We start from the raw sequence: 72,089 nt of genomic DNA, 5'->3' as shown, positions 1-72,089 counted from the left end.
ACCTACCCTACTGACTCTCTCTACTGTCTCTACTTTGGGGGAAAGGAATATCTCTTAAAGATTTGTTTCAGACACTCACTAATCAAAAGGGTCCAGAATCAAAATTTACCATAGGCAAATGCAGTGATTAAACTGTCCTCAGGTGAGTTATATTACAATCTCAAGACCCACAAAAAAAAAAAAAACAGTAAGATTATTCAGAGATATCCACTGTCCTAGACACATAAAAACAAGATTAATAGCCTTTTTTAATTCCCACAACAAGAAATCCCAGGAAGTCACATAATTCACATACAAATGAAAGAAAAAAAATAGAGAATACAACTTCAACTGGAGGTGGGGAATCCTGAACCTAAATCTGTTGTTGTCCACAACAGACACCCCAAAGTTATTATATCATACTTTGGTTTTACAGAGCACTATGGCTGGTTTTGAATTCTGGCACTGCCTTTAAGATACTAATTATAATAATTTCCTAGAGGGTATAATTAAAGATAACTTAACCTTGCTTGGGGCAGCTAAGTAGTATAATAGATATACCAATAGGCTTGGATTCAGGAAAGATGCAAATTCAAATCTGGCTTCAGTTACTACCTGCGTGATCCTGGGCTAATTACTTAGCCTATTTGCCTCAGTTTCCTCATCTGTAAAATAGGAATAATAATAGCATCTACCTCCCAGGGTAGTTGTGAGGATTAAATGAAATAATAATTGCAAAAGATTTAGCACAGTGCTTCATCATCATTATTATTAAATGATTTTATTTATGCCTTCATGCTTGCTGTTTTCACAATAGCTCCACTGTTGTCATAGAGACATCTACCATTGGTCCTGTGTTGTTTTCTTTTACTATTCTTATTTTCAAGTCCATTTTTTTTCTTTCTTGTTGCATAAAAACTTATTTCTTTCACGACTTATTCTTTTAATGACCTGTATTCTGCCTGCCAACATTACTATATCTTAACATATGAACTAATGCTTTTATGGTGTTATTGGTTGATATTTATTTTATGTATTACCCTTTAGTCATTCATCACTCTAATGAGTACCTACTACATGAGGCACAATTCTAAACACACCATAACAAAAACCACAATAACTTAACTCAAAGTAATAATAAGTTTAGAAGTATATCTCCCTCCAAGCTCATATTCACACAGTGTTTTACATCTTACAAAGCAGTTGTCTCACAACTACCCTGAGATATAAGTAATAAAAATATTGTTGCCTTTTAATGAGGAAAATAGGGCATAAAAAGAGGAAATGACCTGCACACAGCCATACAGGAATAGTGCAAAGACACAACTGCTTGATGTTTGATTCTAAATCAAATTCTCTTTTAATTATTTCACATTACCCTTCAGCCTAGATCAGGGATTATTAACCTGGTGTCCAAAAACTTGCTTTCAAATTTTTTTGAGAATTATATATCAAATCTGATTGGTTCTTTCTAAAATTCTATATATTTTGCATTTAAAAATAATATTCTGAGAAGGGCCCATAGACCTTTAGACGACTGACCTAGGGATCCATGATATAAACAACAGTAAAAGAAACTTCTGTTCTAGAGCAAAGGTTCTTAAATTGTAGGTCATGACCCTATATGGAGTCACATAACTAAATGTGAGGATCACAAAAAATTTGGCCAAAGTAAAAGGTATCAAACATTCCCCAAAGGCTTAACTCTTTATATAAAAATAAACAAACACATCAATCTCAGTATGAAAATTTGCTTTTGTCTTAATAAATAGTAGAATTATATGTATGCCAAAGCATTGTTTTAAAATAAATTTCTTAGCCATAGGCCCCTAGAGAGAGGACAGTAAGAACTGAATGTGGATATAATACAGCATTTTCCCCCTTTTTGCTGTTGTTTGCTTGCATTTTATTTTCTTTCTCATTTTTTTTCCTTTTTAATCTGATTTTTCTTTTGCAGCATGATATTTGTGGAAATATGTGTAGAAGAATTGCACATATTTAATGTATATTGAATTGCTTGCTGTCTGGGGGAGAGAAGGGGGAGAATGGAGGGAAAGAAATTGGAACACAAGGTATTATAAGGGTGAATATTGAAAATTATCCATGTATATATTTTGAAAATAAGTTTTAATTAAAAATAATTTTTTATGATTTATTATCAGTAAACTGTTGATTTATGTACCTATTTTATATATCTATATACCTGGGGTCATATAAAAATTTCCCAAATAAAAGGGGGTTGTGAATGGAAAAAGTTTAAGAAGTCCTGTTTTAGACAAACAAAGAAACAATTTTATTATAGTAGAAATTTTTTGTGGGTCTGAATTGAACTAATTAGCTGATAAGGTCCCTTCCAACTTCAAAATTCTGAAATTCTGTGAAATGTGTTGCCAATGCATGGAGAGACTTACACGAACTGATGCTGAGTGAAATGAGTAGGACCAGGAGATCATTATATACTTCAACAACAATACTATATGATGACCAGTTCTGATGGACCTGGCCATCCTCAGCAACGAGATCAACCAAATCATTTCCAATGGAGCAGTAATGAACTGAACCAGCTATGCCCAGAAAAGAACTCTGGGAGATGACTAAAACCATTACATTGAATTCCCAATCCCTATATTTATGCACACCTGCATTTTGATTTCCTTCACAAGCTAATTGTACAATATTTCAGAGTCTGATTCTTTTTATACAGCAAAATAATTTTGGTCATGTATACTTATTGTGTATCTAATTTATATTTTAATGTATTTAACATCTACTGGTCATCTTGCCATCTAGGGGAAGGGGTTGGGGGTAAGAGGTGAAAAATTGGAACAAGAGGGGTTTGGCAATTGTTAACGCTGTAAAGTTACCCATGCATATATCCTGTAAATAAAAGGCTATTAAATAATATATATATATATATATATATATATATATATATATATATATTGCCAATGGAGAGCAAAAGAAACCATTCCTTTCAGAGAGAATCATAGAATCATTTTAATACATTGCTCTAGGCTACATCACTCATCTATTCAAAAACCTTCAAGACCTCTTACTCTTACCAAATTATGTATAAATGTCTAATCCTGGAATTCAAAACCTCCCAAAGTCTGACTCCAATCTAATAAGAGTGAAGAAAAAAAATGAATATAAATTACTAAAATACTTAAGGAGAATGTGAAAAGTCCAAAGGTGAGACCCAAGCAAAAAGCTTTGAGAAACTTGAAGATGCAAGGATTTCTTTCACCCCCAGAGGAGAAAGATAGTCAAGGAAGGCTTGGTGGATGAGGTAGCACCTGAAATGATCCTTAAAGGGATGAAAGGATTCCAACAGATATAGAGGAACATCTATTCTAGATATGGGAGAGTGCATGAACAAAAGCAAAGAAATAGGAGGTAGCAGAATGAAAAAGGCATGTAGTCAGAATCATGGAATCCTAGAATTTAGAGTTGGAAAAGACCTAAGCAACTTGATCCACTGAGTCCAGTTTAGCTGAAATTTTGAGTATGTAAAGTTATTTGTGGCAGTTAGATGATGCAGTAATTAGAGCCCTAGAAAAACTGAAGTCAGGAAAAACTGAGTTCAAATCCTTCCTCAGACATTTATTAGCTGTGTGATTATGGGCAAATCATTTATGTTCTGTGTTTCTCAGTTTCTTCCAATATAAAATGGGGTTATTAAAAATAATGGCACCTACATCCCAGGATTGTTGCGAAGATCAAGTGAGGTAATATTTGGTCCTTTTTTTTTTCTTTCTCCCTTCTTCCCTCCCTTCTTTCCCTCCTTTCCTTCCTTCTTTCCTTCCTCCCTCACTCCCTCCCTTCCTTCCTCTCTTGTTCCCTCCCTTCCTTCCTCTTTTTCTTCCGTCCTTCCTTCTATCATGTTTTCTTTTTTTTTTTTTTTTTGCATATGTGGATCTTTTCTCTCTTTTATAATCTCTTTATATATATATATATATATATTTTATTTAATAGCCTTTTATTTACAGGATATATGCATGGGTAACTTTACAGCATTAACAATTGCCAAACCTCTTGTTCCAATTTTCACCTCTTACCCCCCACCCCTCCCTAGATGGCAGGATGACCAGTAGATGTTAAATATATTAAAATATAAATTAGATACACAATAAGTATACATGACCAAAATGTTATTTTGCTGTACAAAAAGAATCAGACTCTGAAATATTGTACAATTAGCTTGTGAAGGAAATCAAAATGCAGGTGTGCATAAATATAGGGATTGGGAATTCAATGTAATGGTTTTTAGTCATCTCCCAGAGTTCTTTTTCTGGGCATAGCTGGTTCAGTTCATTACTACTCCATTGGAAATGATTTGGTTGATCTCATTACTGAGGATGGCCTGGTCCATCAGAACTGGTCATCATATAGTATTGTTGTTGAAGTATATAATGATCTCCTGGTCCTGCTCATTTCACTCAGCATCAGTTCATGTAAGTCTCTCCAGGCCTTTCTGAAATCATCCTGTTGGTCGTTTCTTACAGAACAGTAATATTCCATAATATTCATATACCACAATTTATTCAGCCATTCTCCAACTGATGGACATCCATTCAGTTTCCAGTTTTAGCCACTACAAAAGGGCTGCCACAAACATTCGTGCACATACAGGTCCCTTTCCCTTCTTTATAATCTCTTTGGGATATAATCCCAGTAATAACACTGCTGGATCAAAGGGTATGCACAGTTTGATAACTTTTTGAGCATAGTTCCAAACTACTCTCCAAAATGGTTGGATTCGTTCACAACTCCACCAACAATGCATCAATGTCCCAGTTTTCCCACATCCCCTCCAACAATCATCATTATTTTTTCCTGTCATACTTAGCCAATCTGACGGGTGTATAGTGGTATCTAGAGTTGTCTTAATTTGCATTCTCTGATTAATAATGACTTGGAGCATCTTTTTCATATGACTAGAAATAGTTTCATTTCTTCATCTGAGAATTGTCTGTTCATATCCTTTGACCATTTTCAATTGGAGAATGGCTTGATTTTTTATAAATTAGAGTTAATTCTCTATATATTTTGGAAATGAGGCCTTTATCACAACCTTTGACTGCAAAAATATTTTCCCAGTTTATTGCTTCCCTTCTAATCTTGTCTGCATTAGTTTTGTTTGTACAAAAACTTTTCAGTTTGGTATAATCGAAATTTTCTATTTTGTGATCAGTAATGATCTCTAATTCTGCTTTGGTCATAAAGACCTTCCCCTTCCACAGGTCTGAGAGGTAAACTATCTTGTGTTCCTAAAATTTATTAATAATGTCATTCTTTATGCCTAGGTCATGAACCCATTTTGACCTTATCTTGGTGTATGGCGTTAAGTATGGATCAATGCCTAGTTTCTGCCATATTAGTTTCCAATTTTCCCAGCAATTTTATCAAACAGTAAGTTCTTATCCCAAAAGCTGGGATCTTTGGGTTTGTCAAAGACTAGGTTGCTATATTTGTTGACTGTTTTATCCCTTGTACCTAATCTATTCCACTGATCAACTAATCTATTCCTTAGCCAATACCAAATAGTTTTGGTAACTGCTGCTCTATAATATAATTTTAGATCTGGTACAGCTAAGCCACCTTCATTTGATTTTTTTTTCATTAATTCCCTTGAAATTCTTGACCTTTTGTTTTTCCATATGAACTTTGTTGTTATTTTTTCTAGGTCATTAAAATAGTTTTTTGGGACTCTGATTGGTATAGCGCTAAATAAATAGATTAGTTTGAGTAATATTGTCATCTTTATTATATTTGCTCGCCCTATCCAAGAGCATTTAATATTTTTCCAATTGGTTAGATCAGACTTAATTTATGTGAAAAGTGGTCTGTAATTTTGCTCATAAAGTTTCTGATTTTCCCTTGGCAGATAGATTCCTAAATATTTTATATTATCAGCAGTTACTTTAAATGGAATTTCTCTTTGTAACTCTGACGGTTGGATTTTGTTAGTGATATATAAGAATGCTGATGACTTATGTGGGTTTATTTTATAACCAGCAACTTTGCTAAAGTTGTGGATTATTTCTAATAACTTTTTAGCAGAATCTCTGGGTTCTCTAAGTGTACATCATGTCATCGGCAAAGAGTGATAATTTGGTTTCCTCATTGCCTATTCTTATTCCTTTAATCTCTTTCTCAGCTCTTATTGCTAAAGCTAGCGTTTCTAATACAATATTAAATATTAACGGTGATAGTGGGCAACCTTGTTTCACTCCAGATCTTATGGTGAATGGTTGCAGTTTGTCTCCATTACGTATGATGCTTACTGATGGTTTTAAATAGATGCTGCTGATTATTTTAAGGAAAAGTCCATTTATTCCTATATCTCAAGTGTTTTTAATAGGAATGGATGTTGGATTTTATCAAATGCTTTTTCTGCATCTATTGAGATGATCATATGGTTTTTTAATTTGGTTATTAACATGGCCAATTATATTGATAGTTTTCCTAATATTGAACCAGCCCTGCATTCCTGGTATAAATCCTACTTGATCATAGTGTATTATCTTAGAGATGATTTTCTGTAGTCTTTTTGCTAATATCTTATTTAAGATTTTAGCATCAATATTCATTAGGGAAATTGGTCTATAATTTTCTTTCTCTGTTTTCAACCTACCTGGTTTAGGTATCAGTACCATGTCTGTGTCATAGAAGGAATTTGGTAGGACTCCTTCATTCCCTATTTTATCAAATAATTTATATAGCATTGGGGCCAATTGTTCTTTGAATGTTTCGTAGAATTCACATGTAAATCCATCTGGTCCTGGGGATTTTTTCTTAGGGAGTTGTTTAATTGCCTGTTCTATTTCTTTTCTGAAATGGGACTATTCAAAAATTTACTTCCTCCTCTGTTAGTCTGGGAAGTCTATATTTTTGAGGTAGTCATCCATTTCACTTAGGTTATCAAATTTATTGGCATAAAGTTGAGCAAAATAACTCCTTATTATTTCTCTAATTTCCTCTTCATTGGTGGAAAGTTCTCCCTTTTCATTTTTAAGACTACTAATTTCATTTTCCTCCCTCCTTTTTCTAATCAAATTTACCAAAGGCTTATCTATTTTATTGGCTTTATTCATAGAACCAACTCTTAGTTTTATTAATTAGTTCAATAGGTTTTTTACTTTCAATATTATTAATTTCTCTTTTTAATTTTAGAATTTCAAGTTTAGTATTTGATTGAGGGGTTTTAATTTGGTCTTTTTTAGTTTTTTAGTTTGCAAGCCCAATTCATTAATCTTTTCTTTCTCTGTTTTATTCAAGTAAGCCTCTAAGGATATAAAATTCCCTCTTATTACCGCTTTGGCTGCATCCCACAAATTTTGGTATGATGTCTCATCATTGTCATTATCTTGAGTGAAATTATTAATTGTATCTATAATTTGCTGCTTCACCCAATCATTCTTTAAGATGAGATTGTTTAGTTTCCAATTACTTTTTGGTCTATTTCCCCCTAACTTTTTGTTGAATATAGTTTTTATTGCATCATGATCTGAAAAGAAAGCATTTACTATTTCTGCTTTCTTGCATTTTGAGGTCTTTATGTCCTAATATATGGTCAATTTTTGAATAGGTTCCATGAACTGCTGAGAAGAAAGTATATTCCTTTCTATCTCCATTCAATTTTCTCCAAAGATCCAACATACCTAATTTTTCTAATATTCTATTTACTTCTTTAATTTCTCTCTTATTTGTTTTGTGGTTTGATTTGTCTAATTCTGAGAGTGCAAAGTTGAGATCTCCCACTATTACAGTTTTGTTGTCTATTTCTTCTTGCAACTCTCTTAACTTCTCCTTTAGGAAGTTGGATGCCATACCACTTGGTGCATATATGTTTAATATTGATATTGCTTTGTTGTTTATGCTCCCTTTTAGCAGGATGTAGTTTCCTTCCTTATCTCTTTTAATTAGATCAATTTTTGCTTTTGCTTGATCTGAGATACGGATGGCTACCCCTGCTTTTTTGACTTCACCTGAAGCATAATAGATTTTGCTCCAGCCTTTTACCTTTACTCTATATGTATCTCCTTGCTTTAAATGTGTTTCTTGTAAACAACATATTGTAGGGTTCTGACTTTTGATCCAGTCTGCTATCTGCCTCCTCTTTATGGGGGAGTTCATCCCATTCACATTTACAGTTAGAATTACTAAATCTGTATTTCCTGCCATCCTAATAACCCCTGATTATGCTTTACTTATTCTTGCCTCCCCCAGCCCTCTTTCCCCCTTTTAGACTTATGTACCCCTCTTGTATCACGATGCTTACCCTCTTTATAATCCCTCCCTCCCCCCTTTGAGTCTTTTCCCCTTCCTTCCCTTATTACTCTTTTCTTTTCCCTTTTCCTCTCCCCGTTTTAATGAGGGCAAGAGAGAATTTTCTCTAAAACAAATGTCAATTATTTTGTCTTTGAGCCAACTCTGATGAGAGTAAGATTCACACAATGTTCCTCCCCTCTCTAAATTCCCTCAGATATGATAAGTTTCCTTTGCCTCTTTGTGGGATGTGGTTTCCCTCTTTTATCCCTCCTTCCCACCTTATTCTGCCATCATCCCTTTTCCATATCTACTTCCCTTTTTTATGTTATATCAGTACAATCAAATTATACATGTATTCTTTTTGTATATCCACAACAGAAATACAATTCTCAAGAGTTATTTTTACCTTTCTGCATCTCTTGAGTTCTATGCTTGGAGATCAAATTTTTTGTTTAGTTCTGGTTTTTCTTCAGAAACAAATGGAATTCATTTGTTTCATTAAATGTCCATCTTCTTCCCTGGAAGAAAATACTCAGCTTAGCTGGGTAGTTTATTCTTGGCTGCATCCCAAGTTCTTGTGCCTTTGGGAATATCATATTCCAGGCCCTTCGTCCCTTTAATGTAGAGGCAGCCAGATCTTGGGTGATCCTTATTGCGGCACCTCGGTATTTAAATGGTTTTTTTTTGGCTGCTTGTAAAATTTTTTCCTTAATCTGATAGTTCTGAAATTTGGCCACAATATTCCTTGGGGTTTTATTTTAGGGTTTCTTTCAGAAGGTGTTCGATGAATTCTTTCAATGCCTATTTTACCTTCTGATTCTATTACATCTGGGCAGTTCTCTTTGATGATTTCTTGTAAAATAGTATCTAGGCTCTTTTTTTCATCATAGTTTTCGGAAAGTCCAATAATCCTCAGATTATCTCTCCTAGATCTATTTTCCAAGTCTGTCATTTTTGCAAGTAGATAATTCATGGTTTTTTCCAGTTTGTCATTTTTTGTTTTTGCTTGACTGATTCTTGCTGTCTCAATGAATCATTAGTTTCTATTTGTTCAGTTCTAATTTTTAAAGAATTATTTTCTTCATTAGCTTTTTTTACTTCTTTCTGTATATGTCCAATTGAGTTTTTAAATGTATTGTTTTGGTCTGTGGAATTTTTTTCCATTTCACTAATTTTTTTTTTTTTTAGTGAATTATTTTCTTTTTCCAATTCACAGATCCTACTTCTTGCGATTTCTTTGTCTTTCCAATTCATAATCCTACTTTCTAGTGAGATTCTTTATTTTTCCAATTCACCAATTTTGTTTCCCTGCACTTCCTGGGAATTTTTAACTTTTCCAATTCGTATTTCAGGAAGTTGTTGCTCTCTTGTAAGGCTTCTCTTTCCTTTCCCCATTTATCTTCTAACTCTCTTTTGAGACTTTTAATGGTCTCTTCTATTAGAGCATCATGTAAAGGAGGACAGTCTGATGCATTTTTGCTGTTTGAGGTCTCTTCAGGTTTGCTGACCTGCTCTTTTTCTGCATAGAAGCTGTAGATCGTTCTTTTCATCTTTTTATTCATGTTTTAAAGCCTTTAGGGTATGTCTCCTAGGCAAGGGGGTTACCAGCTTCCTCTGCAGAGCAGGGAGAGATGTAAACCGATTTCGGGCTGGGAGGTATGGGAGTGCTCTGAGTGAGAGTTTTCCCTTCCCCCAACAGGAAGTGGATTCAGCACTGGCCGAGCTATTGAAGTGCCCAGTTGGGCTGGGTGGGTTAGCGATTGCCCTAGGCTAGAGACTAAGGGGTGAAAGTGTCACTGCCCCAGGCCAGAGCCTCTTGTGGGACTGTGAGTATTATCAGCTGACCGCAGACCACCTCGAACTCTGCCCCAGCGTCTCTGCCTAATGCAAATCGGCCCTGGAAAAGCTCTATGGCCCCAAGCCAAGCCCCCCACTGCGCAGATTGGAGGCTAACCCGGGCTGCGTCCTCCTGCCGTGCAGGATCACAGCTGCCCCAAGGAAAAGCCCCGTACTTCAGGTTGGGGCTGCGTGCTTGTGCTGAGATCTGTGCTCTCACTTTTGGTTTGAGGCTCTCCTCGGAACCTAATTTCTCTCCCAGTCTGCGCTGATCTCCCCCCTGGCCCAGGAACCAACCTTTTTTTGGCAAGACTGCAGATTTACTTCAGCTGGTGAGTTGTTCTACTTCTTATCTTTACGAATTGTAGCAGTCAAGACTATTTTTGAGGCTCGATATAATATTGATAAAGAGGGTAAGAGAAGAGCTTAGAAAGTCGCTTGTGTCTTCTCCGCCATCTTGGCTCCGCCCCTTCTATCATGTTTTCAATGCCCACATTTTGTGATGAGCCTCTTGAGAGTGAGTTTTGTGCCACATACTTCTTTCTTTCACCAGTGACTGGCACATGCAGGGCACTTAATAAATGTGTTGAATTGAACTAGAGAACGTATCTAATACCTTCAAAGTGTAAGCAGAAAAAGAAGCAAAGATCTTCAGAAATAGTTTCGTAAAGCAGAGACAATAATCTGTTTGGATACATGGGATCACATCCCTGTTCTACCACTTTCCTTGTAATCTTGGATAAATCATTTAATCTCTCTGGGCCTCAATTTCCTTATCTGTAAAATGATAAGGCTGGAGTAGCTGACCTCTGTAGTCCTTTCCAGATCCAAATCTATTTTCTGTTTTTTGCTATATCCACTTAATCCAAAATCAACATCAATTTTTTTTATTAGAGCAAACATTTGATAGCTAACCATCTCATTTACAAGCACACCATTTCACTCCTCCATAAAGAAAAACTTGTTTCTTGAGAAATATCTGTTTATTGATTTGTGGTTACAGGATGTGGGGGAAGGGTTTATTTTATCTGTGAGGGGGACAACTATTGTCTACTGTTTGCAGTTGCTTTTGAAAAGTAAATTATATTGAGCATTGGATAGCTTACATATTTTGAGGCTTTGAGTTTGTTATCCATCAAATACAGTGCAACTTGTTTTTGAAATATCTCTCACAATTTATCCAAGGGCTTTCTAGTCCTGTGAGGCAAAACAGAAAAAAGTCCTGGAGATTTTAAATCCCTCCCCAACACTCACTTTCTGTAACAGAGGTAAGATGATTTTGATAAAACATGATGACTTTTTTTATGCTGTAATAAAAATGTTAAGTCTTTACAGGAATCCTCCTGCCAGGGGCCTTTTACCCATTTCTTATCACAAAAAGGAAGACACAGTCATTGAAACAGTGAGGGCTATAAACAGATGAAAAGCATGATGGGATTCATTAGGACTGACTAGGTGGATACAAGCTATCAAAGAATTATAGAGTCGAAAGAAACCTCTGAGCTCTCTCAGTCCTCTCATGCAAAGCTTGAACTCTGTCTCTCTGTCTGTCTCTATCTCCCTATCTCTCTGTCTGTCTGTCTCTCTTTTTCTCTCTCTCTCTGTCTCACTCTGTTTATGTGTCTCTCCCCTCTTCTACTCTCCCTTTCTCCTTCCTATTCTCCCTCCATTCTCTCTCTGTCTCTCTGTGTGTCTATGTGTGTATCTCTCTCTCTCTCCCTTCCTTCCTCCTTTTTTCCCTCTCTCCTCCCTCTTTCTTTCCTCCCCTGCCCTCCCTTCCCCTTCTCTCTTTCTCTCTCTCTCTCTCTGACTCTGTCTTTCTGTCTGTCTGTTTTTGTCTTTCTCTGTCACTATGATTCTCTCTCTGCTTTTGTCTGTCTCTCTGTCTGTCTCTTTCCCTTTCTCCTTCCTTTTTTCCTTCTCTCTCCCTCTCTCCTTCTCTCTATCTCTCTCTCTCTTTCTGTCTCTGTCTTTGTCTCTGTCTCACTGTCCCTATCTCTGTCTCTTTGTCTGTTTCTGTCTTTCTCTGTCTCTATAATTCTCTCTCCACATCTGTCTGTCTCTTTCCCTTCCTCCTTCCTTCTTTCCCTCTCTCTCCTCTCCTTTTCTCTGTCTCTCTCTGTTTCTATGTGTCTCTGTCTCTCTGTCTGTGTGTGTGTGTGTCTCTCTCTCTTTCTTCTCTTCTCTCTCTCTTCTTCCCCAGAGTTGAAAACAATAAGCAATCACAGAAGTCCTACTTGAAAACCTACAGCGAGAGATATTTCACTGCCTGCCTTTCAAAGTGCCCTGTTTCTTGGTTGGACAGCTCTGATCATTAAGCAGTTCTTGATTACATTGAGCCAAAATCTTCCTCTCTATAATTTTACATGGGTTCAATGATTTGGAACTCAGAGGAGTCTGAGAAGACAACTGGTCTAATTCCTCCCATTTTTTCAGAAAAGGAAGGCTGAGACAAAACACAATGCTTGAGATCACATAGATCAGTGGCATTTGAACCCAGTTCCTTTAATTTCAAGTCCAGGCCACTTAACACTGCTTAATACTATTCTCCATCTTCCACTCAACCTCTGGATTCATATAAAATTAATCCTCATTCTGCATGGCAATTCTTCATCTATGTGAATATATATCACCTCCAACCACTAAAGTCTCTTTTCCAAGCTAATGAACTTAATTATATAAAATAGTCCATCCACATGAAAGTTGCTTTACTTACCAGAAATGTGTTGGAGTCAGATCAAAGAGGCTCTGGACAGCCAATTTAAAATTTCAAGGGTAGTATTTAAACTTCAGAAATCAGTAAATGCTACAAATCAAGGCTTGATATATTGTGAAGATCGCGTATTTTAAAATCAGCCAGAGTCAGGAATTCAGGTTAGGGGAAAATTGTCTCTCTTTATTCTCAGTGAAGAAGGATCGGAGGTGGTAGAGAATCGGCGATAGCAACGTGTGCAGCTGAGTCAAGAAGCTAGCTAGACCAGCAGCCACACGACCAGCAGCTAGGAGAATGGAACCCAGGCCCAATATCCCCCAGCTTCTCTTCCTGTCTCTCTCTGCCTCCACCCACCAAAATCATCATTTCCTATACAACACATCAGGACTTGCATGGAGAATGGGCGGGGGCCATTCTTTATCCAATCATGTATATTAATAGAGTATAGCCCAATTACTATTTAGCCTCCCATACTTGGGACCTCAGTGCATCAACTCAAACCTCAGCCCATTACAATATATCATTTTGTTAATTTTCTAAATTTAGAATAATGAAATTTAAACCCAAAATTATTCTGAGCACATTTTTTGAGAGTTGATTGTTAAACATTTTACCAACACACTCCTAGATAAACTAATTTGTCAATGAACAGAACTGTAACTGTAGATTGTAGATTGTAGAAGGCCACCCAGAGTATACCATTTTGCCTGGGCAGATGGGATACAATGAGGAATAGTTTTTAATATGAGCCTGTATCAGATTTATGGGAAAAATGATAATGATAATAGATAACATTTGGATAGGGTTTACTATATGTCAGGTGCTACACTAAATGCTTTGCAATTATTATCTCATTTGATTTTCAACTCACCCCAGGGAGGAAGGTGCTATAATTATCCCTACTTTAAAGATGAAAAAGCAGGTTGGGAGTGGTTAAGTGACTTTTCTAAGGTCATACATCTAAGCACTTTTCTGAGACTGTATTTGAACTCAGGTCTTTCTGACTTTAGTCCTAGTGTTCTCTCCACTGTGCCACTTAGGATATGGACAGTAGTCTAACAGGATGAGCAGGCATAGGGGATTGCTATCTGTATTGTTGTGGAGGAAGAAAGGTAGTTAGATTTTGTAGCAGACAGAGCTCAGGATTTGAAGTCAGGAAGTTCTAAGTCTGAATCTTCTCTGGTACTAGTTGTGTGATTCTAGACAAATCAGTTAACCTCTCTCAGCCTCAGTTTTGTCATCTGAAAATAGGGATAATACATGCCTCACATGAGGACCACACAAGACAGCACATATAAAGTGCTTTGCAAATTTTAAATACTAGCTGTTATTATTATTATTCATGTTGATGAAATTACAGGTCCCTTAGCATATTTGGAATAGGCCCATTTTCTCAACATCAGAAAATCTTATTCTTGGAATTTGTTTCTGTGTTGTTGTTGTTATTGTTAAATATAGTTATATGTATTGCAGTAAAGACTTAAAACTGTCAATGGACATTAGTGCCCAAAAGATATAACATCTAAACCTTTCTGAAAAGGTAGAAATGCCTCCTTGCCTCAGTGGGACTATCTCCTATCCCATTCTAGATACTAGGTTTCTGTTACTACAGCCTATGACAAAGATGGATTGTGAACTGCATAGGAAGAGGAAATACCCACAAAGATGAACTTGCAGATCCTAAAAGTATAAATAAGAGTCAATTAAATATTTTAGCTAACATGCTTCACTCCCAGCCACTTATTGAAAATCCCTGTTGGGTTCCAAGTAATGTATGGCTGTGGATGTGAGAAATGGTTTCTTCCTACAGTGACATTCTGCAAGATACTACAAAGTAGGTGACTGAAATAGTCTTTTTCAAATGTAGGGTTTTCAATATTCTTACATATTCAATATTCTTACATAAACGAAAAGAGATCGTGGAGATCTTTTCTAACTACAACCTAAGATTTTATGACTAAATGATCCTACTTACTGGTGTGATCTTAGGCAACTCATAGAAGATTCTATATATAACTTATCCTGATAGTTTTTTTTTTTAAGATAGCTCTTTTTTATAGACTGTGAAGTGCTATACAAATGAAAGTTCTGTGTGCCTTATAGAAGGTGGAAACCATTAATGTGAGAGCCAAAGAAGGGGAATTTTATCATAGTGCTATTGAAAAATGATTCTTTGAAGCCAAAAAAGAACAAAAAAAAAAAAAGGGAAACTCCTTCCTTTTTCTTTCCTTCTAACAGGAACTTTGTAATACTTTTCTGCCCAAGATGTTGGCTATGGGCTATCTTCTAATGGGGCAAACAGACTCTCTGCTTGCAGCAATTTGAATGGCTACTGTGTAAAAACATTTTGGTTTCTGCATAGAATTTATAGCCTGAAAACTAGATTGTATAATTAATTAGACCAACATGTTTCTACTGACACTCAGACATCCCTGTTTCCCATGGGGGACTTTAGTAGCTACTAGGAGCTCTCCACAACTGAAGCACAGTTTGAATAACAGGGCAGATAGAATTAGTATCACATGGCTAGATTTAAGAGGACTGCTCCTCAAAGCTATAAGGGATTTCATAAGAGATTCAATGCAATTCCTGCCTGAACAAAAGGCTTTTTTACTCCATCCTCCAAAAATGGTCATCCAGCCTCTGACTCATTACTTCCTCTCACAGCCAATTCCATCTTAGAAAACCTCTAACTATTGAAGATTTTCTCTTCATAGTGAGCTGAAATATTCCTCTCCTCAGTTTTCATCCATTGCCCATAAATGGCTTGCACTACAGAGGACCTGTTTTTGATAAAACTATGATGAAAACTAGTAACTATCATCTTTCTTTGTAAATATTCACCAACCATTTAATTAACAATACATCCTATATTTTCCTCCTCCCTCTTCAAAAATTTAGGATCTTTAACTCTCTTCTGTCCTAAGGCATCTGCCCTTTTATCCATGATTTTTCTAAAGATTTTCTGAATCAATTCAGTTAATATGGATTTAGCCAATTCTTTCAGCTATACCTCATTTGGACCTGGCAACCTGAACCTATCAAAGGCAAATGTTCACCAACTCTCTCATTAACAATACATTTTTGATTTTTTTATTGGAAAAAAATTATTTTCCTACTCCCTCCTCTAAAATTTAAGAATCTTAATTCTCTTCTGTCAAAATATTGAAAAAATCAATATTTTTTCTTTTTTATTTCTAATGAAAATACTTTTTATTATAAAGTTATCATATATACAACAGAATTATATTGGGAACAATAAGCATTTGTTCAAAATATCTGTCACTTTCACACACTGAAGCTTCATTCATTTTTACAAGGAACAAATCATTAGGGAAATGTTGCAATTATTACCTTATGAACAGAAAGCTTTCGCTAAAGAAGTGAGTAGCAAGAACTAAGAATTGGAATTTCTTCTCTAAAATCAAAACATTGGGGGTAACTAGGTGGTGCAGTGGATAGAGCACCAGCCCTGACATCAGGATGACCTGAGTTCAAATCTGGTCTTAGACACTTAAGACTTCCTAGTTGTGTGACCCTGGGCAAGTCACTTAACCCTAATTGGATCAGCAAAAAACAAAAATAAAATCAAAACATTTTAAATACCTTGTATAATACATGTGCTAATTATGCATAAGACTAAAAACATATTTAGCTTACCCCATTCCCTTTTAAAATTTCAATCTAAACCACATAAATGTAAGATCTCAACACTATAATCTAATAATGTAAAATGATTATTGTTGGCATGAAAACCCATGAAAATTTGACTTCAAAAGAAATATTTTTAATTGATAGTATCTAAAATACTCTATACCCTTGGTTATTATAGAGGTACCATTTTGGAGCAAGGGGAAGGGGATAAAATAAGGAGGAATCCTCATATCCCATAAGGACGCAACCTGATAGTCTTCTGATAACTTATCATCAAAGTCTGGAGATATCACAACTTTAGAGAAACTTGAGAATCCAGAATAGGTGTATACATCCTGAATATCCTAAATAAGATGAGATTTAATAAAATGACAAATTTTCTATATCATCCCCTAAGCAAGAAGATGAACCAACAGGCCATATGAAGAAGGATAATTTGGGTTCTTTTGAACTTTCCTCAGGCTATAGTTTTCCCATCCTTTCTATTTCTGCTGCTTATTCATTTTCTCAATAGTTTTGTTAGACTAGTTGTGTCTATTATATTTAATTCTTCATTTAAGTAGTTTTGGACAAATGTCATGGCTGCATTTCCCAAACCATGTATTATTAGACTGAGATGAGTGAAGTGTCCTTGTATAGCAGTACCTAGAACTGGGCTAGGTCTGTCATATCTAAGGAGAGTCTTATCCCAAATGAAAAGTTCTAGGTACTGTTTTTTTGTGTAGTTTTGTAGTAAGCAACGTGTTCTTTCTGGTACTTTATTTAGGTCCTTCCTAAATGGGGTCTGGCTAAAAAGTCAGCTACGGATTCAGAAGGAAACTCCTTTCACAAATAAAACTAGGATCTCTGACCAGATGTAAAGATTCAAATCCTACCAAGAAAGTCAATAATGTCACTTTAACAACTTCTCTATTTCCATTTGGAAGATTTAACCAATTTTATCCAGAAAGATTTGGTCACATTCTCGGATTTGAATCATCTCAAGACACCACACATTTAAACATTCAGAAGAAAATATTCTTCAGTGGACTTGGCTATAGTTATTTTATATTTGAATGATTGGTGGAGAAGAGAGTATTCCAAAAACAAAATGTTTCATTATGATTAACCACTGTTCCTAGTAATCCATCCTTATGACAGGGGAGATCCAAGGAGTTGTTTTTGATCAATGAACTAGGGCATTTCCTGGTCACTTTGTGATAATCCAATGGCAAATGTTGGTCTTCCACATTCTGGGCATCTTCCATTTGATGGACAAACTCTTGGGGAGGAAGAGGAGGAGGAGGACAAGGACGAGGAGGAGGAGGAGGAGGAGGACAAGGACGAGGAGGAGGAGAAAGGGAGGGAGGGAGGAACAGGAAAGGATAGAGGAAGATGAAGAGGGAGAGGGAATGAGAGGGAAAGGGAAAAAGGAAGAGAAAGAGGGAGGGAGAGTTCACTGTTAAAGTTTGGTGTATTACAATTAAAGACTGGTTTTGAGGAAGAAGGGCTTTAGAGCTCATTCATTCCCAAGCCCTTCATGTTACAAGTGAGGAAATGAAAGCTCCAAAAGGTAAAACACATTTTTCAAGATCAAACAGTAAGCAGGTGACAGAGCTCAGGATTAGAAAAACAAACTAACATTTATATAGAGTGTTATGATTTACAAAGTACTTTATCTCAATTATCTCACTTAAAACTCAACATTCCTATGAAGGAGAGAGTTAAGCAGTATTATCATCACTTTATATTTGAAGAAACAGTTTTAGAAAGGCAATATGATTTTTTATCTAGTATATAGAAGAGGTGCAACTAGAATCCAGATCTCCTAACGCTTTGCCAAAGACTCTTTTCATTTCACCACAGAATCTCTGGAATTGGGTTCATTGGATGCCTAATGAGGGGGTTCTAAGAAGTATAGCAAGTAGATGAGAGTTAAATATGGCCCAAAGAGGAAGTACTCAGCATTTTGACTCATTTGTTCTGGGTTCAAATTCCAACTGTGTTAATTATGACCTCTGTGACATTGGTTCAAATAACAGATTTCTTGTCCTCATTTTTCTCATTAGTAAAATGAGATAAATGAAATTGATCACCTCTAAGACTTTTTCTACCTTTTAATCTGTGATCCTATGATCATTATAAGACCAGAGACTTGAATAATATCTTGGAAGGAACCAACAACTGAATTATCTCTGTGCATGCCTCCTTCCTCTTGCCAAATTTACTAATGACTTCTTAATCAACAAACTGAATGTCCTTTTCTCAGTCCTTGTTCTTCTTGACTTCTTTGCAACCTTTGACACTGTTGATTAGTTATTGTTTGATATTCTTTTCTCTCTAGATTTGTATGACACAGATTTCTCCTACTTCACCTCGTCTCTGTCTGAATGTTCCTTTTCAATCTTCTTTGATGGATCACAATTCAAATTTCACCTGCTAAATATCAATTTCTCCCCTAAGTCCTGTCTTGAGTCATCTTCCTTTCTCCCTGTATACTATTTTACTTAGTAATCCTATCAACTCCCAGGGTTTCACTTATGATCTGTATTCAAATGATTCTCAGATTTATCCAACACTAACCTCTCTTTTGATCTTTAGTCTAACATCTCAAATTGAATATTATGCTTCATGAGCCACATGTTCTATAGACATCTTAAATTCAATATGTCCCAATCTGAACTCATTATCTTTTCTCCTTAAGCCCTCAATTCTTCCAAATTTCCTCACAAAAACTCTCCTCTTCCTGACCCCTTCCTTTGTTTCTCTGTGTATACTTCATAATTCAGCAACATTTACTACTTGCTGTTCCTTGCACAAAACACTCCATATCTGACTGTCTTTTCACTAGCTGTCCCTCAAGTCTAGAATCCTTCCTTCTTACTTTTACCTCCTGGCTTCTTTATCTTCTTTGAAGTCTCAGCTAAAATTTTATCTTCTGTAAAAAGACTTTATTTGTCCTCTTCAACTCTAGTGCCTTCTCTTGAAAACTACCTACAGGTTACTATATGTGTATGTGTATATATAAATGCATGTATATGCATATATATGTATATATACATATATATCATATAGCACATAGTTGTTTCATGATAACTCTTCCATTAGAAGTAACAAAAGTTACTTCTCCATAAGTAGTTACTTACTCCATAAGTAGTTACTTACTCCATAAGTAACTTTAGAGAAAGAAACATTTTTTGCCTTTCATTTATCCCAGTACTTAGTACTATTTCTAACACATAATAAATGATCAACTTTTCTAAGTTACCATACAGACATACACAGATTTAACTGGAAGTTCTAATGGTAGGTACATAATGGAAGGGCTGACCAGTGAGGCCCTAGCCATTAGAACACGTTCATATTTGAACTTCCTCATAGTTTACACAGAACTTGTGTGATCATTCATTAACTGAGTCTGACCCAAAACATGTAACTCCAAGGAAACCAGTTTAATCATGGATAAGGAAGAGGTAGGTTTATTTTTTCCTGGTTTTAGATAAGTGAGCATCCTGAGATGGAAATGCTTAAGCAAATGGTAAGTTTGAGAGATTCATTAGAGGAATCTCATTTAGCAACCAGAATCAGTATCAAAGTCCAGTAAAGCAATAATAGCTATCAACAGAAAAAAGCATAAATAGGGATACATAGACAGTCCCTAAGGACAGCAGTAGTTTCATGGATGACCTCTCATGAGAGAGAAACATACCAGGTATAGATTCCATAAAAGCACGATCTATGAAGACCAGAAGAAGGTTACATTTACAGTGAGATTCAAGAGGACTCCCTGAAGGGAGAAAAAGATGTTTGGGCCCAGGAATTAGAAGTTATCTAATGGCCACTCATTTTCTCTACATGCTTATCTTTCCTATTGTACCTTAAGTTTGAGTTTACTTTTCCCATTGTGTGTACAATAGGAGACTGTGCCCCTGAATTGAAGAAAATGCCTTGTAACTACTGGTTTTATTATTCCTTCTCAGAAAATACTCTTTTTCTAGATACTTACTGATATCAATTAGTTGATTTATATTGGGAAGCACACTAGATGGGGACTCAGGAACAACAGCATTCAAGATCACAGCTTCTCAAGACTGCTTCTGCCACCCTGAGAGAAGTAGCATTATCCCTCTGGTAATCTAACTTGCCACTTCCTTTACGCATTAGAGAAGAAGCTCCTGAATGGGTGCTACTCAAATATTCTGATTTTTCACATGACGAAATGGCAATCTGAGAAATTGTGAAGTGCTTGCGATCACATAATTCGTGTCTGAAGCACAATTTGAACCCAAGAATATTTTTTTAAAAGCACTCTATGTACTTACATATTGTTGTTGTTTATTTAATCATGGCCAGTTGTATGTGAATTGTAAACAAAAGTCCATGGGGTTTTCTTGGCAAAGATACTGAGTATTTTTGCCATATTCTTCACCACCATTGTGTCAGCATTTATACATGAGGAATGGGCATATAGGTGTTCAATGACTTGCCAGGATAACATAGTCAACAAGTCCATAGCCAAGAATGGACCAGATAGGGAGAGGCCAGATTTCAATTCAATTTTTCCTGACTTCAGGACCATGCTCTATCCATTGTACTCCATTTAAACATACTGCTTCTCAAATTAGGTAGGGAGGAGGTACTTCCCATGCATTGGAAAGAGCTTATTAGTCTATATAGAGGAAAAAGATGGAAAGAAAAGATTCTGGAAAAATAAATAAGAAACTCATTGATTGCAATGTGATATAAAAGAATGAGTGTTAGATCTGGTGACCTATGTTTGAATCCTTCCTCAAATACTTTCTAGATGTGCAAACTTGAGTTAACCTCTTCCAGAGGAACTGGAATAAATGAAAGGCAAATGTCTGGGGGGAAAGTTGAGTTTTTTTAAATCATAAAATCAGTGAAGGACCATTGAACTTTTAAGCAAGAAACTGTTCGAGTTAGACTTAACATTAGTAAGGTTGTTTGGGTAGCCATGTAAAAGATGGACTCAAGGAGCAGCTAGATGATGTGGTGGATTGAGCACTGGCCCTGAGTCAGGAGGACCTGAGTTCAAATCTCGCCTCAGACACTTAATAATCACTGGCTGTGTGACCCTGAGCAAGTCACTTAACCTCAATTGCCTCACCAAAAAAAAAAAAAAAAAAAAGATAAGCTGAAAGAGGAGAGAGATGAAATACAGGAAGAATAATTAGAAAATTAAAAGACCATTGTAAAATCTAGGAGAAGTGTCAAAGATTGTGGTGAGGTAAATATTTTGAAAATCTTAAATTGTGATATAAATGTGATTTATTATCTCTCCCATTTAAGTACTTTATGTTCTTCAAGGTCCAGATGATATATTACCTTCTTAATAAAGCTTTCCCTAATCCCAAAAATTAAATCATTTTCTCTCCCCTCAAAATCCCAAAGAAGTTTTTCTGGATTTCTTCTTTGACTTCATTTCATTTCACTGTTTAATGTCCTCTCTCTCTCTCTCTCTCTCTCTCTTTCTCTCTCTCTCTCTCTCTCTCTCTCTCTCTCTTTTCTCTCTCTCTGGATATATATATATATATATATATATATATACATATGTAAAATGCATATAAAATGTACATATACATATATATATATATACATCACCCTTAATAAATATCTGCCATGTCACCCTTAATAAAACATAAGTCCCTTGAGGTCAATCTCTGTGCCAGCTTTTATCATTATGTCTCCAGAGCCAGTACGGGGTATGGCATATAGCTGGTGCTTAATAAATGTTTGTTGAATTGAGTTATATAAGATCCCCACTCTCTACTACTTCAAGTACCCACTGTCCCCATGTTTCTCTCTGACCTCCCCCCAATCAAGTTCTATTATAAGGAAAATGTCTATTCTAAGTCATTTGAGTCTTAGAGAAAATGTCATTGTGTTCTCAGTTCAATAAACATTTATCGATCATTTATTTATCAGTTATTTTCATGAAACTGCAGGAGGCAGTGTAAAAGATTCAAAGAGACATGCCCTCATGGAGATTAGAGTCTATTGTATAATAATTCAATGTGTCACTTTGTTCTCCTTCTCTGAACTTCAACTCATGTGTGAAATGAGAGGTTTGAACAAGATTGTCTCTAAGGAACCTTTCAGTTCTGACATTCCATGTTCCAAAGTACCTTTCAGCTCTTAAATTTTAATACTTATAAGTTGTTTGAACTTTCAGCCTCATTTTAAACTATTTTACCAAAGGTTCTGTCTCCATAAAAGACATTTCTGGCATCACAGAGCAAATCAAAGTATACTATCCATATCTTGAAATCACACAAGCCAGACAACATAGTATAAGTCTGTAGTTTACTACTGGGGAAGCCGAGGCTGGTGGATCTCTTGAACTCAGGAGTTCTGAGCTACAATAGAGCCAAAGAAGATTAGGTGTTCCCACAAAATCCAGGATTAATATGGTAAGCACCTAGGAGCAAAGGGTCATGAAACTGCCTTAGGAGGAATAAACTGGTCTAGGTCAGAAATAAAATAGATCAAAGCCTCCATGTGGCTAAGTAATGGGATCAGAACTATGAGAGGCCACTGCACTTCCAACCTAGGTGAAAAAGAAAAGAAAGAAAAAGCATCACACCACAAAAGTAGCAACTTACTCCACTTCTATGTAAGGTTAGTGCTGGCTTTGTACTTTCCACTTGCCTCAGGATCACATTAATGAAAGAAGGAGTCAAATACATGTGGAGGTATAGAAGCACAACAAAGAATTTGACATACACACAGACACAGGCTGCTTGTAGAACTGGAGAGAAGCCAGCATATCCATGTGGCCCCTAAAGAGAATCATCTGCTTCTAATAGCCAGTACCAGATAGAGATGCAAGGAGAAAAAAAAGCATTAATGGGGGAACAAAGAAAAAAATTCAAAGCTTCAAGGAGAGGTGATTGGTGAGAAGAAAGAAAAGTAGACCCTGGCCAAAGTGATCACACTGTATGGTAGTTTTAAGGAAAAAAACTAATGTGTCATCATTCCCATGGAAGATCATAAATTTCATCTACAGAGGAGTGAACAGGGTAGATTTCCTTCTGTTGAATATGAGTGGCCCAAGACCAAGCAAAATAGGGACATAACACTGTCACTCTAATCCCAGAGAAGAGATTGAGATCTCAGTTTCAGCCTCCAAGACCAGTGACCATGATTCCTCTCTCTTGGAGTGAGAAATTGGGAACAAAATACAGCCACACTACTAAATCCCAAACAAAAGTTCTTGATGTTATGCTACCTCCAATGTCTCAATTCCCTCATCTGTTAAATGAGACTGACAGTCCTTGTTCCAGCTATCTTATAGGGCTTTTGTGAGATCAAATGATATAATGTCTACAACCATAAAGTTATAACTTCCCTGTGAGATATATAGTACAAGAGTTATTAACCTACATGATACAGTGGAAAGCATGTTAAATTTAGTTCAGAGGACCTGAATTTAAATACTACTCTGTCACCTGAGTGACTGAGGGAAAATCATGTAATATCTTTGAGCCATAATTTCTTCATCTATAGAATAAGTGGGGAGTGGGGGGGGGAGACTAGATGGCCTCTAAGATCCTTTTCAAGTTTAAATCTGTGGTCCTATGACTCAACAAGAGTTAAGTGACTTATGCAACATCTCATTCCATTTAACAAGTGGCAATAACCTGGATGGAACCAAGCTAAGGTTAAGAATCAGTGAAAGAGTTCATATCAGAGAACTAGTTGGATACTGGATACTGGTCAGCTACAGAATGGTTGAACAAACTGTGGTACACTAATGTAAAGAATGCTATTACATGTTAAGAAATGACAAATATTAAGGATTCAGAGAAACTTGGAAAGACTTCAATAAACTGAAGCACAGCAAAGTAAGCTAGCTAGGAGAATAATCCATAGAGTGACCAAAATAATATAAGGAAAATGGCATGAAAAAATTAAAATTTTTATCAATATAGTTATCAGTTTCAACAGTGAAACATGTCTCTCTCTTCTCAGTTGAGGTTGGGAAACTATATCTATATAGAGATGTATAGATATAGTCTGTTGGTTTGTTTTACTTGAGTTGAGTCAATAAGCAAGTATTAAGCATCTAGCTAGATATTGTACCAAGGGATGGGGATACAAAGACAGGCAAAAACAAAAAACAAAATAGTCTCAAGGAGTTCACAGGGAAGATAACATATAAACTTTGTGTAAACAAGTTAAAGATAAAGACAGGATAAATTGGAGGAAGGAAGGAAGATTAAATCATTTGAAAGTTACAGTCATAAAAAGAACATCAATAAAACATTTATTTAAAATATTTTAATGAATTATTCTTGTTCAGCAATTTTAGAAATGTCTGACTGACTGAAATAAATGAACAATGACTGAACAATGATCCTATTTGGGATTTTCTAGGCAAAGATATTGAAGTGATTTGCCATTTTCTCCTCCAGTTCACTTAACAGATAAAGAAACTGAGGAAAACAGGGTTAAGGAAACTGAGGTCCCCAGGCTACCCAAGATCACATAATTGGTAAGTGTCTGAGGCCAGATTTGAACTTAGAAAGAAGAGTCTTCTTGATTCCAGGCTCAGTACTCTCATCACTATGCAACCTTGCTGCCGTTAAATTTAAAGAGTTAATAACTAAATTAAAGAGTTTTTCAGACCAAAAGGTACCTAACTTAGCAGCTAGCTATAGAATAGCTCAACAGGCCAATACTTTGCTAATATAAAGCCAAAAGCCAGAGTAAAAGTATCAATTTATTTCCATTTCAATTTATGGGCACCAGGGCTGACATAGTTATTTCCTGGCTTACCAGTTTTTTCTAGAGAAACTTGAAGTCATCATAGAATCATTTGGACCCATAAAGGACCTCAGAAGCCATTGAATCTACCTCTCCATGAAAAAGCTTGATTTAGAAAGTTCAAAGTCATTTACTGTATTCTAAGCTATCACCAGTCATCTTGACTTTTGTGTTGTCACTGAATTTTGAGGAGAGGGCAAGGTTGATGACTTTGTGAAGCTCTGCCTCACTTAAATTGAATTCAGGGGTAAGTCAACATACCACCTTGTGATATCATTGATCTTCTTTAAGAACAAAGGACCCACAACAACAACAACAACAACAACAACAACAACAACATTCCAAAATGCTGAATCCAAAGGATTCAGATCCTGACCCTCACAGCCGGTGTTCTTTTCACTACATTATGCTTCCTCCCATCAGACTTTTTATACTCCTTTTTTTCTCATTTCTTTTCACCTCAGTACTGCCAATGGAAAAAAAAAAAAAAGAAATGGCCACATAAGTAAGAAGAGAAGCCCCTAGACTATGGCAAACCAGAGTAATAATTGCACATTACAACTTAGAGTAATGACATCATAATAGCTCTGTCTGTTCCACCATGTATAATCAGGAGTTTAAATTAAGAAATTCTGCTTCCTGTAATTAAGGCAATATTAGCTGAAACATTACATTCCTAATTCCTTTGCATTTTCATTCAGTAACCCAATATCAAATGTTTTATGACATTGAAAATATGCTCAGTTTAAAGGGAACAGATGCCAGGACCTCTGTATGCTAATTTCAATCGTCAATCCTATTTTTCTTTAAGTGGCACAATGTCAGCCATCATCATGCATTTGCACTACTGGGATTTAATAGAAAGAATACTGGAATCCAGGAACCAGCAGACATGGTCTACAGATTCCTCTCTGACAATAATTCCAAATGAGTCCTTTTCTAGATTTCAGATTCCTTCTTTGTCAAATAAAAAGCTTGGAGTAGATGTTTTCCAAGGTACCTTCTAACTCTTCCATTCATTGTCCTGAAGTCTCTTCTAGAACCTAAGTTCTAAAATCCCTTTCAATCTTGAAATTCTGTCTTATAAGCTCCTTTATGTCATTAAAAATTCTATAATTCTGCTCTTACACACTTCTAGCTTCTGCTTGTTGAAATTATTCTTTTAAGAGGAATGTGATTGATTTTAAAAACCACAAGAATTTAATTGCAGCACTGCTGTTAGGAAGAAGTAAAGAGTAACAGAGTCAAGACATAAAAAGACCTACATAAATGTTATTATAATAAAACCTTAATTCAGAATTTGGGATAATTTTGCCAGAACCTTTCTATGAGAAATTAATTCCACTAACATTTATTGCATTTCTCTTAGAGATCAGTCCCCTGTGCTATGTGCTGCCTTCAAGAAGCTTAGAGTCCTCCTGTTAGGACCCCAAAACTGTTAAGTAGTGCAAAGTAACATCACAGAATCACAATACTGGCAAGATGGAAAAGACGATACAACATAGAAATTAAGGGTAATATCTCTTGGGGAATGGCTGAACAAGTTATGGCATATGAATCTAATGGGATATTATTATTCTATAAGAAATGATGAGCAGGCTAATTTCATAAAAGTCTGAAAAAGACTTACATGAACTGATGAGTGAGTGGAGTGACAACCAAGAGAACATTGTACATAGTAATAGCAAGATTATGTAATGATCAAATGTCATGGATTTGGCTCTTCTCAATAATGCGATATTCAGGGCAATTCTGATAGACTTGGAATGGAAGATGCCATCACATCCAGAGAAAGAACTATGGAGACAGAAGTTGGATCAAAGCATAATATTTTCACCTTTTTTGTTTATTTCTTTTTCATGGTTTTTTTTCCCTTTTGGTGTAATTTTTTTTTTTGCACATCATGACAGATAAGGAAATTTGTTTAAAAGAATTCCACACTTATATGAATATTATGGAATATTACTGTTCTGTAAGAAATGACCAACAGGATGATTTCAGAAAGGCCTGGAGAGACTTACACGAACTGATGCTGAGTGAAATGAGCAGGACCAGGAGATCATTATATACTTCAACAACAATACTATATGATGACCAGTTCTGATGGACCTGGCCATCCTCAGCAACGAGATCAACCAAATCATTTCCAATGGAGCAGTAATGAACTGAACCAGCTATGCCCAGAAAAAGAACTCTGGGAGATGACTAAAAACCATTACATTGAATTCCCAATCCCTATATTTATGCACACCTGCATTTTTGATTTCCTTCACAAGCTAATTGTACAATATTTCAGAGTCTGATTCTTTTTGTACAGCAAAATAACGTTTTGGTCATGTATACTTATTATGTATCTAATTTATATTTTAATATATTTAACATCTACTGGTCATCCTGCCATCTAGGGGAGGGGGTGGGGGGGTAAGAGGTGAAAAATTGGAACAAGAGGTTTGGCAATTGATAATGCTGTAAAGTTACCCATGCATATATCCTGTAAATAAAAGGCTATTAAATAAAAAAAAATCACATAGAATATTAAGAAGGAAAAAAAAATAAAAGAATTCCACACTATATGAATGTTATGGAATATTATTGTTCTGTAATAAATGACCAACAGGATGAATACAGAGAGACTGGGAGAGACTTACATGAATTGATGCTGAGTGAAATGAGCAGAACCAGGAGAGCATTATACATTTCAATAACAATACTATGAGGATGTATTCTGATGGAAATGGATATCTTTGACAAAGAGAAGATCTAACTAAGTCAGTTCCAATTGATCAATGATAGACAGAAGCAGCTACACCCAGAGAAGGAACACTGGGAAATGAGTGCAAACTGTTTGCATTTTTGTTCTTCTTCCCAGATGATTTTTATCTTCTGAATCCAATTCTTCCTGTGCAACAAGAGAACTATTCGGTTCTGCACACATACATTGTATCTAGGATATACTATAACATATTTAACATGTATAAGACTGCTTGTCATCTAGGGGAGGGGATGGAGGGAGGGAAGGGAAAAATTGGAACAGAAGTGAGTGCAAGGGATAATGTTGTAAAAAATTACCCATGCATATGTACTGTCAATAAAAAGTTATAATTATTTTTTTAAAAAAAGAAGTCCACATTAAAAAAAAAAGAAAAAGAAATGAAAGGCAAGAAAGAAATAAAGATTTAGCTAAGGGTACAAAGCTAATGTATTAGAGACAGAGCAGACCTGGGATTCAAGCATCCAGTCCAATGATCATTTTTTTTTCTCTGTATCGTATCTCCCCATTCGTAAGTAAGAAAAAAATTGAGGATAATTCAAAGCAACATTAAACCAAATGACAAAACGTATAAATTGAATCATAAGTAATATGGGAATGAATGCTAGGAGATAACTCAAACTAACATAGCCAACACTGAACTCATCAAACTCCTATCATATTTGTCTATTTCTATTGATTACAACATTGCTCTTCCAAACTTATCATTAACTCTGGCTTCTCCCTCCATGCAATAGCCACACCATTGCCAATTCCTATTGATTATAAATTCCACAATATCTCTTAGGTCCAATACCTCTTCTCAATGATAATCATTTATCTCCTAAAACTGGCTCTTCTCAATACATCACACTCCCTATCTCTTTTTTTTTTTTTTGTTTTGCGCTTATCTGAATTTGCAAAGTAAGCCAGAGAAGGTAAATATGGTATAGTACAACCAGTACTGACTTATAAGTAAATCTGAGCAACTGAGTTTAATGTTTTATGTATTTACTACATATGTGATCTTGGATCCTACACCTCTATGAACCTCGTTTCTTAATCTGTAAAACAGAATAATAATGGATATTAGAGCAGTGATTTCATTGGCATAGACAACTCCCTAGTAAAGAAATTTTAGCAATGCAAGATAGCACTTTTTCTCAACACATAGTCTTACAAGAGTTACCTAGAGTGCCAGGAGTTTAAATGATTTATCAAAGGTCACACAGCCAATACTCCTCAAAGGTAGAATTAGACCCCTATTCTTCTTAGTTTCAAACAGCTACATCTCTATCTCCTATACTACACAGCCTCTAACCTAAAAAATTAGGCCAGTACTACTTGCACTCACAGTGCTTTTGAAAGAAAAGCGCTTTGTAAAACTCAAAACCCTATAGAAAATTGAGCTGAGCTATAATACTTGCTAAGCTTCAGAGGCAGCTGATTGAATTCCTGAGAGCAACTCAATCAGCCAAGTAGCAGTACCTTCACATCCCAGATTGAGGACACTTAGAACAATGGCCTAAGGAAAAAAAATAAGAACTAAGAAGGAGGATGGGGAGGCAGTACAGAATGACAGAACTCACATCAACTGCTGGAAAAATAGCTTTCGGCTACTAGAAACTGGATGCCCAGAAACACTCAAAATGGGGGCAAGCAAATGCTGCAGACGATTATTTTCATGGCAGGATCTGTGAAAAGGGACAAGGAAAAGCTCAAAGATGAAAAAAGAGGGGAATTCAATGAAAATTAAAAGCTTCAAAAATCTCTAAATCCAAACACCATTGAGTCCACTAGAATTAGCTCAGATCTTTACATTTCCATCCCACTGATAACACTGTTTGCAGCTGGGTTTTCAGTTCCCTAGACCTCTGGGTAAAATCAAGATCCTCACCTTACCCCCTTTTTCTCATCTTGGAGAATTTAATCAATTAGTATCAGAAGGGCCCTCCATGTCTGCCTCCTTCCCCAATTAAGAGTAATCTTCTGAAAATGGACAGTGTGTTTATGCAGATGCCAGGGGAATGTTTGAGAAATTCCAATTAATTCCTCAGAAAGCAGCCCTTCTTTAACCAGCTCTTCTCGAGAAAGCCTCTGCATTTTTCTCAGCCTAACAAAACAGGGGCTGCTGTCAGAAGCCCTTAACAAAGCAGGCCATTGACTCTGACTTCTAACCTGTTGGGAGGAGTCAGAGTCAGCCACAGATGCTTTGCCTGAACTGAGAAGGGAGGCTAGAGCCTGCTGGACTGGTCTTCAGAGCTGCCCATCCACACCCCATCCTGGAAACTAGGTAGGTGACCCAAACACCCTCTCATCACAGAGCATCCCTGTGACCGATCTCACCATTATTTTTATTCTTACATGCTCTCCTCCCAAAGAAGACAGCACATTATCACAAAGCTTAGGAAGTCTGCTTCTTTCCCAGTCCATGGCCATCCAGAGTTTGACTCAAGTCCTTGATTTATTCATGAAACACCAGAACTCCTCAGAGGGCCTTTGGCAAGTACTCTCCAGGAAAGCCAAACGCTGTATAAATAAATTTTAAAAATCACCTCTCAAGTTCACTAGAGTGGGGATTTCCTCACCTTCAGAGGACAAACATAATACAACTCCCCACAGTCAAGTGAGATGAGAGTACTATTGTTCTCTGAAGGGGTCACTGTTCTGACAACACCAGGAACCAAAAGATAGTAGTAGCAAGCATCCCAAAAAAACTCAATACAAAAACTGTGTTCACTTTATCAGGCTGGACAATAAACTCTTAGAACTAAGGCATGCAACCTCTAGGAAGTCTCTCCACAGGATGCCCAAGAGAAAAAAGGAATAGACTGAGGAATCCATAGACTTGTAGTTGAGGCTTAGCTCTACTACATCCTAACATCTATGGCTATGTAAGTCACTCTCTGAGCCTAAATGGCTCATGAATTTTGAAGAAGAGATTTCAAAAATTACTCTTCCCTCTAATTGTTAATGCTTGCACCCAAAATGACTTGGTATTTAATTTATTTTAAATCAAATTTTATTTTTTGAATTAGCAAAATTTATTTTCTACCCATCCACACACTTCCTTATTTTGAAAAAGAAAAAAATTATATTATAACACACAACATGCCTTTTCTCTCTATATCCTACTCCAACCCCACAGAACAGGGGTGGGAAACATCTGGTCTTCAGCAATATAAGTCCAGTGAGTTTAAGTCCACAGTTCCAATCATTACATTAGGGGTGAATTAATTAAATGTTTGACAAAATATAGCAGGTTATTTTTTACAGTGATAATTTTGCATGGTTTTCAAATGATGTTATAAATACCCAAATAGCCCTTGGAAAAAAAGAGTTTCCCACCCTTGCCATAGAATGTAAGCTCGAAGGAAGAGACTATTTACTTTTTGTCTTTTTTTGCCTTTCCAGTGCCTAGAACAGTATCTGGAACGTGTAAGGAATGCTTGATAATGAATGATCAAGTACAGTCATCTCATTGTATAGTGGAAGAAATAGAAACTTAGAGATAGAAATGACATGCCAAAAAGTATACAAGCATTAAGTAATAAAGCTACATTTAAAACTCACATTCTTTCCTCTGTGTAATGTTGATTCTCTTAGTATCTGTTAAGTGGGAGAAGCTACAGTGGTCAGGCAGGCAGTCAGGAAACATTCATTAAATGTTTAGTTTGGGATACACCAAAAGGTAAAACTCACATTCTAATTAGAGACAATGTAAATAACTAGGTATATACAAGATATGCACAGCAAAGATGAAAAGTAATCTCAGAAGACAAGACACTAGCAAATGAAAGCACTAGAAAAGGCATTCAATAGAAGGTGGGAATTGAGCTGAAATATGAAGAAATCTAAAGAAACTAAGGGCCAAGGATAATGAATATTAACTTTCTAAGCATGAGGAATAGTCAGCTCAAAGTCAGAAATTAGACATGGAATGTCAAAAGTGAGAAACAAGAAGTAGGTCACTGGACAGACTATAGAATATAGAAGACAGTAAAATTTTGCAATTGTTGTTGTTGATGTTGTTGTTTGTCCATTTTTGAAGAGTACCAGTGATATCATAGAGTAATATCTTATTTTGCACATGAATTGAGTTTAATTGGGAAAGAGTTGCACAAAATCATCAATCTTATTCTCTCTTCCAGAGTCATCAAAATCCAGTGGTATGACAAAAGTCAAGATGACTGGTGAGGGTCCAGTGTGCAACAGATGACTTTGGTGTCTTTAATATCTGACCAAGCTCTAAGCACTCCAGTGTTTGCTTCAGCTGCCTTTATGACTGTGAATAAGAATAAAATACAAGAGCATAAAGATAGGAAAGAACCAGATTGTGAAGGACATTAAAAATCAAAGAGAATAATTTATATGTGATCCTAGGGAAAGCAGGGCATCATTAGAGAAGGTTGTTAAGTAAGGAGATGATATGGTCACTTTTTCAGCTGAGTATAGTTTGCATTGGAGTAGGGAGAGATATAAAGCAGGAAGATCAAACAAAAGGCTATTGCAGTAGTCCAAGTTAGATATGATGAGGCCCTGAACTATAGTGGGGGCTTTATGAGTAGAGAAAACAGAATATATGTGAGATATCATCAATAAAGAAATATTTTTTTCTACTGACTAGACATGTAAAATAGGAGAAAAGGATGAATTAAAGAGGATACTTAGACCAAGAGAATGAGTGACTGTAATATTGGTAGTACTCTTGACAATAATAGGAAAATTCAGAATATGGGAAGGTTTGACAATAAATTTAACAAGTTCTATTTTGGAGATATTGAGTTTAAGATATCTTAAGATTTGTTTAAGATATCTATGAGACGTCCTGTTCAAAATGTCCAAAAGATAATTGATAATGAAAAACTATTGTTCAAGATAAGAATAAGACTGGATATATAGATCTGAAAATCATCTACATAGATCCAATAATTGAGTCCGTGGGAACTGATTAGATTGTCAAGTAATTCAAACAAAATCAATGCAACTAAGATAAGAAGGAGAACAGAAAACAATTCTTATAGCAAGTGTCTCTGATAAAGGCCTCATTTTTCAAATAAAAGAAGAGTGAGTTCAAATTTATAGGAATACAATTTATTCCCCAATTGGGAATTGTTCAACTTATATGAATAGGCAGTTTTCAGATGAAGAAATCAAAGTTATCTACAGTCATATGAAAAATGCTTTAAATCACTATTATATAGAGAAATGCAATTTAAAACATCTCTGAGATACTATCTCACATCCATCAGATTAGCTAAAATAACAAGAAAGAAAAATAATAAATGTTGGAGAGGAGATGGGAAAATTGGGACACTAAGGCATTGTTGATTGAATTGTGAACTGATTCAAGGATTCTAGAAAGCAATTTGGAATTTTGTTCAAAGAGCAATTAAACTGAGCATACACTTTGATCCAGAAATGGCACTATATCCCAAAGAATAGCGCTATATTATAAAAAGAAGAAAAGGACTTACAAGTACCAAAATATTTATAGCAGCTCTTTTTGTGGTAACAAAGAATTGGAAATTGAGGGAATGAACATTAACATGGGTATGGTTGAAAAAATTGTGATATAGGAATATAATGGAATGTTATTTTCCATAAAACTTAATGAGCAAACAGATGACAAAAAATTTTAAAAGATTTACATGATATGATGCAGAATTAAGTGAGCTAAACCAAGAGAACATTGTACATAGTAACAGCAACATTGTTTGATGATCAACTAAGGTAACTTAGATAGATCTTCTAAGCAATACATTGAGCCAAGAAAATTCCAAAAGACTCATGATGGAAAATTCTATTCATATCCAGAGAAAGAAGTGATGAAATCTGAATGCAAATCAAAACTTATTATTTTTCACTTTATTTTTCCATGGTTTTTACTTTTGTTCTATTTTTTCTTTCACAGTATGACTAACATGGAAACATGTTTTACATAATTGCATATATATAAAACCTAATCAAATTGCTTACCACCTTAAATGGGGGAGAATAGGCAGAGGAAAAAATTGGAACTCAAAACTTAATTTTAAAAAAGAATGCTAAAATTTGTCTTCACATGTAATTGTAAAAAATAAAATATTATTTTTAAAAAGATTGTCCAGAGCACACACTAGGAATAACAGCCCAGGATAAGCTTATCCATTGTATGAATCAGTATGATATTGATAAAGATTCAGCAAAGAATACTTCAGGAGAAGAAAAACTGTTACAAAACCTAGAGAAGATTATTCAGAAGCAGAAAATTATCAACAATGTCATGTGCTGCAGAAAAATCAAGAAGGATTTGAGAAAAAGGATTATAGATTTGGCAATTTAGACATCATTGATACCTTTGGAATTGATTCTTTTCGATCAAAGGATGAGATTAAAAAGAGCAAAAAATGGAGGCATTTTTCCAGCTTTCTCAAGATTTTTAACTAGAAAAGACATAGAAAGATAGTAAGGATGATTAGATCAATTTTAAGGATAGAAAAATATGGATATCTTTGTGGAAACAGAGAAGGAGCTAGTAGACACTAGGAGAAATTCCATATAATAGTGATAATGGATAACAGAAGGAGCTATCTGCTAGGGAAAACAAAAGAGGAAGGCATCAAGGATGCAATGTTTTTTTTAAGATCTCTTTTTACTTTGTTAGATTATAGTTTCTTGACTTTAGAGCATTCTCATCAAGCTTCTACCTGCTTAGTATTCACTTAGCTGATGAGTATGCTTCTTCAGGGCTCTAGCCACCTTAAAATGAGTGAACTTTAAATTATCGATAACTCTATAGAGGCTTTTCAAATATTTTCAAAATGGAATGTTTTCAAATATTTCATCCTTTTAATGAGAGTTCCAAATCAGATGGACTAGTTTCTTAGTAAGTTCCTCATTTAATCTTTCACAGACTACGCTCTTTTAAGCCAAGAAGAAATCTGACTACATCCTTTTAAAATTCTACTGACTCCTTTTTTTTTTTTTTTTTTTTAGCATTGTCAGTCAATGGCTTCCTACCATGAAAGAAATTAATACATAATAAGAAACTCAAATAAATCCTGAATGGGCTAAGAACACTATTCCACTAAGTGAGCACTACCTATAGTTATATGCTTATAGATCCACATTATATCCAGCCTTCAAGATGGCTTTGCTTTAGAACCCTCTTTGATTCCTTTGATTCTAGCTCCTTTCACACTTTTTGCCTATGCCACATTACTAACATCTTATTCTATAATATCTTGCTAATTGTCTATCTTGCCCATCAAGAAAGATTTATAAAAAGCCTATATGTCAGAGATTTCAGTGGTTATCTTCCAGTTTTACAGATGTAGCCTTCATTTGGAAGTATAGAAACTTGAGTGAGGGGCCTGAAAACTGAACCAACAGAGTCCTTGGCTTCCAAGCTCACCACCTTACCTTTGGGGTAAAAAAAATTTGTGGGGAAAGATGGAAGAGCTAAGTAAATAGAAAGAAGCTATGTAAGTGCGCAGGAATGGAACTGGGAAGTTGCTAAGAGAGAAGGCAAGAGAATTTGTCAGAGGACTTTAGCGCCTCATATGCTCAAACATGTACGTGATGAGAAGGGCAAGCAAAGAGATCTATACTTTTAGGTCAGTGAAAGGTAACCATTGGTTGGAACTGATGCTATGATCTCTTCTCTTTCCTAGGAAAGCTACTTGTGACTCCTATATTTATCTATATGTACACATTTATTTGTCTATGTATTTACTTTTCTATTTATCTATTACTTTTCAATTTAATTACCTACCATAAAACTCTGTAGACCAAAAGAAATACTAAGCTAAGGTGGGAGTTGGGAGACAGAGAAGAGTAAAGAGGGAAGGAAGAGGGAAAGAAAGAGAGAGAAATAAGAAGAGAGAGAAAGAGTGACTTCTGGGGAAATGAAATGTTGGGTTTGGACTGAATTTTGGGGCATGGAAATTAATTCATAATTATCAGATAAAGGAAAAAGATGAATGCTGGATAGTAGAGAAAATGAATATGGAATTCATATGACTTTACAAACAAAACTGAGAATCAGTATGAATAGCAGGTTATAAAGAGAATACAGGAAGGACATTTTTTCCTTTACTTTTCCATTATCTTGGCAAATTCCATTTGTCCCTATGGACTTCGAAAAAAAAAAAAAAAACACCCTGCCTCACAAAAGAAGAGGGAGGAAGTTGGTTGAAAAGGAATCCAAACTCATAAAGAAGTATGAATTATTGGGAAAACTGCTCACACAAATGGAGGGAGAGCTAGTTGTATAGGTATGACCATTAAGTCCACTGGGTCAATCAATAAACATGTATGAAATGCCTACTATGTTCCATGCATTGCGCTAAACACTGGTCAGTGAATGATTGACTATTCTGGGTTCCCTTGGATAACCTACTACTTATACAGAGAAAATAATGTAACACTCAGAGAGATAAAATTACTTTAGATGAAAATCATACAACTAATTAATGGTAAAACCAGAATTAGAAACTAGGCATCCCAGTTGGTAGTGTTCTACCATTGCACCAAGCTCCTTGTTGTCTCAAAGGAAGAAAGTTTATGTGAAATGACTTTCATTTGTAATTTTCAAAATCATGGTTATACTTATATTAACATCCTCTTTATTGTTGACTTGACTTACTGACTTTTCTACCTCCCAGCACTCCCAGAGTAACTTCAGTTTCCACTGTTTCCACTGTTTCATTCCACTGTTTGCCGCCCCCCCAAAACTCATTAAGCTTCTAATATGGCAGGTGGCAACCTCACTATTAATCATTCCAACTTATATTGAAGACATTCTTTTTGTTTTTGTTGATTTACTCTTCTGCATAATTAGACAAAGTGATTAGAATGTCTTATGTGCTATTGGAATTTTGCCTAGGGAAACTCTGCGGCCCATTCATAATTCCATCCCATCCCCGGGTTTGCTATGAATCTTTGCCAAATGGCTGAAGGGGTTTCTAGTAATATGTTCATTAGATGTTTTAAAATAACTCCTGCTCCCCCAAATAAAATCCTGCAATGACCGTAGCTTAGCAACATAACAAAACATCTCCGCAGGCAAAAGCTGCATTGAAGAATTGCTCCTTTGTCATCCACATTTATTAGCAACAAGTGTGTTACTTACTGATAAGTGGAATAAACAGAGAATTACCACCACGCCTCTGTTTCCTTCTGTTGTTCTCAAAGATGTTCAAAAGAAAACAAGAAGCCATTAGAGACTATATATACAAGTGGGCTTTGGCAACATCAGTGATATTTCTGGTTTTGCAGTTAACATTTCAGGCCCACAAAGCACATGTAAGATTCAGTAAATCTAAAGGAATTCCAAACATACACATATACATACATCTTCAGAAAAAAAATGGAATAACTACAGTTTTTTTTTCCTATTGCATTGGCAAATAGCTAAAGCATTTCTTACACAAAATTCTGGTTCATGCTCTGGGTTACAAAATGATGTGGGGTTGGATTGTGAAGTAGGCATTGACTGGGCATCAATAACATGCTTGGCCCTGGGAGAATATACAAAAGGCATATGCATTCTAAAAGTTCATGGTGCAAAGAACCATTGAACTGGCTCCCATAAGTGAAGAAGATATTCAGGGTCATTAGAAAAATAGAAGTCTTCAGTGTCCTTATCTACGGGAAGAAAGGACTGAACAGGTTGATGTCTAAGGTGAACTGACATCTATAAGAGCCTTCGGAGGTCACTTAACTTATTTGGGTTTCGATTTCCCCATGAGGAAAATGAAAAAGTTAATTCTAACATACTCTGCTGACATATATTCCAAGCCAAGTATTCTGCATTTTAAAATTTCTTCCAACTCACATGCTCTATAATCTATTCTATTTCTGCTGTCTATATTTGAAGATCCTATCCAGCTCTAAAATCCTATAATATATAATGATAGGTGTAGAGCTAGAGAAGAGTTGGGGGAAAAGGGAGAAAGATCAAGAATCCTTGGATGTCATCACAAAGCAGGAAAACCAAATATAATAACTGTGTAGCCAAGACTATTAGAGTAGAAAGGTAACAGTTTAGATGGTCTTACTATTCAACAAATTAAACAAACATTTACTGAATACCTACTTTATTCAAGGCAAAACATCAATAATCCATGATAGTTCTAAGCAAGCTGTAACATATTACCTAAATAGTTGCTATCTTTCATACTTGAAGAGGACCAAAATGATATCACCATGTTGAAGTCAATGTACAATGTTTCCAGTTGTAGCTGAAAAGACAATATAAACTCAAAAGACTCTACCATAGGTCAGGCAGAAACAATCTATATAAATACATCAAGAGATGCATATTACTGGACAAGGAAATGGGTCACTCATGGGAGAAAGTGATAGATAACCAAAATGTTCTTCATGGAATATTAAGAGATGTAGTGGAAGTGCATGGATGGTACTCACTCATGGGAGAAAAGCATGGATATAGCAAAAACTAAACTGCTTATGAGAGTACCTAAATTAATGAGGTCACATTCTTCAAGTATCTAAGTGGTCTCCCCTAAATCCTTTAAGGTCTTTCCTCACCTAAAAGTTCAAAACAGATGATATCAGTCTCAATTTCCTGGACTGTAAGATGGGGATAATAGTAGTATTTACTCCCCAAGATAATGTAAGGAACAAATATGATAATATTTGTAAAGCACTTAGCACAATGACTGACATACAGGAGGTGCTTAATAAATATTTGTTCTCTCTCGCTTCCCTTTTTCCTTCTTACATTTTTAGAAAGGAATTGATAAATAGTTCCTAAAGGATCTGTAAAACACTTTACAGAGATACATCTCCTGAATACATTAATAGTTTGAATATATAGACCTCAGCCCCCTCCATCACAACTACAACCACAAAATCTATATGTGACCTATCCTTAACATTTTTGGTGGTATATTTACACATATTTTACTTTTTTAAAAGAAATCTAATCTTAGAAGCACTTATGGTAGTAACACATATTCAGAAAACTGGTAATTTCAAATGGAAATGAGGACACAGCAATGACATTAAATATGTGCAAAAGGAGAGGCAACAGATGTATTCCACCTAGCCCAAATTAGTACAAATAGCCAAAGAGTAAAAAGGTAGATTCTAGAGATATATCTTATACCTACAGTGTTGAGTATGCCTTGGGAAGCCATTTTCCTACTATGAATATTTTTATTAGCAAATCAAATAAGCTTGAGGAAGTACTGAGGCATGATGCCTAGGGAAAAAATCACGCTAGTGTTGTTTTTCTTTATTAATATTATTAATAAATTTTTAATTACCCCTAATGAAAATGATATATTGCTTAAATACTTTATTGGTCCAAATATAGGCCACATTTTTTTCCCTCTAAAGCAGAGTACAGCTTAGAATCCTGTTATTTTACATTGTTTATTTATGTTTTTTATTTTCTTTTTAAATGGAGACCCGGGAATATTTGAATCACAGTTATGCTACTTACTACCTATATGACTTTGGGCAAATCATTTAATTTCTTTGCATTTCAATTTCCTCATAGATAAATTGAAGTGGTCAGGTTAATTTGAGTCCTGAGCTCTCTTCTGACTCTTAGGGTATGCTCCTATGAGTCTAAGATCTCATTTTAGACCTAAGATCTACATTTGAAACCATTTCAGAGTAACTCTTCCAATAAACTCCAGCAAATGAGACAATTTAGAATCATTATCTCTCCTTATATTGCAGAAGACCAATAGCAAAGTAATTATTCCCTTTTATAGATGGAAGAGTTGAGACAATGTGAAGTTGGGTAAGGTCAATGAGCAAATTAAATACCATTTATTAAAAATTTCCAATTTAATGTTCAATTTTCCTTATTCACTTTCCCAAATTGTAGTTCTGAACACAAAAGGTCTTAGACAAGTTTTTCAAAGCAAAACAACCAATTTCTCAGGATAAAATCCAGTGATAGAGAAGATATGGTCCTGGATTATGATGTAGGAAACCTGTGTTTGAGTCCTGGCTTCACTATTAATTAGGTAGGGACTGAGGAGAGAAGGCAAAGGGGGAGGAGGAGAGGGAAGAGGAGTTTAACCACTGAATAAAAATTGATTGTTAAATTTTCAGTCTGAGCACTTTGCAACTAAAAAATTAGCAAAAACTTGAATGGATGCCCATCAGTTGGGGAATGGCTGAATAAGTTATGTTATATGATGTAATGGGATATTATTGTTCTATAAGAAACAATCAGCAGGATGATTTCATAAAGGCCTGGAGAGACATAGATAACATTGTATATAGCAACAAGAAGATTATGTAATGACCAACTGTGATAAACTTAGCTCTTTTCAACAATGAGATGATTCAGGCCAGTTCCAATAAACTTGTGATGGAGAGAGCCATCTGTATCCAGAAAGAGGACTGTGAGGACTGAATGTGGATCACAACATAATATTGTCATCTTTTTTGTTGTTGTTATTGTTTACTTGCTTGTTTTTTCTTTCTTTTTTTCCGTTTTGATCTGATTTTTCTTGTGCAGCAGGAAATGTTTAAAAGAATTGCACGTTTAATCTATATTGGATTACTTGCTTTCTAGGAGATGGGGAGGCAGAGAGGAAAGGAGAAAAATATGGAACACAAGGTTTTACAAGGATGAATATTGAAAACTATCTTTGCATGTATTTTGAAAAATAAAAAGCTATTATTTAAAAAAAGAAAAATGTAACTGGGGAAATGTTAAATAAATAAAATTTGAAAAAAAAAGAAATCAGTAAGTGCTATAAATAAAGTCTTGGCTTATTGTTTTTTTTTTTTTATTGTTTAGACTTAGGAAAGTGTTAATAATGTAGATCAAACCTAAAAGTGTGTGAAAATATTCCCACTCTCATTCTCCACCCCAGTTGGTATATTTTTATCAACACAGTCATGTGTTGCTTTATAAAAATTGCTTGAGCTCAACAAAAGTACAATAGAAGACTCATCACTAGACTGGAAGCCTGGTGATTGGCAGTTTAATAATAATAATAATAACCCACAATTATAGGTAAAAATAATTTTATATCCATTATTTCATTTGAGTTTCACAATTCCCCTGTATATTTTGTTGTTGTTCAACCATATTCAGTCCTGTCCAACTCTTCATTACCCCATGGAGGGTCTTCTTGGCCAAGATCCTGAAGCAGTTTGACATTTACTTCTTCAATTCATTTTACAGCTAAGGAAATTGAGGCAAACATGATTAAATGACTTGTCCAAGGTCACACATCTAATAAGTATATGAACCCAGATTTGAACTCAGGAAGATGCACCTTCCTGACTCCAGATCTGATATTCTATCCACTATTCCACCATATTCATGTACTCCTATATATTATGCCCATAGGAAAATCACATCCTCTATCAAGAGAGAAAGATAAAAAATGCAGAGAGACAGAGATAGATAGAGACAAAGACAGACAGACAAGAGATAGAAAGAGAAGAAGGAGAGGGGGAAAGTTGAAGGAAAGAGAGGAAAGTTAATCTAATAATCTTAGTCCCTTCCAAATCTGGCATTCTATATTCTAAGTAAGCTCTCTTCCAAGTTTGAACTTTTATATTACATGTCATGAAGACTCTTTCAACATTGATATACTATGTTCTAAGGTTCCTTCTAGCTCTAACATTTAATGCTCTAAAGCAGAGATGTCAAACTCATAGTTTACAGAACTCCCCAGTGAAGTCTGAATCAAATTAAAAAATAATTAGGAAATATTTAAAAATAAGTAAAATACATTCAGTTCTATATCAATAAGTCACCTGCAGGGATCTGTTCCTATTTGTTTAACACTACTACTCTAAAGCCTCCTTCTTCACATTGTATAATTTTATATTCTAAGGTCTATTCCACATCCAAGGTTCCTATTCTATATTCTGTGGTGCATTAGATAGAGCCAAATTCTTGGAGATAAGACAGCTAGGTGATAGAGTAGATACAATCTGGGGCCTGGAGTCAGGAAGATCCGTCTTCCTAAGTTCAAATCTGGCCTCAGATGTTTACTAGCTGTTTGACTCTGGGAAAGTCACTTAACTGTTTGCCACATTTGAAAAATAAGCTGGAGAAGGAAATGGCAAAACCACTTCAATATCTTTGCCAAGAAAACCCCCAATGGGGTCATGAAGAGTCAGACACAACTGAAAAATGACTAAGCAACAAAAAAACTTGGAGTCAGAAAGACTTGCTTCAGTTTTCTCATCTGTAAAATGAGGATAGTAAAAACACTTCACAGAGCTGATAAGATGATCAAGTTGACATATATAAAGAGCTTTGCAAATCAATGCATTTATATACCACTTTGAGATTTGCAAAGCTCTTCTAGGAATATTTCATTTTTATAACTACTCTGTAATACCCTCCTAGCACATGACTTAGTGATGGATAAAGGTAAGAAATAGGGCAGCCACTAAGACTATTTGTGGGGAGTCTCTGGGCCAGTTTCATTGGTGCCTGCATAGTGGAAAGGGATGGTATTCTTCACAACAATGGGAACATCCTTAGCCATGACATTTACAGCATTATGTATCCTGGAGGTTTGCTGCCTATTGTTGCTAATCAATCCTCGTGTGGAATCAGAACAGATAGGTAGGAGAAAAAGGGAAGAAGAAATAAGAAGGGAGTTCCTTTCCCAAACATTTGAATGCCTAAGATATGTAAGTAGTATCTGCCCAAAATCAGATGCAGATAAGGCTGGTAATTGGGCTTGAGACAAGGCAGATAGAAGAGGAAATTGAGGAGATGAGCTTGGTAGCACTGAGAAAGGAAGAATCTAGAATCTTTGTGCTCATCCTAAACAGGGAGATGGATCCAAAATATTGGAAAACCCTAAAGACTCAAAACTCATTTTTGCCTACCTTTAGAAACCTGGGAGAACTGAGAGAGCGCCATGAAGAATAACGTAAGGGTCAGGGAAAGAGAGGATGAGAAGAAAGAGTGTATGTATGATTACTTTACTAAAAGTAAAAGAGGATGGGGAAACACCTACATACACTGAGGAGAGATACAAAAACAGAGAGAAAGAAAGAGATGAGGAAAGAGAAAGACAGAGAAAATGAAAAAGAGGAAGATGAAGGAAATAGGGAGAAAGGAGGACAAAAAGGAAGGAGGAGAAGGAAGAAGAGGAGGAAGAGGAGGAGAAGGAGGAAGAAGAAAGTGTGAAAGAGACAAGAAAGGAAGGAAAGTGAGAGAAAGAAAGAAGAGAGAAAACAGAAAGGAGGAAGAGAGAAAGCTACTCCACATCCCTTTTTCCTGGCAAAGGAAAATAGTTTAAAATTGGACTTTGTGGGATGGGGAGTACTCCATCAAAGAAGTTTTCATATTTGGGACTATGACTAGGAATTTATTCACAATTTTAAGTTGTCCTAAATGATTGTCCCTCGAGAGTCTGTTTTCTTTTACTATTCTTAATAAAATTTTCTACCATAATATTATGAACTGGAATGTTGGCAAATGGGTGTCAATATGAGACTGGACTAGTCAGGGAATAGCACCCATATATTTTCCCACATTTCCTGGATAAGTGCAAAGAGAAAGTAAAAAAATCTTCTAGAATACACTAGAGTCCTTCATGTCACACATGAAACAATTACCAGCCATTAGCACTTTAGCTAAAATTGATCATAGTAGGCCTAACAGAGATCAAAATTCTGAGAGAAATAAGGAAATGTTCAGAGGTTGAAGTATTCACTACCTGAGGAGAGAAATCCTTGATGGGGTACCATGATGCTCTCTGAACTTTTCTGATCTCAAAAGGGAGAAAGCAACTGTAACACTTGACATAACCACCACCACAGAGTCAGAGCTAAAAAGGAAGGACTTTAGAAATCATCTAGTCCAGATGTATAATTTAAAAGTAAAGGAAACTGATGCCAGGAGAGATGGGACTTGTCCAAGCTGATAGGTAATAGGAGGTACAAAACAAAACAAAACAAAAAACTTACCTTCCAGGCCAGGACTCTTTCCACTCTACAAGAAGGAAAACTTTGAAGAGAAGACTGCAATACAGGAAGTGGACAGCTACAGCTCCATCCTCTAAGTCTAATAAACTTCTGATATATCTTCAGTTCAACAGCTTGCAAACAGTTCTTTGAATATCTGTTTTCTATATGCATAAACCATTTTAAAGATCTGGGCTTTAGAAAGGGCTTCTCTGGAGTTGTTATACTACTTGTGGATGTTCTTCTAGTTTGCCTGAGGTAAACAAATGTTCCCTCCTTATCTCTAGAATACTTTGCTAATTAAAATACATGAACTACTTTACTCTGCAGCTTTTACTGAGCTCTCTCCAGTTTAAAACAAAAATGGAAAACAGCATTCAAAAATATAAGCAGAAACTCTTAACATGGAAGTGTCTGCAGGAGTGGGGAAACCCCTTCACTGGTTCCTGGCAGGACCAGGGGATCAGAGAAACCTCTGTTCAAAGAGTTTAAAAAAAGAGAACTCTAGAATAATTATAGCACTGATGTGCTCTATATTCTGGTCCAAAAGGCAAAAGGAAAATTACAGAAACAGTTATGTATTTAGCATCCCCATGAAGGGGAGACAGGTTTAAAATGCTTCATGCACATAGAGAATGGATATTCAAGAAATTGTCTGGAAGCTGTTGAGCTGAAATATACCAGGATTTCATGAGACTTAGTGGACAGGACTGTAGCTGTCCACTTCCTACATTCCAGTCTTCTCTTCAAATAGTTTCCCCTTCTTTGAAAATAGAAATAGTCCTGGCCTGCAAGACAGGTTTTTCCCCATCAATTTGTTATGCAACCTTGGACAAGTACCTTCTATCCTACCTTCAGTTTTCTTCATTTTCAAGAGGAAAGGGAAGATGGCACACTAGCACTAATTAGAAACATGACCTTGAATCTGGATTCTGCTACTAATTGGTAAGAAGCATGAATGTAAAGAAGATACCTACCTCTTTGATCTTCAGTTTTTCTAACCAAAAGTGAAAATATTGAACTGGGTATTTTTTAAGGCAACTTCTAGTTCTAGGATTCTATGATTACAAGATTCTTGTGATTCAATGGCCAGAGGCATTAGATTTCCTGGGCCCAGGCTTTTGGCCTCAACCAGATTTCCCCTGAGATTTGGGCTGAGATCCTTATGGGATTCACCATAAGAATTAAAGGAATGCTCAGGAAACTGAGAAAGGGTCAGGCAAGCAAGAATACAAATTGAAAGAAATTCTTAGTTCTGAATTAATTCCAAGGCATTCTTCTTCACTGGGCTTAGAAATTTTTCTTCCCATAGGGAACAACAGCCAGAGAACTATATACCTTCCTCCAGAATGAATGAAGTGCAAGGTATTTAAAACTATGAATTAGAAATACAAATACAAAAAGCAAAAAAGATGCTGTCTTCTAGAAGCTTACAAAGTAACCTTTCCAGGATTTATTGCTTACTCAAGCCCTTTTTGTACGTGAGCACAAGAAGCAATAAGATGTATCTTGTTTGTGTATAACAAAACATTTCATGCTTTGTTGGTTCTTTTATAAATGTTTATTCAGCATATATATATATATATATATATATATATATATATATATACACACACATATATATGCATATATAGGTCTCCCCTGATAGAATATAAGTTCCCTGAGAGCAAGAATTGTTTCATTTTTTGCATCACCAGTTCCTAATGTAGTTCCTAGCACATAATAGGCACTTCAGATGCTAATTGTTTTTGGTTAATAGAGAAAGGCAACACATGTCCTGGGTTGATAGCTGAGATAGGGTATTTTTGTCAGATTAAGTCACAGGAAGAGTCACTATAGTCATAAGATAATAGATTGAGGTGTGTGCTGTTCAGGAATTGCCCTTTTGATGTAATTACTGTCCCCAGTGCTAGAAGTGAAAATTTGGAAGAGTATAGTAGAATGGAGGCAGAGAGCAGGAGGTCAAGCTAAAAATTTTGACATCTCACTCTTCAGAGGCCCTGGGCCCAAGCATAGTAATATCAAACAAGGATGTGATTTTTCATCATCTTCATTTTCTTCTATGAACCTCCCTAGAGCTCTGCTAAATAAATAGATCAGGTACAATGATATTATTCTCCCTTTTTTACCGGTGAAGAAAAAAATTTTTAATCTGTGAAGTGACTTATCCAAGATCACATAGCCAAGAATGGGCTGCTAATTGAAAGGGCACAGCAGTAAAAGCAGTCTGGGCTTGGACCGAGGTTGAAGGAGGGCATACAATAGATAAGCTAGTTGAACCCTGGGTTCAGTCTTGCTCTCTTTAAAGCTGCAGTTCTGTCAGCAAGGGATTGCTACCTTTGCAAATGTGCATTTTCCACCCTCTCACAACCTTCAGCTTTGGTAAGACACATTTGATCATACACACTCAGTGCTGACAGATAGCAACTAATCCATTTTTCATCCCTAATCTATAAAGCCCTTGATGGATTTGTAAAAACAATGTAGTCACTGAGGAGGTGAGAAGCAGTAAAAGAGGCCTCTAAGTTCCCTAAGCGAAAGCACCCTCACATTTAAAAAAAAACAACAACAACAACAACAACAACTTTGCTCCTATAGTCCTTTCTTCAAGGAGCTCAAGCTCCTTGATATACATTATTTGTGGGGTCTGTTCTGTGGTTCCTAACTTAAAGATCAGACCAACAATCCTTTGTCTGCTGGTAGCATTTTATCTTTCTCCTAGGAGGCAGTGTGGTGTAATGTAAAGAGCACTGAATCTTGAATTAGAAGTCCTCTGATGAATACTACCTGTATTCCTTTAGGCAAATCTATTGATTTTCCTGGGCCTCAGTTTATTCATCTGTAAATTGAAGGTGATCAGAAACAGTTTCTTGATAAAGGTGGCATTTTAACTGGGACTTGCAGGAAGCCAAGAAAAAGAAATGAGGAAGAAGAGAATTCCAGGTACAAGTGAGCAGTCACCAAAAATTCCTGGAACCAAGAGATGGAGCATCTATAGGAGGAAAGGTAAGGTAGCCAATGTTATTCCATCATTTGGAGTACTTGAGAGTGGAGGAGAATTAAGAATGGGGGCAATAATAAGAGGACTAGGGGGAAAAAAAAGGTCACATTGTATAGAGCTTTTAAAACCAAATAGAGAATTTTATATTTGATCCTGTAATTTATTGAATGGAATGATACCATGGTCAGGTCAACACTTTAGGAAGATTAAGCAAGTAGCTATAGAGTAAAGTGAAGAGAAACTTGAGACAAGTTTCCAGCTATAAGGCTATTATAATTTCTAGACCAAGGTCTAATTTCCCATTGTTACAATTTATTACTTTTGTGATGTTAGACAAATCACCTCACTACTCTGAGACTCAGTTTACTCATTTGTAAAACCAAAAAGTTGGCCTTGGTAATTTCTAAAGTCCTTTCTACCTCTAAATCCTTGATCTTATGAATTATATTCCTACTATAGTCACTTGTTTGTGTGTGTCTCACCTCTCCTGCTAGACTACAAAGGCTTTGATGACAGGCATCAGATCTCATTTGGTTTTGTGGCTCCTACAGTGTTGGGCTCCTGAGCTTTAAGTAAGAGTTTAATCAGTGAGTATGGGTCTAAATCATGATAACAACAAATTGGTGACTTGCTAGGAATAGTTATTTCGTGGTGCAAAAAATACAGAAAGATTAGATGATATGGTATACTCAATCATTCTCTAATTGTCAGAGCTGGGAAACAAGAAATGGGGATTTTGAACCATTTCTCCCTAGCAGGGTAACTCAAGATCTGGAAAAATAGCTGTTTCTCTATCCCAGATTGATTTTCAAAGAGACTGGCAAATACTAGCTGAGGGGAAAGCACTGAAGATAACACTATTTTTTTTTTTCAGTTTGCTTGTTTGTTTCAGGGGGGGAAATCTCAGGGTATAAAGTCAGAGAACCTGGGTTTAAATTTCAGCTCTGATACTTCCTACCTATGTCACTTTAGGCAAATCATGTAATCTCTCTCCTTTGATTTGGAAATTGTGGCAGTTGGTGCAAGAAACTCAGTGAGCATAAAAATACTGAATCCTGAATCTTCTATTCACTAGCTGTGTCATCTTGAGTCATTTAAAGTCAGAGATCCTCAGTTTCCTCATTTGTAAGGCAGACTATTTGTACTACCAACCTCCAAGTGCTATTATAAAAACAAACATTTTGAGAACTTTAAAATATAGGGAACATGCAAGTTCTTATTAAGATTAAAAAATAAAATTTGTAGAATCCTTTGACTTTTGCTCACTGCAATGAATAGGAATCCAGTTCACCTCTATCAGTTAGCGTGAAGGTCTAAACTGCATGAACTATTCAGCAAAACCAGAGTTTGTCCACCATATAAACACATCAATATGTAGGCAAGACTCTGTCCAGTCAGGTTTCTTCCTGGGGGCTGTCAGTGGAAACCACACTTTATTAAGAGAATGTTAGCGGGTCATTTGGCTTCCCCACTTCTGTGAGGATTCTTAATGGCTCCACTGCGCACATGCCATTTTTCAGCAAAATCTAATATTTATGTCATTACAGGGAAGGAACATTTGCAGGCCTTGTAATGCATCATTCTTTGTTTCGCTCCATGGCCCAGGCTGGACAAATCACCATGGGATTTGTCATTATGTCTTCCTTTACATTCCTTAGAGGTATAAGGCCAATCTAAAAGAAATAGGGAGGACAACACCCAGGAAGTAAAAGGGAGGGCAGCACTTGGGAACAAAATTTCATCAACATGGACCAACATACAATTTCACAGGATCATGAGGCTAGAAGGGGTCACATAGATTTTCTTAATCTTAAACTTGTATGTATATATGTGACATATGTTTGAAGACAGACGTGAGACACAGTGTGTCTGTGTGTGTGTTTGTGTGTGTGTGTGTGTGTGTGTGTGTGTAAGAAAGTAACATAGAGAAAAAGAGAGAGGGGGAAAAGGGAGAGAAAGGGAAAGGTAGTGAAAGAATGAGAGATGATGAGAGATAGAAACGAAGAGAGCAAGAGAGAGATGAAGAAAGAGAAAGAGAAACAGACAGAAAGACAGGGAGAGGGAGAAATAGGGAGAGGGAGAGGGAGGGAAGGAGAGAGATACAAAGAAAAAGAGATATGGAGAGAGAGATATGAAGAAAGAGAGAGATATGAAGGGGGAGGGAGATAGGGAGAGAAAGAGAGAAGAGAGAGAGAAAGAGAGAGAGAGAGAGAGAAAGAGAGAGAGAGAGAGACAGAGACAGAGACAGAGACAGAGAGAGACAGAGGCAGAGAGATAGAGACAGAGTGTGTGACTGATTTCATTTTACTAAAAGAGGATGAGAAAACACCTACATACATTGGGGAGGGCTACAAAAACAGAGTGAAAGAAAGAGATCAGGAAAGAGAAAGAGAAGAGAATGAAAAATGTTTTCCCCCTTAAAAAGGGGGAAGGAGAAGGAGAAGGAGAAGACAAAGAAAGAGAAAAAGAAGGAGAAGGAGAAGAAAGAGAAGAAGGAGAAAAGGAAGAATAACAACAAGAAGAAAAGGAAGGGGAAGGGGAAGGGGAAAGAAAAAGGAAAGGGGAAGGAGGAGGAAAAGGAGAAGGGGAAGAGGAGGAGGAGGAGGAGGGGAATAAGAAGGAGAAGGAGAAAAAGGAAGAGAAGGAGAAAAAGGAGGAGGAGGAGGAGGAAAAAGAAGAGGAAAAGGAGGAGGAAGGGAAAAAGAAGGGGAAGGAAGAAGAAAGGAGGAGGAGAAGAAAGAGGAGGAAGAATAAAAACAAAGGAGGAGGAAAAAAGAAGGAAGAAGAAAGGAGGAGGAGAAGGAGAAAGAAAGGAGGAGGAGGAAGAGGAAGAGGAGGAGGAAAGAAGGCGAGAGGGAGAGAAACAGAAACAGAAAGAATAAGAAAAACAGAAAGAGAGAAAACCTGAAGGAAACAACCTGCAGCTTGGCCTGCTGGGAAGTTTTGATGAATTCTAAATTGCATTTTAAAAGTCTGTTTCTTAATTAAGCTACTCTTTTGTCTTATCACACTAAAATGTTGTGGAACAGCAGATCCAAAAAGGCTGAAAAGAACTAAAACAACCACAGTTTTGGAAAACTTAAGGAAGAAAAATCTTGAATGACTTCATTGGGTCGGTTTCTCTTTTTTTAAAGTTTCATTGTTGTGTTTTATTTTTACATTACAAACATTTACACACTAGCCCCACTTAGTGAGAGGTCTCTTGTAACAAAATAAAGCAATTAAGTAAAACTAATAATATAGTGACCTCATCGAAAAGCCTATACAACATTCCACTCCCATCTCTAATTTTTTAATTAACAAAAAAATCTATTTTTTCTCCTTCCTACTCCCCTCCATTAAGAAAAAGAAGAAAAAAGAAAACTAATTCCTTGTAACAAATAAGCAGTCAAACAAAACAAATTCTCCCAGTGGGGCTGTACACAAATATACACAAATGTGTGTGTGTGTGTGAGTGTGTGTGTGTGTGTGTGTGTAACATTCTGCACCCTAAATCTATTACCTTTCTGTCATGGATGGAATTATGATCATCAGGCCTTTGTAATCATGGATGGTCATTGAATTAATCATAGCTCTTAAAGCTTTCAAAGTTGTTTGTTTTTACAATGTTTGCTTCATTGTACAAATTGTAATTTCATTTCATTCTTCATCAATCTATGTTTTCACAGCTGGTCATTTATATAATATTAATGTTATAGTACAAATTATTTTCTGGTTTTCTTTTATTTCATTTTGCATCAGTTCATATACATATGACTTTCTACACATCCTTGAAGTCATCTATTTATGTCTTAAAGCAAAGTAGTATGTCATCATATCATATTCCACAATTTATTCAATAAATCCTCAACTAATGGCACTTCTTCAGTTTCCAGGTTTTTGCCGCATAAAAAGAGCTACTATAAATATTTTTGTACACATAGGACCTTATCTTCTTTCTTTGATCTCTTTTGTACATAGGTTCATAAGTGTGTAACTGGATCAAAGGGCATGAACTACTTAGTAATACATTTATCATTGTTTCAAATTGTTTTCCAAAATGGTGTCCCATTCACAGGCTCAAAAACAGTCCACAAGTGTGTCTGTTTTTCTACAAGCTCTCCAACATTTATTGCTTTCCTATTTTGTCAACTGTATTAATCTGATGGTCTGAAAATAAAATATAAGAATTGCTTTAATTTGCATTTCTCTAATTAGTAATTAGAAGCATTTTTTCATATTGCCATTGATAGCCTGTTTTTCTTCTTTTGAGAACTACTTATTTATATCCTTAAACCATTAATCAATAGTATAGTGGTTCTTATTCTTATAAATTTGAATCAGTTTATTATATATCTTATAAATGACATTTTTATAAGAGAAATTTGGGGCAAAGATTTTTCCAAGTTGATTATTCCCCTTAAATATTATCTTAATTGTAAATATTATCTTAATTGGATTTGTTTTTACAAAAACTTTTAAAAATTTTACATAATCAAATTTATCCATTTTATCTTTTGTGATTTTATTCCTTATTTGGTCATGAATCAATAGATCTGAGAGGGTTTTTTTTTTCCCATGTTTCTTTAATTCATTTATAATGTGACTTAACACCTAGATCAACTCCCATTTGGAGCTTATCTTTTATATCATGTGAGATGTTGATCTAAATTTAAATTTTTCCATCTTCCCATACAATTTTTATAGTAGTTTTTGTCAAATATCACAGTAGCTGTGGTGTTTGTTTATTAAATAATAGGATACTAGACACATTTGTTTCTGTATATCATATATTTAATCTGTTCCATTTGTTGGTTTTTCTATTTTTGAACCAGTTAAAATTTGTTTTAATATTTTTTGCTTTGTTGTATACTTTGAAATCTAGCACTATCAAGCAAACTTCATTCCCATGTCTTCATTATTTCTCTTGATATTCTTGAACTATTTTTCTTACCTATGAATTATATTCTTACTTTTTCTTTTATTAAATAATCCTTTGTTTAGCATGGCATTGAATAAGCAAATCAATTTGATTTTATTGTTGGCTCATTTTTATATATTGGCTCCTTTTACCCATGAGCAATTTCTATTTTCTCAATTATTTAATTGTTTCTATGAAAAATAAAATTGTAGCTGTTTTTATATAGTTCTTATGTGTATCTTGGAAGGCAAATTCCAAGTATTTTATACTGCATTAAATAGGAATTTCTCTTTCTATATCTTTTTTATGTGTTTTATTGGTATTATATAAAAATGCTGATTATCTGTATGGATTATTTTATATCCTGCAAGTTTGTTGAAGTTACTGCTTCAAATAATTTTTAATTGAGGATCATTAAGGTTCTTTAATTGAATCATCATATCATCTGCAAAAAAAGATGATAATGTTTCTTCTTTACCTATCATTATTATCTCTGTTTTTTTTCTTGGCATTGCTTTTGCAGCATTTCTAGTACAATGTTAAACTGAAGTAATGAATTCCTCATAGAAACTCTTTTTTCATCTCTGTATTTATTAGAAAGGATGATAATTTTGTATCTTTCACATACAATGGCAGTTCTTGGTTTTAGAGATATACTATTGATCATTTTAAGAAAATGTTCATTTATCCTTATGCCTTAAAGCATTTTTGAAAGAAGTATGTATGATAGTTAGTCAAAAGCTTTTCTTGCCTCTGTTGATATAATCAATAGGACTTTTGTAGTTCTTATTATTAATATAGTGAATTATATTTGTGGTTTTCCTAATACTAAGCCAACTTTACATTGTTGGTATGAAGCCAAGATGAGCACAGTGTATAATCTTTACATGATATTGTTTTAGTTTCTTTATTAATATTTTGTTTAAAATAATTTTATCTATGGTCATTAGGGATATTGATATATAGTTTTTATAGTTTTGTTTTTCTGTTTTTATTCTCCCTGGTATATCAAAACCATATATCTCAGAGAACAAATTTGACAGGATCCCACCTTTTACTATTTTTACAAACAATTTATGTAATATTAGAATTAATTGCTTTATGAATAGTTGATAGAATTCACTTGTCATTTGATCTGTTCCTGGAATTTCTTCTTTAGAGATTCATTTATGACCTATTTAATATCTTCTTCTGAAAATCTATTGTTTAAGTTCTCTAGTTCTCATTCTGTCCATTAGATTATTTCATATTATTGTAAATATTCTTTTATTTCATTGAATGGTTGATTTAATTGGCATAGAATTGAAAAAAATAATTTCTATTAATATTCTTTGTTTCTTCTTTTATAGTGAATTCTTTTTCATTTCTGGCACTGGTATTGGTTCTCCTTTTCCTTCTTTTAAATCAAATTAGTTAATAGCTTTTCCATGTTGTCTTTTTTTTTTTTTTCAAAATGACAGCTATTAGTTTTATTTATTAATTGAAAAGTAGTTTTTTTTCAATTTTGTAACTTTCTTCCCTAATTTTAAGAATTTCTATTTTGGTGTTTAATTACAGTTTTTTTTATTGGTTTTCGTGATTTTTTGTTAAATTTTTAAATCATTGATTTATTCTTTCTCTTTTTATCAATTAAAATATTTAGTGATATAAATTTTCTCTTAAGGGCTTCCAAAAATTTTAGCATTTTGTCTCATTGTTTTCATTACTTTTAAAAAAACTTCAATTCCTATTATTTGTCCTTTGACCCCATAATTCTTTTGTATTTGTTATGTTTGAATGATTTTGTTTGTATGATTGATTTTAATAGGTTCCCCCCATTGGAACCTTATTTAATATAATTTATTACTTTATGATCAAAAAAAGATATTATTTCTAACTTTCATCATTTATCTGTAAAGTTTTTATATCCTAAGGCATGATCAATTTTTGCAAAAGTGCCTTGCATAGCTGGACATATGTATTCTCTTTTTTTATTTTCATTCAATGTTTTCAGAAGTCTAGAGTATATTATTTTTAAGTTCTATTCCTGTCTTTCACATCTTTCTTGTTAGTTTTTATTGGTTTGATATAGGACTGATGGTGTAAACTAAGGTCCTTCAGTATTATAGATTGTTATCTATTGTTGCAATATCTTTTTAAACTTTCCTCTTTTTTAAAAAAAAAATTTAGAAACCATATCATTTGATATATTTATGCGTTAAATATTGAAACCAATGTTTTGTCTATTTTATCTTACAGCAAAATATTTCCTTCTAGCTCTTTAAGTCTATTTTTGGTATTGCCTTGTCTGAATTCAAAATTGCTGATGTGATTTTGTGTGTGTGTGTGATCACATAAGTCAAATTTTACTCCAATCCCTTATTTTACTTCTCTGAATATTTATGTTTTAAATGTGTTTCTTTTAAGCAGCATATTGTAAATTTTGTTTTCTAATCTTGTCCTCTAAATTCTTCCATTTTGTGGGTGTTTGTCCCTTTCAGATTCACAGTTATAATTACTTTTCCCTATATTATAATTTCTTATTCTTTTTCTTCTCTATATTCTTGGCTTCCTATTTGTTATTGATCTTTGTTTTTTTCTTTTAACATTCTTTTTACTATCACTTCTCCAAACTTGTGGCTATTTAATGTTTTTGTTCCATCTCTTACCTAATGTTTGGAAGTATAGACACTCCTTATTGAGTGAAGAAGTTGTGAACTGAAGTGCATAAGAGCCATTGTGCAGTACTAATATTTTGGCCTAAGATACTGGAAGCCATGGCCATATTTCCCCAAGAAAAATCATGGTTAAAGTATGGATGGCTAGCACTGTAGGGAGTATGTGTCATAATGAAAAGAACCTGATGCTGATAAATGAGCAGCATGGAGTAGTAAAAAAGGTACATGACTTGTAGTCAGAAGGCACAAACTCTTAGGTACTTTTTAGTTTTCTGTGCATGAACAAATCATTTTCCTTCTTTGAATCTTGTTTTCTTCATCTATAAAATGCAAATAGTAAAACTATCTACTTCACAAAGTTGTTATGAAAATAGATTTTAAACCTCAATATTCCATGAAATGTGTTTTATTGTCTTCACTATGTCTCAGTTTTTTCATCTGTCAAATGGGTTGACAATCCTTAGGTTTCTTGTGAGAATCACAACAGGAGGATACATTCAAAAGTTTAAAATCCTATACAATGATAAGGTGTTATTGTTATATTTCAGGGGGCTTGCTTAATTATTGTCAATGTTTTTGCCAAAATACATTAATTATGGGATTTCCAGAATCTAGCTTTTAAACTTCTTGACAAGTATTGAGAATGCCATGTGAGAATTTAAACCATATTGGGCTAAAACCTGAAAATTCAGAGAATTTGTTGAGCATATCAAGTTGAAAAGTTATTGATGATTTAGGCTCCTGGCTTTTTTCAAAGAGCATTATCCAATGGACATTTCCTAAAAATTCATCTTGAAAGGAAACTTGTGATTTTACTGATGGCATAAAATGCAAAACAAAGGCAAGAATGTATAACAAAGACAGAGGTAGTTTAACTAACTCTCAGTCCTAGTGAGTCTTGCCCCAAGCTGATTTTCATAGCAACCAGAAGCATTGTGAGAGTTGAAAAGAATTCTAGATATTCTTATTTCCAGCTATCTTAATTCCAGATAGCTACTTTGTAGTTACATAGAATCCCCAAGAGGACCTGAAAGATATAAAATAAATTACCTGAGTAGAACAGCAGTTAAAGAGAATTTTCTTACCTCAAGTCAGATTAGATACTAGGTATCAGAAAGTCTGAATATAGTCAGAGAAAAAGCACTTTAAAAAAAACAAACTCAAATATGTCTAATGGCTTCTCTAGCTAACTGGCTAGCTGTATCTGGGTGAGTGTGACATCACAGAGAAAATGGACCACTGGAGAGAGATAGAGGTAGAGGAAAAAGAAGAATGAAAGGGGAGGAGGGAGGGAGGGAGGAGACAGGCACAGAGAGAGAGAGAGAGAGAGAGAGAGAGTATAATAGAGAGAGAGACAGAGACAGAGACAGAGAGACAGAGATTGAAAACTTATTCTAAGAGCAGCAATAGTCAGCCTGAAATGGAATGTGACACCTCAAACATAGCATTAGGACAGAGACCTGGTGAGAATGCTTAGTTCATTTTACAGGATGTAACTTTGGCTATACCTGGAGCCTTTTCCAATTGGAATCACAGAATGTTAGAGACCTTAAAAGACAGAATGTTAGATTTGGACAGGGACCTTAAAATGTAATAAAGCTAAGACTATAGAAAACATCCCAGTCCAAATCCCTTGCTTTACACATAAGAAAACTGAATATCTAGAGGAAACCCAACTAGTGGAAGTGATGTGCCACAATTAAGTAGCAGAGCCAGGATTCAAACACAGTCTACTACCCCCAAATTTATTCTTCTTTTCCTGTATCATATTGCCCAGTACTGATGACTCAATACCATTCTATTCTCTCCCATTTTCAAACATTTAGGACTTTGGATGCACACTCTAGTATCTTTAAGTCTTGTTCACCATTTGTTTCATAGGCATCGATTTTGTCTTTCCAGATAAATTGGGGATATTTGGGGACAAGAAAAGGTGCCTTTATAGTTCTAACATAAGAGACAGGTAAAGGGTAGCTGCTAAATAAATACTCTTTTAGCTGATTGATCCAAAGCAAAGCAATTCATTCTGTCTCCAAACTGAGGTAATGCCGAGTGTTGCAGTCAGGAATTGTGAGTATACAGTGATACAGCACACTGGATAATATTTCAGTCTCTTCATTTCATTTGACAGCAGAGAAGCTGATTAAAAACAGCCGTACAAGTCAGGAAAGGGTAACTGGGCCCTTCATTTTCCCTCAGCTCAGAGGCAGCAGCAACTGTACTCCATGAGATAACTATTCAGGCAGAAAATTACTAATAGACACCATCTAGCTGATGAATGTCTTCTCCTTAATAATTGATATCACTCCATCTATTTTCAAAGGTTAGTCTTACATTAAAATTACAATGCTGAATAGGTCAGCCTGTGATTTAACAATAAATTATTTCACCCCCTTCATGTTAGCGTTGTGTTTGGATAATGATGAGGTTCTTATTCCTACACACCTTCTGCCCCACCCCCAATGAAACTATGAAAGAAATTGCTCATTTAGCCTAATCTCTCTCACTCTGGATTTGGGGATCTGATTCATTCTGACTCATTGTCATTTGCTAGACCACATACTTCATGAATACGCATCTATTCTTGTGCTCTTTGCCTCTCTGTCTCTGTCTCTTTCCCCATCACCATGTCACTCTTTCTCTCTCAGTCTCTGTTTCTGTCTCTCTATCTGTTATCTGTCTGTCTCTCTCTCTCTCTCTCCTCTCTCTCTCTCCTCTGTACACATGTATTTTGCAATCTTCTCCACTTTTAGAAAAAATGAGTCACACCCAAGAATAAATATAAAAAGAATTAATATGAATAAAACAAGCTAATTAAATATAGGGAAGTTAGAGAAGGAGGGGACTATAATAAGAACAACTTTCTCAAGATATGTATAAGAGGTATTCATGTTATATAGGAAAAATGAAGGATGACAGATGGACAGTTGAATGCTGCGGGACAATTAATAAAACAAACAAACAAAAAACTAGCAGAAGCCTCTGGGACTTTGAGAGAATTCTCAGTGGAATTACAGAAAGATCTAAACAAGAATGGGATAGGTGAGATAGTGGAGGTGGAGTTCTATTTTGTACTAATGGAGAAAATGCACAGATCAGGGAGCTCAGGAATCTAAAGAAGTAGTACTTGGGTAGAATTTTTTTTCAAAGTTTTCTCAATTTAGAAGCATGGTACTTACTTGAAGGAGATCTGGATTTAGACCAATGTCTTGGTGCTGATATCAATACAGCACTGAACTGAACCAAGCATTTTTATTTCCATGATTTTCCCACTCATCCTATGAGCTTCTGTTGTCCCTACAAAACACCACCACTCTGTCATATCAAGCATGTTCAAGTTTATAAAAAGGTCTATATGGCCTGGTAGATATAGTCAGGAGAACCTGAGTTCTCAAATACTCACCACAAATATGACCCTAAGGAAGCCATTTAATCCTTTCCCTTCTCAGTTTCCCCATCTGTAACATAAAAATAATGCCTGTAGCACTACGTTCAAAGAGCTCTTATGATACTCAGGTGAGATAATGTCTGTAAAGTACTTCTGAACAAAAAGTCTTATAGAAATGTCAGTTATTTGCAGAGTACTTTATATGCATCAACTCCCCAAACCTTTATGAAATAAAGACTAAGACTTTATCCCCATATCACAGAGAGAAAACAGACTCAGAGTACTAAAACTATTGGTTCGAGATTACATAACAGAGTTTAAATAGGTCTTAGGTTTTCTGAGGTCTGATATAGTTCTTATGATATAATGTGATAAATATTAAGTGCCTACTATGTGCCAAGCACTTTGATAAGTGCTAGAGATATAAATAAGAAAAAAAAAGTTTCTGTCCTCAAGGAGCTTTTAATCTAATTGGGGAAAACAATACACAAAAGAAAACTGAAAAGCAGAGGATAGAGAATATAAGAGGGTGCCCAGCACAGGAGCAAGATGAAGAGATGATGAAGGAGTTGAAACTAAACAAAACAGCTGGTGGCAAGTGAAGAGATCATTGGCATTTTGAGATCTTTATTAAAGTAGGCCATGAGAAGAATTTTTTGCTCTATCCTCAAGTCATCCAATCAGAGAAGCAGAAGAAACTAAAGATACTGATGAGATGCAATGAGATGGCTCATCATCCAAACACTCTTCCCTTTCAATAGAAACAGAGAATGGGCAAAAGAGATATATAATAAGTGATCAATGAATAAATAGATAAACAAATAAATGGCTTTTTTGTGAAGTCAAGTAATATCATGGTGGTTCAGACTACTGGTCTATTCAGATTAATATTCTCCAATAAAATACTGAAAAAAATAATTGATTGAAAGATACAATTGACCTCTCTAATATCAAATAAGTCCATTTATTATTCTAGATCTCTTTTCTCTGCCTAGTCCAAATCTGCTTTATAGACTGGAGTTGATGAGCAATAAATAGAGCCATCCCTGAATTTTCTGGGCTATTTCGATCTATCATTATCAGTCTTTTACTCATCCCAGCTCTGGCCTATTGATTTCCATTACTGAGAATTCCTCTCCACCCCCCACTACCTCCCAAGAAATTTTCTTTCTTCCCCTCCTAATTTTGTTTTATTCCATGGAATCACTTCACTCTCTTTAAGGGTCTCTGAAGTGGTACATTTAAAGAAAACAAAGAATTTTGCCAATAAAAAAGGCACTGGAAAAATAAAGATGAAACACGATAGACATGCTTCGCTCAAGTAATTTATAATCTATGAAAAAAATAAAACAGTAAATAATGATTCATTCAAGTTAGAATATAAATACATAATAAAAGTCCAACAGAAAAGCCTTTTAAAATTCAAGAAAGGGGACATCATCACTAGCTGGAGGGATCAGGGAATGCCTTATGGAAGAAACAGCACCCGAACTGAACTTTAAAGGCAAGTCAATATTTCATTAAGCAAAGATCAGGATGGGGTGGAGGGTATCTGTTCCTAGCACTGAGAAGGTATATACAATGACACAGGGCAAAAAGTAGGGTGAGATTGGCAGGTAGTGAATACTGAGTACTAAGCTCAAGAAGGGCATTAGTATAAAACATCTTTACCTTGAAAGGCTAGGAATATGCCCCCAATACATTTAGTTCAATTCTATAGTTATCTATTAAATGCATTAAATAAATACAACCAAAAGACTATTCTAGACATTAAAGGAGGTCAAAGAAATAAATTAATTTGGTAGAATTCTGGTGAAGATGACCAAATGAAAAGTCACAGAGGAACTCAGGTCTCTCCATATCCCCCAGAAAAGCATAAAAATATCACCAAACAACTCATAAGTAAGACATGCAAAGTGAAATCACAGTAAGATTCTTTACCCAGTCCAAAACCATTCACAAAGCTAGACAGAATACTGAGAAGCCAGTCCATTAGGGAAGCCAGCATGAGTGAAGGTAAATAAACCAGAAGCCTGATAGTCAGCAGACCAAAGTTGTTTCAGGAGACACTTGAAGCCTGAAGTACTGTAAAGGGAAGTTGTAAAGAAAGCAGAGGGAAAAACAGAGTAAATGCATAGAGAAACCCAGGAAAGAAAATATGTAGTGTTTCAACTGGCCACAGATTTGGGGACACGATGCAAACATAGTCCTAAATAGGACAACCCAGGATGCTCAGTCTCAAAATACTTCAAAAGGCCCTGAAGTCTGCAGAATACAATACTCGTAAATAGGAGATCTTGAAGGATGAGAAACCTGAGAGTTATGGGAAACCTACAGCACTCTGACCTCTCTTACTTCATATTCCATAGTTTCTCTGACTACAATATTTCAAGGATCTGTAATGCTATAGCAATCTGACTTAAGGTACACCAGTGATCCCTTCAAACTACAACACTCTGAGCCTAGAAGTACAGGGGAGGCTGACTACCATAGCATTCTGAATACAAATATTCCATGAAAGGAGCCCAAAGGATCAAATTCAGAACCAAAAAGGGCATGACTATCCCGTTAAAGAGCACAGGAAGATATACACCTAGCACAAAAACCCAAAACAGGAACTGAGACTGAAGATATAAATAAAGAAAAGGAGATATTGAACACTACGAAAAAATATGATGGGTCAAGAGACTCTCAAGGGACAAATGCAGGGAAGATAATAACTTCATAAGTACAAGCAGATCCTCCAAGCTAAAAACTGGCTTAGGCACTAGGATCACAAGAGTATCCAGGGAAAAAAAATAAACTAAGAAGTTGTTGTATTTTTTTTTTGATGGAAGCATAAGTGAAATAAGAACTTGAGAAGAAAGAAAAGAAAGAATTTTAAAGAAAATGAGTAGCTTAGAAAGAACTGATGAGTTAAGGAACAAGTCATAGAAACAATACATAATTCCATTAAAGAAAACGGTAACAAAACAACATGCCAAAAATTTGTGATACAATCAAAGCAAACATTAAGGAAATAATATGGCTCTTAACATTTTCATTGACAAAACATATCAGATCAATAAATTGGGCATAGAACTGAAATAGAAACATAGAAAGCTAATAAGTTTTAAAGCTTTATTAGAAGTTAAAGTTGTTTAAGTAGAAATTCTAAAAAATCAAAGAAATTTAACAAAACTGAAAAAATGCCTATCAGATCAATAGATAAAACTAGACATTTTTGGAGAGAGAGAATTAAATGTTGATTTAATTTTCAAAAGAAAGAGGAAAATCAAATTACCAGTATCAAAAATAAAAAGGAAAAATTCACAATAAATGAAGAGGGTACTATGAGACACTACTTTGTCCAATTACATGCCAAAGGCTAATAACTTAAACAAAACATTTGCAAAAATATAAAATGCTTAGGTTAACAAAAAAAAAAAAGGAAAAAATAATGTCCATGGGAAATGGGGCAGAAATGAACAAGTCATAAATGATCTCCCAAAGACAAAAATCCTAGGACCAGATAAATTTATAAGTAAATTTTATCAAATCATCAAAGAAAACTTAATTCCAATATTACATAAACTGTTAAAATTGGAAAATAAGTGAACACTTCAAATTCCTCCCATGACATAAATAGACTAATATCCTTAATTAATATTGAAATTAAAATGTTGGTAAAGAAGCTATACTAATACATTAAAAGGCTTCTAACTATAACCATGTTAAACTCATACCCTGACTGAATAGTTGGTTCAATATTAGGAAAACTATAAATATAATAGGCTTCATTAATAACAAAAGCTATTGGAATCACATGATTATATTTTCAAACTCTTAGCAAAATATAACACTCATATTTGTTTTTTATTTAAAAGTAAACTAGAAATAAATGGACTTTGCCTTTACTTGGTAAATAGTGGCTCTCTAAAATAAAGAGCCAAACACACTCAACCTTGACTAAGCAGCAACCTCATCCATGCAGTCTCTGGCAACCTCCTTCCTTCCTTTTCTCCCTTTTAAAGACAGCCAAGTCCACCAATGAAAATGTTCACTCACCAGCACAGGAGGCTTAGTAGGTTGGAAAAAACAAAGAAAAAGCATAGGAATAAGAATCATGTGTTGAAGTAAATATAGAACTAAGAAAAACTAAAAAAAAAAAAAAAAAATGACCAGATTCTTAAAAGAATTATCACAAATGTTTCCTGATGAGGCTACTTTCCCTCTGTCTTCTGCAAGAAAATTGAAATAACCAAGGTCACTAGTCTGTTGAAGAAATTGTCAAATGTATGAATAGAAATAATCTGGAGCTTCAACTTCAGGCTATCTAAAGAAACTACTTAATAGGCACTTCCCCACCTCTCTCTTCCAAATAATTGATGCTGTCATGATTCCAAAATTTATAGACTTCTTGGGCAGGACAAATTATAATCTTACTCAGTTTAATCTGATTAACAACAAATTTACCAACAAACGTTACTTCTGAGACATCTGACCAAAGCAAGACTGTGGTAGATGCAGAGGGACTATGCCTATGTTCATTGTTCTGTTAGTTTCTCCCTGGTCTCACATCAGTGAACAGACAACATGGGTCCTAGGAAACATTGCAGATGATGGTTCAGCCTACAGAAACTTTGCATGGTGCAAAAGATCCTATTCTAGCTCCATTTGTCATATTATATGAAGTTCCTGATATATTATCATTAACATTTAAGAAATCTTATCTGGACATTTTCAAATCTTTGTTGTCCCAAAAATCCTATTCCTAAGAGAAGCTATTGACCAAATTCCTTAATTCACCTTTTGCCTCATGGTAATAGAGAAATTCTAACATATCTGTTAGATCATTTCCTATCTCACAGATGGCTCACATGCTTGACTGAAGTGGTGGTAGAAAATGAAGTTGTCCCACAGTTAGTGAAACTTCTAGGATCTCATAAATTGTCAATAGTATCTCCTTCCTTACAGGCTATAGGAAATATTGTTACTGGGACAGATGAACAAACTCTGATTGTCATAACTTCAAGAGCAATTGCTAGTTCAAGAATCTTTGCTAACCTATTTATTGACTCCAAAACCAATATCCATAAGGAGATTTCGTGGATAATCTCAAACATTACAGCTGGCTATCAGGATCAAATACAGCAAGTTAAAAATCATGGATTAGTTCTATACTTGACTGGAATTTTGCCAAAAAGAGACTTTGAGTCGCAAAAAAAAAAGATGTTATATGTATGGATTATCACAAACTACACAAATGATGGAACAATTGATCAGATTGTGTATCTTGTTCAAAATGAAATTCTAGAACCTTTAACCAATCTTTTATCTGCAAAAGACAGCAAAATTTTCCTGTTTGTTATTTTGGATGTAATTTAAAATATTTTTCTAGCTGCTGAAAAACTAAATGAAACTGAAAAACTGTTTCCTAATTGAAGAATGTGGAGGACTAGACAGAAATGAAGCACTCCAATCCCCTGAAAATGAAATAGTACATAAGTCTTCTTCAAGCTTAATTGAAAAATATTTTCCACAGAGCAAGATCAAAATATTGTATTAGAATCTACCTCAAATGTCTGTGCCTTCCAGATTCAAGATGGCACACCTGAGACCTTTAACTTTTAGATTTTATATTCAAACCATCAATTCTTGGATGCCTTGTTCTTGGTGTAATTTTATCTTACTGTGTCTCCACAAAGATCTTTTTTTTTAAATATGATTTTTAATGTAGCACTCAAGCATACTTAAACAGTTTGAACTCTGCACATATTGTATAAAATCTCTATCCTCAACAGGGTTCTTATTTCTATATAGAATTTTCCGTTTTACAGTGTCTTATAAATAAAAACTTAATTTTCCCCCAATCCTGAAGAAAAAAAGAATCAGCATAAGTTGCAGGCCTTTCCAGTAGGATCAGGGATAAAATAAGCATAGCTGTTATTAACACTATTATTTAATATTTTTCTAGAAATGCTAACTACATCAATAACAAGAAAGAGAAATTTAGGAATTAAGCAGATATAGTAGTTAAAAAATTATAGAAGGTAAATAATTAAATAATCTTTTTTGCAGGTGATGTGATTGTCTATACAAAGAACCCTAGTCAATTAAAATGATAACTTCAAGAAATAATCAGAATATTTTTTTAAACTCTTATAAAAATTATCTTTTCTTTATATTTTACCAAAAAAACTAGAATAGATAAGTTTTATTCAAAATAACTATAGAATATAGAACTATCAAAATACATATAAAAATTATAAAACAGTATTATAAGAATTATAAAACAATGTTTAAGAAATAGATACAAATATATCAAATGCTCATAATTGGCTTATTCCAACTAATAAAATTATAATATACATCAATTAATATTTTATTCAGTAATTTTTGATACAGTAATTTGATACTATCAAATTACCATGAATATAAAGAACTATAAAAAATAGCTAAATTCAATGAGGAAACCAAATTATCACTCTTTGCTAATGATATGATGGTATACTTAGAGAACCCCAGAGATTCTACTAAAAAGTTATTAGAAATAATCCACAACTTTAGCAAAGTTGCAGGATACAAAATAAACCCACATAAATCATCAGCATTCTTATATATCACTAACAAAATCCAACAGTCAGAGTTACAAAGAGAAATTCCATTTAAAGTAACTACTGATAGTATAAAATACTTAGGAATCTATCTGCCAAGGGAAAATCAGAAACTTTATGAGCAAAACTACAAAACACTTTCCACACAAATTAAGTCTGATCTAACCAATTAGAAAAACATTAAATGCTCTTGGATAGGGCGAGCAAATATAATAAAGATGACAATACTACCTAAACTAATCTATTTGTTTAGCGCTATACCAATCAGACTCCCAAAAAACTATTTTAATGACCTAGAAAAAATAACAACAAAATTCATATGGAAAAACAAAAGGTCAAGAATTTCAAGGGAATTAATGAAAAAAAAATCAAATGAAGGTGGCCTAGGTGTACCAGATCTAAAAATATGTTACAGAGCAGCAGTTACCAAAACCATTTGGTATTGGCTAAGGAATAGATTAGTTGATCAATGGAATAGGTTAGGTTCACGGGACAAAACAGTCAATAATTATAGCATTCTAGTGTTTGACAAACCCAGAGACCTTTTGGGATAAGAACTTACTGTTCGACAAAAATTGCTGGGAAAACTGGAAACTCCGTACACCAAGATAAGGTCAAAATGGGTTCATGATCTAGGCATAAAGAATGAGATTATAAATAAATTAGAGGAACATAGGATAGTTTTCCTCTCAGACCTGTGGAAGAGGAAGGAATTTATGACCAAAGAAGAACTAGAGATCATTACTGATCACAAAATAGAAAATTTTGATTATACCAAACTGAAAAGTTTTTGTACAAGCAAAATTAATGCAGACAATATTAGAAGGGAAGCAATAAACTGGGAAAATATTTTTACAGTCAAAGGTTCTGATAAAGGCCTCATTTCCAAAATATATAGAGAATTGACTCTAATTTAATAAGAAATTAAGCCATTCTCCAATTGATAAATGGTCAAAGGATATGAACAGACAATTCTCAGACTAAGAAATTGAAACTATTTCTAGCCATGTGAAAAGATGCTCCAAGTCATTATTAATCAGAGAAATGCAAATTAAGACAACTCTAAGATACCACTGCACACCTGTTAGACTAGCTAGAATGACAGGAAAAGATAATGCTGAATGTTGGAGGGAATGTCGGAAAACAGGAACACTAATACATTGTTGGTGGAATTGTGAATACATCCAACCATTCTGGAGGGCAATTTGTAACTATGCTCAAAAAGTTATCAAACTGTACATACCTTTTGATCCAGCAGTGTTACTACTGGGCTAGTTACCAAAGAGATCATAAAGAAGGGAAAGGGATATGTATGTGCAAGAATGTTTGTGGCAGAGCTTTTTGTAGTGGCCAGAAACTGGAAACTGAATAGATGCCCATCAATTGGAGAATGGCTGAATAAATTGTGGTATATGAATATTATGGAATATTATTGTTTTGTAAGGAATGACTAACAGGATGATTTCAGAAAGGCCTGGAGAGACTTACACGAACTGATGCTGAGTGAAACAAGCAGGGCCAGGAGATCCTTATAATACTTCAACAACAATACCATATGATGATCAATTCTGATGGACCTGGACTTCTTCAGCAATGAGATGAACCAAATCAGTTCCAATGGAGCAGTAATGAACTGAATCAGCTATACCCAGGGAAGGAACTCTGGGAGATGACTAAGAACCATTACATTGAATTCCCAATCCCTATATTTTTGCCTGCCCGCATTTTGGATTTCCTTCACAGACTAATTGTACAATATTTCAGAGTCCGATTCTTTTTGTACAGCAAAATAAAAGTTTGGTCATGTATACTTATTGTGTATCTAATTTATACTCTAATATATTTACATCTACTGGTCATCTTGCCATCTAGGGGAGAGGGTGGGGGAAAGGAGGGGAAAAATTGGAACAAAAGGTTTGGCAATTGTCAATGTTGTAAAATTACCCATACATATAGCTTGTAAATAAAAAGTTATGAAATAAAAAAAAACCAGACAAAAATCACACAGAAACAGAAAAAAAAATAGCCAAATTCATCTAGAGCAAAAGGTCAAAAATGTTAAGGGGAATAATAATGAATATAACCAGAAAGAACACTTAGGAATACCAGTAATTATTAAAAACTGCTTGGGAACTGGTTGAAAATAGAAAGATTAATCAAGATCCAATGTTCAATAAACCTAAGGATCCAAGTAACCAGAATAAAGACTTTCTATGCAACAAAATCTTTTAGGAAAAAAGAGACATCAATTGGCAAATATCAAATTCAGACTAATGTCTAATACCACCTACTTAAATAATTTACAAGTGGAAACAGATTCACAGGGATAGAGTTTTGTTTTGTTTTGTTTGTTTGTTTTTGACAAAATACACATTAAATAGAATAAAAGGAGGGGCAATTAGATAGTGTAGTGTATAAACAATTGTCCCTGGAGGCAGGAGGATCTGAGTTCAAATACTGACTTGTCCTTTATTAGCTATGTGACTGTAGGCAAATCACTTAACACTGATTCTTTGTGCCACACACCCCCCCCAAAAAAGGAAAAAAATCAAAGGAGATAAAACCAACCATTCTAACTATATAAATTTGAGGAGAATATTCAATTAAATTAAATTATGATTAGAAGGAAGAGTTAAGTAGTTAAATATTTGTGGAGTGCCTCTCTAATAAAGATCCAATATTTGAGAAATATAAGCAAATATTTAAAATTCAAGAACAAGAGCCATTGCCTAATAGATTGATGGTCAAAAAACTGTAAACAGGTAGTTCTCAGAATAAGTTAACAAAGAACTTAAATTCTCCAAATAACTATTAATAAATAAGAATGAAAATTAAAATAACTAAGATTCACCTCACAACATCTAAGGTTCACAAATCATCAGATTTGGGGTAGAAATATGAGAAGACAGGTACACTAATGCACTAGTTCAGTCATTTTAGAATACAATTTAGAACATACATTAAAATTCACTAAACTGTTCCTATTCTTTGACTTTGTTGTTCTACTATATAGTATATATCCCAGAGATATCAAGGAAAGAGGAAAATAACCTATATGTACAAAAGATAGTCATTATGATAGTTTTTTCTTTTTTTTTTTTTTATTGTAGCAAGGAACTGGAAACCAACTAGGTTCCCATCAGCTGAGGAATGACAGAAAATGATGCATATAACAAATTATGATATAATTAACATGGAAAATTAACACATTGTAAGAAGTAATGATTCAGAGAAACCTTGAAAGATTTGTATGAACTAATATAGAGTGAATTTAAAAGTTCAGGACAATTTATATAACTACAATATTTTAAGTAAAAACAACTTTGAAAGAATAAGAAATCTGATGAATGACCAACGATTATTACAGAGGATTAAGCATGCTAACTATTCCTTGACTAGCAAGTAAGAGAAAAAAGATGCAGAATGAGACCTACCTTTTTGAGATATATCCAATAGTTTTGCTTTACTAACATTATTGCTACAAAGGAGACCTTTTTTAAAAAAAGAAAAGGAAAACTATGAGGGACATAAGGTTAGTCCTTGTGAAGCCAAGAAAAAAAGGAAGAGTGATTGGAGGCTTTTTGCAATACATAGAAGATAATAAAAGGCAGTTCCAAGGAAATATACAGACAAATAGCATAACTCTGAAATAAATGTGTTCAATTCATTATGTCTTTCTACAAATAATATTTATACATAATAAAAATCTCTAGTTTCTTATAAAATCTTCTTTTGTTGATCTTTTTTGCTCATGGAAATGTTCATGTTTTCTAGTTTGTCAAATTCAGGAGAATAAAAATAATTTTTTTAAAAAACATAAACACATAGTTACAAATTTATAAAGTTTATAGTACAATAAGAGAAATAGGGAATGAAAACTACAACCATATAACAACATGTTTTCAGAACAGAATATTGAAGCATGAGAGAAGTACAGAATGTTTTCCAAGATCCAAGGAAGGAAGTCATCACCAATAGGAGAATTAGAGAAGGTTTTATAAAAGAGAGGAAACCCAAACTTGAGCTTCAACAATGATCCTGTTATAAACAAATGAATAAATAAATAGATATAGATATATACATACACACACACACACACACACACACACACACACACACACACACTTCTCCAATCACTTCTTGAACCTATATTTATTTCCCAACTGTGGCACTCCTTGGGGCAATGAGTTCCCTAATGGGAAAAGAAAGATTTATTTTAATTTATCCTAAAATCATCTTTTTCAAAACTCAAGATAGTGTGGGCTTGAAATGGGAGTGAAGAGCAGGAATTATTGAGGCAGAACTCTAAGTTCAATTTTTTAGAGAACATGCCCTTGCTCATCTTCAAACCTTTTCATGACTACATAAATGCCAATCCCATTTCTCATCAACCTTTGCCTTTCCAGATTAAAGAATCTTGGTTTTTTCTCCCTACAACCCCTGCTTCTCAAGACATAGAGACATCATATACCTATTACACAAGTAACTCTATGATGACCAAAATACTTCTAGCATACCAGATAAAGATAAATCATGGTGTTGTAAAAAGGAATAAAGATGTTTTTTTCTATATTCTTGACTTTGTCCAAGATCTTGCTAGTGTTTTGTACCACAGTGTTTTGCCGTAGTGGTCTATAAGGCTAGTTATACTATTTATTGTCTATGTGACTCTAAAAAAAATCACATTTTCACTTAATTTGAGAGCTGGAAAGGATATCAGCTGCTTTCTAGTCCAACACTCACCCAAAAGATGCCCTCACTGTAACACTTAAGCACTTTAGGTCTCTGTTTCCTTATCTGTAAAATGAGGAGTCTATTTTTAAAATACCTTTCAATCGTAATTCCTATGCTCTTGTGACCCCTATGTGCCTTTCCTAAATGAAAATTACAGAAGATGGATATGACTTGGATCCAGAATTGAGCAGGATGAGCAGATAATGATGGCTTGCACATTTATGTTATTCTGAGTGGACAGGCTCAAAATGGTATTGCTTACATCACAAGTTATTTAGTTAAATGATAATATCTATTGCCCCTGTGAAAGTAGTCATGTGAAGAAAGCACTTTCTTCACAATAACCCTAGGACATAGAGGGGAATGATATTATTATCCCCATTTTAAATTAACTAAATCTTTCCCAGTCCCTACACACACACACACACACACACACACACACACCAATGCTGATGCTTTCTTTGTAAGAATATCTTTCATTTAAAATGCTTATGTAAAAAAATAAAAATAAATTTTTAAATGCTTATGTCTTATACATACAACTTTTTTAATGTGTTGTCACCCCATTTAAAATGTAAATTCCTTGAGGAAAGATATCCTGGTTTTGGCTTTCTTTGAATCCCCAGGACTTAGCCCAGTGCCTGGCACTTAGTAAGCATTTAATAAATGTTTGTTGATTAACTCATTGAAGTTGTGATGTGAACAAATCTCTCTGCTTTTGTTGTTTATTGTTTTTCAGTCTTATCCAACTCTTCATGATCCCATTTGGGGCTTTCTTGGCAAAGATATTAGAGGGATGTGCCATTTCCTTTTCCATTTTACAGATGAGGAAACTGAGGTAAGTAGTCCAGATTCATGGCTGGTAAGCTAGATTTGAGCTCAAAAAGATAAGTCTTCCTCATTCCAAGCCCATACTCTATTCACCAGACCACCTTGGATAACGTTACTATACCTGTAAAAGGAATTAGAGTCTTAGGCATTCTATTACCAATAGCATACTTCAGAAATAGCATAAAAGACATTATCCAAGACAAGCACTGGTAGAAAAAGATGTGGACCAGTCATATAAAAAGAATGAAAGGCTACAGATGGACAATTCCAATGCTACCAAAGTACCCTCAGGATACAGGGGGAAAAGCAGAAGACTTGGATGCAGTACCTTGGATAGACTCTACAGAGGACTCCTGTGAAAACATGAGCACAAACTATACCAGCTCAAAGGGGCTGTGGTCCGCACCACTGGAGGAAGTATTCCCTCTGACAAGATACACAGATTCTTCAAAGTACCAGAAGTGATAGATAGCTCTCCTATTTCATGGATGAAATAGCTGACATTTATTAGAGTCAGCACAAACTCCAGAGGCTGTTGCTCACCGGGTGTGCACATGTGCAGGCTGAAAACTGTATTGGCAACATCACATGAGTCCATTTAATTAAATGATAATTCCATTGTCCCTGTGAATGTACCAAGTCATAAAATGGTGATGCTTTAAGGGAAGAGACTGGGATAATGTGCAGTGAGCTTAATTGATACTCAAACCGCTGATTGTAAATATACTCAGGTGGTGGAGAAGTTCACACTGTTTTATGGCAGAAGGCATTTTTTTATTGGCAATTCCATGTAATTGTGAAATTCTGAGGATTACTGGGCCAGACAAGATTTGGGTTGGGTTTGGGGTTTTGACTTTTCTTGTTTGAACTTCTAAACCAAAGCAATTCTCTTCCTCTACCATCAGCCCAAATTCTGAAGTACCATAAAGAAAATCTTTCCTAGATTACAACGAGCACCTTAGAATTTATCTAGTCTGCATTTCTCATGCTTCTCCAAAGAATCACATATTTAGAACTGTAAGTGATTTTGGAACTCCTAGTCCAACTCCCTCATTTTACAATAAAGGAAACTGAGGCAAAGAGAGTCTGTGTGATTTTTTCAAGGTTACACATGTGGTAACTGAGACAGAAAAAAAATCGCAAAGTAATAGAAAGGCTGGGAACAAAACGTGTCTTCTAATTCCTATTCCAGAAACTATCCTCCACATCACAGTGTCTTTTGTGCAGTATTTATATCTATGTGCACTGAATAGAGAGGATGAAAGTCACTCATGTTGGATTCTCATCCCTACCTTCTCTCCTTTCTCCCCCACATTGGCAGCCTCTGACTCTAATCAACACATTTTTCCGAGATATCCAGGGTGGGTGGGTACCTTACTATCTACCATGTTGTTGTACCATCTTTTCCTTTCTTCACCCAAAACAGTATCATTCAGAGCATATCTCCAGAGACCATAATGTCCCATTTCCTTGGGGACGATAATCTACTTGGCTTTTAAATGATTCCCTATGCATAAGCTGCCCTGATTAATCAGTGAGTACAAAATCACCTAACCCATTATATCTATCCAAGCCCAGACCAATGTTTCATGTTCCATCTAGCCATTCACTCCAAACATCTTGTCATCTGACCTCCCGCCACAAATATATCTCATCTCCCACTTTCTACCTCTTCTCCTGGAAACACTAAATCAATAATACCATTTTACCACTACTAAAACATTTTAGCTTAAGATTTTATCAAGACAATGATAATCAACTACCTTGTAGTTCCACTTACCATCCCAATTAATAAATCAGCAAGTATTTATTAAGCACCTACAATGTGTTGGGAATTGTGCTGGGCAGTTGGGACAGGAAAATTAATAAAATAATCCTTGCCCTCCAGAAGTTTAGAGTCTATTGAAGGATATATATATATATATATATATAATATATGCATAGTAATTTTTTAAAGTAATTGAATGCTAGATAGTTGGGAAGAGACAGGTGAGGAGAGAATTATCACTAACTTCCTTCCCTGGGCAGAAAATTCTTACATGTGTGTCTTCTTAAAGTACAATGCAATATCTTTAAGGGAAAATGCTGTC

At 35.0% G+C, this 72,089-nt stretch overlaps 1 pseudogene; it reads left to right on the top strand.

The window, feature by feature from the left end:
* Window positions 1–62,024: 62,024 nt before the first annotated feature.
* Window positions 62,025–63,451, top strand: LOC100927557 (annotated as a pseudogene).
* The last annotated feature ends 8,638 nt before the right edge of the window (window positions 63,452–72,089 follow it).

This window comes from Sarcophilus harrisii, chromosome 2 (genome assembly GCF_902635505.1).
Source record: "Sarcophilus harrisii chromosome 2, mSarHar1.11, whole genome shotgun sequence".
NCBI classification, from domain to species: Eukaryota; Metazoa; Chordata; class Mammalia; order Dasyuromorphia; family Dasyuridae; genus Sarcophilus; species Sarcophilus harrisii.
Note: the sequence above shows the minus strand (reverse complement) of the source record. Positions and strands in the feature narration are given on the sequence as shown.